Source organism: Sylvia atricapilla, chromosome 11 (assembly GCF_009819655.1).
Source record: "Sylvia atricapilla isolate bSylAtr1 chromosome 11, bSylAtr1.pri, whole genome shotgun sequence".
Classification (NCBI taxonomy): domain Eukaryota; kingdom Metazoa; phylum Chordata; class Aves; order Passeriformes; family Sylviidae; genus Sylvia; species Sylvia atricapilla.
In genome coordinates this window covers 15,189,978-15,262,066 of record NC_089150.1, presented here as the reverse complement: position 1 = coordinate 15,262,066, position 72,089 = coordinate 15,189,978, and the positions used below count along the sequence as shown (strand labels likewise).

Sequence of the window (72,089 nt, the reverse complement as noted above, 5' to 3'; positions counted from 1 at the left end):
TGTAATCAGGAAAGCAATTCTTAATGGAGCCACTTGGCAGAGGCCCTGGCACAGCAAGCTGTGAGCCTCTTCCCAGCTCATGGACCAGCTCCAGGAGCCTGTTACTACAGCCTGCAGGAGGAGGGGCAGGAAGCAGGGGGAGACAAAGCTGGCTTCAGTCTGCAACCAGTGGCACTGGGGCAAGGCCAGGTCTCCTCTAACTTGTCACCTGTGTGCTTTAGAGCAGGCCAGTTATCCCCCTGTGCTCTGCTCTGCATCTGCAAATGGAAATAGATGATTTCCCCTTTGTGCCCCATCTCTCATAGGTAAATTCTTGCAGTGAAGGCTGTTCCTTACATACAGATAAGTGCTTCTGGCTGGAACTGCTGCTGTCACTCAGAAACCTGCAGTATTATTTCCACAAATAGGTGACTAACTTTTCCTGACCTTTCTACAGCTGTCCCTTACCTTAGAGAAGATAAACCAAAACAAACCAAGATCCATGTTTCCTGGCATCCTGCCCTCTTTCACCTCTCTGTACCAAAACCTAGGACAATCCACAAAGCTGAACAGGAAACTTTTGCACCTCACCTCTTGTGCTTTTTGGCTTTGTTTTCTCCTTGGCTATTATACTTAGGATGTCCTCCAAAGAGCACAGAAGTGCCAGACCTGCTTTTTCTCTCAGCAGAGATCACTAGTGTCTCACACTTTGCCCCTGCCTGGCTTCCCAAGAGGTGATGGCTTGGGGACTGCTTGGTGGGACACCACCCTCAGTGGGCTCAGTCTGCTGCTCAGCTCTGCCTTCCTGGTAGTGCCACAGCAAACACACTCCATGGAGGGAGAAGATTCAGGAGAGCCTCTGTCCCTCCATTTTCAATGGAAAGTAAAAAGAAAGTGAAGCTTACTTCACCCCAAAAGTCCCTAACTGCACGACAGGTCTAACAGTCACTTGCTCACTATGATGTGGTTTTCTTCCCCAGGCAAAAGGGCCTCCATTCCCACAACAAACAGGACACATTTCCCAGCTGCAGGACTGAATCAGAGCCCAGGCATCCACTCAGATATTCATAATGCTCATTTCCAGTGCCATACATTAAGATTTTCTCCTTGCCTGAATTCATTTAGCTCTCAGCACAGATCCTCATCACAGTGATGTAAGAATTTTCCCTATCCTATACACTCTGAGTAATAGTTGACCAGTTACCATTTTAGGAGTAACTATTGGAAAGTATTAGTCTAGAACCAGCGAGTTTTAGTCTAACAGACTAGATAAGCTCAAAGGTTTAGCCTAATAGAGTAGAGCTCATTTTCTAGTCCACATCTTGCCAGTGGCACACTTCAGATGAGTAACTGTCCTTTGTGTGCCTTTTCTGCCCCCTGTGAAACACAGTTGTACCTCTGCAAAGTGCTCCGGGACCTATGAATAGAAAGTGCTGCATAACAATTTAGGGCTATTAGGCAGAGCAGCACCCACAGTGGTCCACAAAACTGACCACTCACCAGCTGCATCAGAGAGGCCAGCAGTGATATATTGGCCAACTAGGAATTATCTCCAGCTGGCAGGCAGAATACCTTTAAACTGACTATGCTTCTGGACTTTGAGGAGTTTTTCAATAGTCAGGTTAACACTGACCTTTTGCAGAAGTATAAAACATATCTTTAAGGATTATGGGCCTTGTCTCAAGCCTTCTGAAGGTAATATACTGTTTGCATCAACATTAATAATCTATCCAGCAAGAATAGCTGAATCCAGCAGCCCCACTGGCACAATAAAGACAACTGTCTGCCCGTATAGGACTGGGACCATAGGAAGGCTGCAATTTTATTTTCCATTTCTGCTAAAAAAATCACTATCTCCATTAGCATCCATGTCCGAGCTAAGACACCAGGAAAGCAGTCGTTTCAATTTACATTCTACAAGGATTTATTAGATGAAGTGATCACACAGGTATCTTCATGGCACAAAACCTACTCAAATGTCCTTGTTTTTCTCATTCCCTGTTTTGCAACCCACCTTCAAATGACCCCATGTCACAGGTTGTGAACAAGCAGTTCTTTATTCACTGAAGATAAGAGAAAGGCTGCCAGGCTGCCAGCACCTCGGGCTTTGGTTTGGGTCTTGTTTGTTTTTTTATTTTGGAACCACCCATTTGGCTTCAGTATCTTGATACACTCTAAAGAGGAGTTACTAAGGACAGACAATTTCGGATTTGGGGTTTGAGACAAATCTGTGATTCTTCAATACTTAATCAGCATCTTAAAATACAGCTAACCTGTTTTCTGTCCTATTCCTTATACCTGGAAATTCTCTGACAAGCTGTGAGTTTCCCTTACCCAACATTCAACTTCAAGTCTTGTTACTCACCATCTTTGACTGTAGAAAACATAACCCTGTCTAAAAATGAGTGATTTTACAACTTCAGCACTAGAGATGGTTTAAACTGACTCCTCTCCACTGGCATTCAGGAAGCAATGTTAATTTTTGGGTTTGACTTTTTAAAATCAAATTATCTGTTTCTCTAGTTGGTATAAAATAATACATGACATAAGAAAAACCTTATCATGTGTTACTTAACCAAGTGAGCAAAGAAGCAGCACGGGCATTTTTCTGAGAGCTCAAATAACAAGTGTTCCTCTGCTGATAATAAAGGCTAACTTAAGCCACCACAACTAATTCAGAGTGCAGGCTTGACACTTGTTTATCTGGACAAACAATTATGAAATGTTCTTTTGTCCCTCTGAGTACTGTGTAGGCAAGTGTCATGACTTTATGGGTTACTTTAAAGGGCCACTGCTTAGGTACTTATCCACTGCTCAGGAAACAAGAGATGCCTTGGGCAGACTGACCAAGCTCAAGGACCACTTTTTCCTCCTGGCTCCCTTCTCAGGACTGATTCCAATCTGATCCAGTTGGAGGTTTGGGGTGTGATTTCCCAGAAGTGGCAGGGTGTAGCATGTCAATAATGTTTTTCTGAGGCATTTAGATCCCTAATGACAAATTGTGATCAGGCTTACAGAAACCCTGAGTGGATTTTAAAAACAAACTTGGGAGTCTAAACAATTTAAACACTTCAGTAATTTTTATGTGTATTTCTGAACTGGGACTTTACAACAATCTGTAGTGTTTGCCATTTAGAAATTATTGATAACAACAAACCACCATGTTACACTCCAGACCAGCTGCACAGACACAATGGTCTCCTCAGCATCTTGCCTGGTGCAGATGATTGCACCCCCTTTTCTTGGAAGGGGAAACAACCTGCTTGCAAGACCCCCATCCCAGGCATCAAACTGACCTGTGTGACTGCAGTCATGGAGCCAAGGACAAATGCTCCCAGGCAGCAAACCCTAACACATTTCCCTGCTGTTTCTGGCTGAAGGTGTCCTATCGCCCAGCTGCATGGCCCAGAGTGGCTCAGCTCTGGTCACAATCTCTGCCAAGCTTCTCAGAAGGAGTAAGTTCCCAGGGTAAAGTCTTAATGGGGACAAGGAAAGAAAAATCCAAAGCCAGCACAAAATGGCATCTTTATCAGTTTTTCTGGGAAGCAAGAGCAGAGAAGCCATGGTGTTACATCCTTCATGATGTGGTTGCGGGAATGCCATTATTTACACCCCACAAGTGTAAGTACTCCTTCAGTATCTCCTTCATAATCTCCCTCACAGAGAGATCTCTTTCAGTCACCAATGAAATAAGGAGGCATTTGAAATTTATCTTGTAAACGAGGAATTGTATTTTTAAGTCAACAGAGCTGGTCAAATACAGCAGTGACTTACAAACCCTGTGCAATACTTGTGCACGGAAAAATCTTATCTGACTGTACCCATGTTGCTAACTCTCATCCTGCTCCCTAACGAAACACTCCTGGCTGACATTGTGCACTTCACCTTTTCCTAACAAAAAAGCAGAAGAGAGACCTGCTAATGAGGAGATTCAAGAGCACAGGCTTTTCCAGAAACAAGGCTGATTAAAGCTCTCAGAGTAGGACCCAGCACCAGGACAACAAAGTATCACAGACAGCTTCAACCACAGCCTCTGGAACTGCTAATCGCCAGCAGATGACAAGGATATCAAGGGCTTACCAAGGATTCCAGAAACAATTTAACTAATTCACAGGGAAGCCTACTGGAAGCTATTAAGCACAGGACACATCTCCACTGCAGAGCACATCCCAGAAGGAAGTATCACTAAAACTCTTGGTTTATGCTCTGTGGCCACTGTCAAGAGGCAGTAACATAGCCAACGTACTCTGCCAGGTTAGTATGCCCACAAATAAATTTCCTGCTACTATCAACCAGGCATTAAATGCATTTTTTAAGGTTTATGCCACTTCATAGCCACTGAGAAATCAACTTTATACCTTCTCACCCTTTTCGTGTGTGTTTTTCATGGTGGGGAAAATTACTCACACAAGGTCATACTAAGCATTAAGCCAAGTTTAAGGGCATCCTCCATATCAAACAAAAAAACCTATGGAGATACTTCTCTCAAGGCAGGCAATCTATTGTAGCTGTGCTTATTAGCAAAGTGGAAGGTGATGAAGAAATGCCTTTCACTTTAGATACACATCTCACCATAAATAGACTGTCTAACTAAACCACTTGTTTTCAAAGAGGAACTAGAGAAATTTGGCTTGTTCATAACAACAAAACAGCCACAATTAAAGTTCTGAGACTCGGTATTGTCAGGACAATCTGCCAGCTTTTCCCACCAAGCTCAGCCCCTTGTACAGCAGGTGGCCACAGCAGTGGCTGCTTTAGCACTGCTGGTGGTTGCAACCACCACTGAGACCTCACCCAGGGCCAGTGGACTTAGCCAGGCAACATCCCTCTCTTTATTGCTGAACAGTGCAGCTGCATAATCATGGTGATCCATTAAAATAATAAACTCCACATAATAAAAATGTTAAACACTCACTATAAGCTAGTGAAAGTACAATAGCTTCTCTCCCTGTTAAATGATATCCTGATAAAGATTTATGTCACGTACAACATTTTTCAGGAGCACAACACTATTCAAGGTGACTGTCCTGCAGGTTTTTGATCACCCTAATCTTATTTTGGAGCAGGCAGTGTGATGGTACAGATTGAGAAACGAGCATTAAGGTCTTATCACATAAATTAGCTCTCTTCAGGGCAGCGCTACTGTCGATAAGATGTCTCATGATAGAGTGTCATGCAGAGGGACAAGAAAAGCAAGTGACTACGTGGAACCCTGAGTGTAAGAAGGAGCAGGGCCCAGCTCCAAGAGCTGCCCTGGATCTGTGAACTGCTGGAAAAGGCTCTGCCTGAGGAAATCAGATAATTCACATTAGCCACTGGGACATGAAAGCACCATCCAGACTGGCAATTTCATGTTTTCAGGTGTAGACACACTCCAGCAGGGAGATGAAGTAGGTACCATAAGGAAGAACAAAGGGAAGTAGCAACACAATTGGAGATAAAGCTTCTAATCACAACAGGAACACCCACACAACCAAAACCATACAGCTGTACTGCTTTACCAAGCTTCTTGTGCTTTCTTTCACATCTGCAGCTCAGTCCAGTTCTGCTGAGCCCATGAAGTCCAAGTTCAGCTTCACATTCCCCTTCCCTGGCTGCTTTCTGATGGCTGAGGCTCATTAGGTAAATGAGCATGTGGCAGCTGCTCTGCTGCTGCACAGCTGATTGGGCCCCAAAATTGCAAAGTAGAGGCACTGAGAAACCAACAGGACCTCACAGGCCATTAACCAAAATTTCTTGTACTTGAGTGCACTGACATCTTCTCTTGTAAGGGAGGGCTGAAGACTCACAGAAATATGCTGAGGGTGCACAGAAATAGCCTTGTCATCACACCCACCCTCATGAATCTCCTTTCATACCATTGAGCCAGAGACCATGTTGTGTGGTTTGCTGGTAGCCCAGGCTGTGATGGGCACTTGTGCTCAGCCCCACTCCCCACGTGGCTGGTGGTCTGTGGTGCAGTGGCAGGGAGGGTGCTTGTGCTTCCCTGAACTAGAGCCTGTGGTCATTTGCCTCTCTCTCCTCCTGAGCTTTATCCCATCTCTCTCTGCCCCAGGTTCCTGGCAGTGCCATGCTATGACCAGGATGAGCCATATCTTTTGCAACAGGACTGGCTCACCCTCCTCTCAGGGTCATTGGTCCCTTCACTCATCATATTATCAACATGACACATATTTTTGTTCCCCTTCCTGCTGTTTATTGCTGGGAATTGGTTTGATCAGAACCACTGAATCATGAACCCAGCAATAAAAAATAAGTCATGAAGCCAAGAGGCTCAAATCTCATAGCATTTGTAGCTTTCCTGTGTGAAGGGAGACGTGAGTTTTAACCTTCCCTTGAAATGAAATTGCTGCGAACAGCCTATGCTGGAGGGCAGTGAGATCAGCAAAGTACACCTGGAAGTCCAAGGTACAGAGGTCTACAGCACTGCAACCTACTCTAGCTAACAATGTTGTAAGCAAGCTGTTAGAAGTGGAAATGGGAGGAATAGCCATTTTTTACCTACATTTTGAAACTGAATCGATATTTGGTGCTTCACCTCTGATCAAAAGACTAAGTACAATATTCAGAAAGGACACTTCACACCATTGGAGGGGGAAAAAACCAAACCACGAACAAAACAAGAAACCAGCAAGAGCACCAAGCAAAGCAGCAGTAAATCTGGTAACAAACCCACCTCCGTCTTGTGCCCCATCCCAATAAAATATTTTGGTGAGACATCACCCCCATTTTTTTAAAATTTCTGAGTGTTTTTGCAGCTTCTGTTTACCTAGGACCAGAGCTGGCTGCTCTACTACACTAAAAGTCATCCTTGCAACATGCCTGAGATGCTTTGCCTTTGGCAAGATATAGCTGACATTAGATTTACTGCAGCTGCAGCATCACTGAGTATAAATCTGCTTCTTGGTGGCTGCAGACTCTGCCCAGATCCCCTCAGACAGCAGGAAGTCTTACACTGGCCTGACAGTTCATTTCAGCAGCCATTTCTCCAGGGCACGGTATTAATATATCTTCATTGTTAGTCAAACACCACACAGGCCAGGAAAGATCCTCTCCCATAAAATCACAAGCCCAAGCCAAAGACCAAGAAGGGTTTTGTGCCCAGAGAAACTGCACTTTTGGGATGTCTAAGCCACACCAAAAGACTTTTAAAACATCAAAAGCCTAAGAGCAGAAAGCTCAGAAGAGATTGCATTCTATAAGCTGTGCTCTTGGCCACCTCCAAGCAAAATGCATTTAAGAAAGAAAAGCAAACAGTAGAGCAATGGATTTCATTCTGTTAATAATGCTGAACGGAACCTTCCTTCCCTAATAGCTTGACAGGCAAATCGATGGCAAAGAGTGGCCACTGGTCAGCCCCAGTGGGGAGCACTGGGAAGGACTGGGAAGCAGGGTTTTCCCAACCCCTGCCGAGATCATCTTACAGCCTGGGGCACACGATTTGATCACCCTTATCTCAACCTGCATGCACTTGTATCCAGAGCTGCTTGGATGCAGAAATCATCTTGATGACTTCCCACAGTGCTGGATTCCACTATGCTTGAGGCTCTGAAGAGGCATTTTAGATACCTGCTCCAAGCTCCTTCGCAATGTGAAGAAACATTCCTCATCCTAAATCTCAACACACTGACTTGACGCGATCCCTTTTCCGTGCAAACTCTTTTGGATGAGACCATTTCTGATTCTCAGTCTTCCACCAGAACTATTAATTTTTTCTTGGAGGTGTAGCTAATGGAGCCATGTTGCTAGGTAAAAGTAACAGCTATCACTCTGCACAGAGGGCCACTTAATAAACAGACCCTGAAGTCTCAAACACTAGAATGGAAATGAAAATTTCTATTCATTTATTCAAGCTATTGTTTTCACAAAGGATGCTCTAAGGGTAGAAAAGTGCTGACCTATGATTTGCCAGACTCCTGAATTAGGCAGCATGTGAAAAATCTGGAGAACATGGAAAAGGCTAAAATCTAGAGCTCCAGTAGACAACAGGATGAGGTGTGACACCACAAAGATCACCAGATAAGTACAAATTAAAATGAAAATGAATGGAATTCAGGTTTCCTTGATGAAGGGGTAGACCTAGTAAAAGGTACAGCAGTTTAAATCTCAACCACCATAGCAAATGAATTCTCTACATTTCATAATATAGGAAAAAACAAACATCTGAAAAGCAAGAGATAGAGGTTAGCAAGAGCAGAGTCAGACTTCTCAAGCATTGCTTTTACCAGACAGACACCACACAAAACACAGAGACTGTAAATACATTTCCTGTGGGTTGTCTCAGGTGAGACAGCACACCAGCATGGCTGTGGATTAAAACAAAAACAAAGCCCCTAAATCTATCCATATCACCTCTCACATTTCTCCATTTCCAGGACCCTTACAGGCTAGAAAGAAGAAAACTTTTGCTAGACCCACCACTTTTAGCACAGTGTTTTTGTAACCCTCTTCTTGAAAACAGTTGATTAAATATTGCTGTCATAAATTCAGCCTAGTAACAGCTGGGACAGATTTACAGGGGATGTGGGTTTTTTTATGACTATCTATTATTCATGGTGTGTTAGCCCTTACAATGTGTTTAGCCAAGGAAAAAAAAAGATAAGATATCCTCTGGTTGATTATTGACAGATTCTTGGCAGCTTGCGTCCCCAGGACTGCCTGGTCACAAATAAAATGAATCCAGCCTCTAAAAGCACTGATTCGATAACTTGGCTATGTCAGACTAGAAAATGATATGGACTGAAGAGGACAGGGGCAATCACTTGTAACAAACACTGTATTTTTGTCTCTTAAATCTCAGGCACAAGTTTGTCAGAGCAGCTAAGCTGTCAGCCCAAGGAGTGTGCAGTAAATGCTCCCCCAGAAACAGCCTGACCTGATTCCTTTTTCCTTAGGAAAGCAATGTCTGCTCTGGAGGAAACAATGGCAGGTGCAGGAGGATTGCAGCTGACAAGTGGGTATCCCAAGAGCTGTGTCAGGTGTCAGTCAATCACAAATGTCCTTGTAGGACATGGACAGGGAGCCAATCTCCCTTCAGCCTGGAGAAACACATGCTGCCCTGTCAGCTACAGGGGCATATTCACCTGAGCCATAGAGAGTAGAGATCAGTGCCTGCTGGTGTGATTTACACTATGCCAGACTTCAGAGACATGGATATCAACTGTAAAGCCGCTTTTGCTACTGATAACAAAAGTCAAGGCTTCGCCACAGGCTGTTCAATATTTTGGTATCCCCAGAAACATCAGAGGATCCCAAGACATGACACCGAATTGTGTTCTTGTTCAGAAGCTGAAACCTGATTTCTTCTCAAGTTTTGTCTTGTGAGTTTCCCCAGTTTTGAACAGGAACAGCTTCCAAGGAACAGGGGGAAACTGCCAGTAGCATTCCTGACACCAGCTTATCTGGCCAGTACCATCCTGTAAAAAGAGGTGACAGGGATGAGTTACATCCCCCACTTCACACACACACAGTTGCCATTAAAGCACCATCCAGAGGTTTTTACCTCGCCTCTATCCTACAGAGTTCAGATGGTGCTCAGGAATGACACCCCTGCTGCACTTTAGGCATCTACAAGGCCTGATCCTAAATCCACGGTATGCAGGGACTGTATCTTTCAGAGGCTAAATTTCCCAAAAGAGAAATTTTGGGCATAAATCTGCAGCAATGTGCCATGTTGAGCAGAGGCACCAACAGGCACAGAAGCCTGCCCTCAACCCCCCTTGATTATGCTGTGAATTCTCTCCCAGGACAGGTTCATGTCCCACCCTCACGATGAACAAAAGCACTGCTGAGTACATCCCAGCAGCTCGGTGCAGTCCTCTCACTGGAATTTTACTGTCCAGGTTCTTTGCACACCTGCGTCTCGCCTCAGTTTGGTTTGCTGCAGTCCTCTCCAAGCCACCACTGCTCATGTGGGTGTATAAGCACCAGGACAAGCTTTACAGAAGTAATTTCTTTAAAATGAGGCATTTGTATTCTGCTCTGAGCTGAGGATCATTGCCAGCAACACAAGTAAGAGGCTTTTTTTTTTTTGGTCAGCTGGGCAGGCTCCTTCTGCTGGGAATTACAAGAGGTGATTTCAAGCTGGGTTTATTTCAGTCTTGGTCGAGTCACTTCAACCCTCCAGAGCTTTTCTTTTCAGACTCACTTGCCTGCTGTTGACTATTAGATAAAGATGAACCTAGGCCAATTAAATAGCAGCTCTTTTAATTAGCTTTTTCCTCTCAGCAATCATGGGAAATACTGTTTGCTTGCACAGCAGATATAACAAGATCCAAGGTGAATGTATTTTATTATTGATCTTGCACAGTTCGTTGTGCTCACAATCCCCTCACTTAGAAATGGCAAGACAATAAGAGACTGGAGACAGCTTCTTAGCACAGCCTTCCTTCTGGTTATAACCAGAAGTGTTGTTTTAACTCATTCGTCATTTGTTTGCTTTGCCTCTTGGCTAAGTACCTCACCCCACCCCTCCACATGACTTCTTCCTTTGGTTGACTCTATGCATGACTTGACTTCTAAACTGCAAGAGGTCACCTGACACACAGGTCAGTCAAACATTAACTCCGCAAGCACCCTGGTGTCACCAGGACACCAGCTGCTCACACATCCTGGCTCACGAGTCACCAAGGTAGGTCATCGCACCCAGCACACCCAGGTACTGCCCTGCTGACTGCTCCTACTGCTCCATTAGCAGGAGCCATGCGCCTTTGGGAGAAAGAAAGGAGAACTATTAGCCACCTGCTCATCACTCCAATGAACACATTGTAAGCATCCTCCTGCCACTGATAGAGAAACCAGGAATCCCCCTCCCTGAATAATTAACAACGACTCTGAAAGCCCAGATTGGTTTCTGGTTGTGTGTTTTTGCTAGGCATTAGTCACCAAAGCCTAAACTTGAACAGCAAATACTTTACTACGGTCAGCAGTTGTCATCGTGGGGGCTGTGTGGCCTCCAGAGATTCCCGCAGGATGCCCTGACCTCGGAGCTATGCTTGAGCTCAGGACAGGATCCTGCACCTGCCTGGCACAGCCAAACACAGGCAAAAAGCTGAAGGCAGGACAGCCCCGGAAAGCACAACTCAACAGCCAGATCTGGGGAGAAGAGCTGAGACCGTCAGCGAGCTGGTTACATGAAATAAACCCCAGATTGTGCATGGGAGGGAGAGTCATCATCCTCACTCCTGCTAAGACCTTCTGAAGGTGCTAATTGCTCTCTCTAGGAAAGCACGTTCCCCAAACTCCAGTTATTTCAAGACTCGTGAGGTTCAGCTCTGTTTTATCTCTGGTTGCCGTACCAGGTGGGTGAAACTGCAGCAGCGAAAGGATAAAACCCGAGAAGGTCTTGTGTTGTGTGACGGAGGCAGTGACGCATATCAAACAGAAAACTTCAAAAGCCCTTATCCAGCTCAGAGCCGGGTGATGATGTGTCTCCTCAGAGAAAGCCGATAGCCTTGAGAGACAAAGGGCCCCCTGAGAGCCAGGAACGCGCTGCGCCTCCCCGCCGCCTTCATTAAAGCTTTGGGCCGCTTCCCAAAGAGCCGAGCCTCTCGCTGAGGCTGCTGCCAGAGGGCTAGATAAGAGCACAGAAAAGCTGCATCTGCAAACCCCTTCCTGCCACTCCCCCTCCCCGGGCCTGCCTGTTGCACCAGCACATTATCCTTTTGTGCTTCCCGCTCTTGGTTTTTGATTCCCCGTATCTGTTTTCCACCATCACCACAATCTCCAGATACAGAGGCCGCAGCAAAGCACAGCACAGCAGCTTCATTTCAGGCTTTGAACACCATTCCAAAAGCACCGCTGTGTCAGCCTCAGCCTTGGTTTCACCCAGGACGTGCACATCCAATGAGCACAGCTTGGAGAGAAGGCACAGGTGGTCCAAGGGCAGGGCCAGCTTCAGGCTGAGACCTGAGAAATAATCACACAAGTGTCACACTGCAAATTCAGACAGGAAGGGAGATGTATCAGATCCCACCAGAGCCCTGGGGAGGACTTGGACAGGCAGGCTGTTCTTATCCTGTAATCCATCTGGGAGAGAATTTCTTTTGCTTCCCATTGCACAATTATCACTGTCACATCTTCAAGTATCATAACCTTCATCTTGGAAAACCTTCCCTTTTATAATTATCAAGATTTTAAAATAATTTATCCGTTTGTCTTTACCAATATCATGACCAAGGGGTTTTTGAAACTGCGATTCGGCCTGGAATGGGGACAGAATAGCAGAGTCAGTACAGTAAGAGAGGAGAAAACATACAACCATCTGTATCTTGCACAGTTTTTCCATGGGAAACCCACAATTTTATATTGCTGGATCTTTTGCCGCCCAGGGTAGAAAGGACACACACACCAACAAAATCCCGAGTGACAAGTTTTGACCTTAAACTTGCATCAGCGTGGGCAGATTACAAAGGAGGCACCTGTGACTCTCCCGAGGTCACCCTTCCTAATCACCCTCTCACCAGAGAGCACTTCTCCCTCAGGTACACACAGAGGTGTCACAGAAGAGCCAGCACTGCTGGCAGACACAACAAAGGCACAACTTTTGGGCTCTGGTAAAGCCTCATGCAGATGTGGTGCCTTCCCAACCCAGTCCACAACCCTGACACCCAGTGGCATCACACTTCAGCAGCTTCAGGCTCTGTTCTCATCTGTGTCTGGAAATTTTCTTTCCTTTGGAGGCAGCAGCTTGGTGAAAACTCAAGTGGCTTAACTAAATCTTGTGACAGAGACTGAAATGTTGTGATGCCTCATGGGATCATGCTGCTTGTGACCTCTGTTTTCCTACCTGAGCCAGAGCTGCCAACAGACTCAAAGTGGTTCCCCATTCAGAAGGTTGAAATGGAAAAGGGGCAGGGTTAGATATTAGGAGGAAATTCTTCCCTGTTTGTGTGGTGAGGCACTGGCACATGTCACCCAAAGGAGCTGTGGATCCTCATCCTTGGAAGTGTTCAAAGCCAGGTTGGATGGGGCTCTGGGCAACCTGGACTAGTTGAAGGCGTCCCTGCTCATGGCAAGGGGCTGGTACAAGACTGTCTTTAAGGTCCATTTCAAACCAAACCATTCTATGATTCTGTGGTCTCCAAGCACAGCACAGCTACAGGAGGTGGCTTTCTTCTCTTCCTGCATTTTGGAGACAATATTTCAAAGAACGCTGCTTAAAGCAGCCAAACCAGCAAGCTCCTCTCATTAAAAGGGAGCTGCTGCTCTACCTGATACAGCTTCCATACCCCTGGCAAGCACTGCCTGCAGCAGTGCCAGGTTTGAGCTCGTGGTAATTAATATTTTTAGACAGGTCACATTTCTGATGCGTTTTACAAGAGGCAGAGAAGGATAACTGCCCAAAGTCTTGGTGCTTTGGGACTTACAAGGAGTCATCCTAGAAAGCCAACTGCATCAGGTTACTCTGGATGCTGAGTTTTACATGAAAAGAAGACCAGCTAGTCTCTAGGGGTTATCTACAAGCCCTTTACATTAATTGCTTCGTTAGTGTCTTGCAGAGAGGGTTCTGGGCACACTGGCAGTAAAACCTAAGAAATGCACCCTGCTGGCAGGTGGAATTGCTGGCCAGAGTCTGTTCACTTTGCATTTGCTTCCAAACTTGAAGCTGTGCCCTAAAGAAACCACAAAGCAATCATTCTTCAAAGAGAACTTCAGCATGGGGACAGGATTGGTTTGGCTTTCCTTGCTGCTTTCCAAAGTCCCAGAAAGAGAGGATAGTATTTGTCTATGGAAATCTCATATGCAGAGTCACATCTGTAGAAAATAATAAAGAGAGCATTGATGATAGAAAATCCAAGAAATAGCTCTAAGGGCAGTGTGTTCATGGAAAAACTACTATTTTTCCTGACTGTAAACACATTCAGGGAACACAAAAATGCAAAGAATCAGGTTACATTACAGATCTGTGATTGCCCATCTTATTTTACACACATGCAACCCTCAGCCTTTCAAGCTACAGCTCAAATTCTGCAGTGATCTCCAAAAAATTGAAAAATTTCCAAGTCTGAAAAAATCCTGGCTTTTGCTTTTGTAGCCAGTTGAGATCCTTCACAAGATCTTCTGACCAGTTAATACAAAAGCTTAAAATTAACATGGAAGTGACTGAGTAGTTTTGATGGAACCTGACAAGCTGGTACAAGAATAGGTGAGTGGATTTTTAAACTTTAAGTCCGAGGATTTCTTTGAATCCAAAATGAAAGTAAAAAATGTAACAGTCATAAAACCCCATAAGATGTTTTGAAATTATTTGAAGGGCTCCTTATAAGCCAAAGACTTTGAGCTTCTCAGAATCTGAGTTTCTAGCCCTTTCTCATTTTAACAGTCAGGTTTCTGGGCATCATAGTGGAAAAAAAGTGGATTCCAGTCCTTAAAGGTAATACCCACAGCAGAAAAAGATGATGCAATACAGGTGTCCAGTTTTTTGAAAAATTTGGCTAATTTTTCTTTTCTCTTTAAATATATAGGGCCTAGACACAATACTTGAAAGGCTGAAAGGGAGAACAGCACAGTGAAGAAAAAGGGCATTCCATCTTTCTGTTTAGATGCATCCCAGCCCCAGGTTCTTGTGGCAAGTGCTCATGGCACTAATTTTTAAAAGTCCATTTACGTATTTTGGAGGAAAAGCAGAAATAAAAGCAATGTGAACTCTTAGGGAAAACCAGAAGGGAGGGGAAAGGGTTATAAACTCTTTGTACAAGCCTTACATCCTATTCAGTGAGGGAACTGCCCAGAAGAACACAAGCTACTTGTATAAGACACAGTTTCACCCACTCAGCTCAAGGTGATTTTGAAGCACAAAAAATGCACCAGTGGAACACAGCATTGCCTATACTCTGCTCAAAGGAGCAAATATTCAGCCAGAGGCATATTCAAACAGAGTGAATGGCTGCCAAGGCACAAGTTACATGGGTCCGCAAAATAAAAATACCTGCAAGGTGCATTTCTGAAAGCAGACCTCTTTCTGAGACACATTAAGGTGCAAGAAGTACTTTGACAACAGAAGTTTACCAGGGAAATCTGTTAGAAGGATTAGGTGAGTTAAAAGAAGTGACTTCAGAATGATTGCACTGAATATAGTCAATACATATAGTACAGAGAATTCAGGTTTGTGCCTCTCCAAGAAATTATGTTTTCTAATTTTTCCCTGCCAGACCCCCTTTGCTTGTATCCACTCATTCTCCCAGCATAATGGTATCCATCTGAATGAGGAAAAACATCTTATAAATCCTTCAGATTTTCCTGTTGCTGTTGTTTGCCATTACTTTGTTCTTAAAAAGTATCCTAAAAATTGTTTGCTTACATTGCAACCTCTTCATATTTGGCATTTCTGCCAACACCAACAGGGAAATGAGGAAGAAATGGCTTTGCTGTTAGAGAAGAGGGAAAGGATTCAGGTCCAGTTACTGGCTACCCTAGAGGAGCCCTTTTTGAGGAAAATCAACTTGACAAGGATTTTCAAAATACTCCACATTTCAGAAATAAATCAATGACCAGTATAAACCAATATTGTCGGGAACTTGAAACCAGAATTTGTTATTTATAGGAACATTACACCTCACCATCTATCAGCTCCTAAATTGGTTGCAAACTTCATCTTACCCACCCTGCCCTCTTGAGAGAGCTTCAGGGGCACCCTTGATATCAAGGGGATCATTTTACCATTACCACACATTATTTTTTAGCAATTTCCTGAAGCCTATGGCTTTGCACTTCACAAACATCCCTCAAAAGCAAAACTGAACTCTATCATCTTAGTGCAAGGCCAAAATCCAAACTGGCACTTACATACTGTGAAGACGGCTGAAATGCACACTTTTGTTCCTACCGAGGACACTCCAAGAGATGCAACAAAACTGTCAGACATGTCCTCAAAAGGAGAAACAAAGCCCTCCAAACACAGATCCAGTACAGCATCATGTGGAAGCCAGAAATCACCACGATGGTGTGACTCATCACCTGATGGACAAGGCAAAGACAGCACAGCTAAAAGAGGAACAATGAATGCTCTTCACATCAGCCAGAGACATGGCAACAGACTTGGGATGCTGCGGGAGACAGCACAGCCTGTTTGCCATCACACCTCACATGACAGATCTTACATTAATCCTTTCCATTTAAGAAAGGAGGCAGAAAGGTGCACTTGCACTCCAATGCAGAGCTGGAGAGGAGGAAGATCACAGTCCCTCCTACTCTCTCCATCCCAGTTCCTTCGCCTGGCTGTAAGATGTGCAAATGTCACAATGCACAGGCTTTTGCTCCAGCCACCTCAACCAGATGATATTTCTGCTCTCTGTGGCTCTGGACCTGTGAGCAGCATTTTCTTGGTGAGGCTTTTAAGGCATCTTCTGCTGCACAATCCTATTTACCTTATTGCCTTACCAGTCCTATTTACCTTATATTCCTCATGTTCTGACATGAGCCCAACTTGTGCACACAACTGGCTCCTTTTAGCCATGATGTTTGAATGATCATTCCATACTTTCCCAGGGTGTTAGTTTAGTAAACACAGTGTGTTTGTCCCTTAGCCACAGTGCAAATCAGAGCACACTGCTCACACTCTTTCCTTTCAGATGGGGAGATGCAAGACTTGCCAGGAAGCCAACAGAGGGTTTTGGAGAGACAGGAGCTGCAGGGACAGGCTGCACTCCAGTCCCTTTGCAGATCTGGAGACTCTCCCTTTAGAATGTCTGAAAAATGCTTGCAGCTCCATCATGAAATAAAACAAAAAGCACTTCAAAACCAGCAACTGCATTGGAGCAGGTGGATAGTGAGCCGGATGGAATGCCCTCCCACAACAATTTGTGAGGTTTTAAATATCTCCGCTCAGAGAAACTAAAAAGTCAAAAAAATCTCACAATTTCTCCAGAAATAAGAATGCTGGGGGAGGAAAAGAGGAAGAGAACATTTTGTTTCTATTCATTTTCAGGAATTCCATTTCAGTTCCAACGTTTTTTTTTTAACCTTCAATTAATGCTAGCTATCAAAATGAAGCAGCATTTGGACCTAAAAACATTGAAACTTTGCCATTTGGAAAAGGTCAAACAGTTTTCAAAACATTTTTGTCCAATATTTTTCAGCAACTGAAATTCATCAAAACCAGCGTTTCCCCACAAAATTGTTCTGTCTCAGACAATTGGCATTTTCTGAGGCACAATGCTCCTTGGGGGGATCTCCTTGTCAGCCCAAGGGGCTGCTCCTTCCCTTTTGCCACCAGCTGCCCCCTTCAGCAGGCAGCCCCTGCTGTCTTGTCAGACTTTGGTACACACCCTGGCCTCAGTTCAGGAGATCAAGTCAATCAAAGCCTGACACCAGGCCTGGATATGCACATCCACAGGGGCCATTACATACCTCCCTATTTCCACGTTTTATCTGCGTTTTGTGTCTCTGTTTCATCACCCAAAATGCAGCCATTAGGCAGAGGAGTCAGGAGAGGTCTCTCCCAGAAACCTGCAAATTCCCAACTTACACTTGGATGGGATTTACTGACAAGTGACTGTAAAACAGGAGAGCTGCACAGCAAGGGCTTCATTGCAGCTACAGAAGGTACTTCCATCCACAGGTTGTGAGCAGCGTTACGCAGAGCCTGGCATGCAGCTGCTCCTGCTCTGACTCCATGCTAAGAGGTGTCTGGCTCACAGTCAACTCCATCTTTGCACAGGCAGACAAGCTCAGGTTTGTCTGTGCTCATCTCTGTAGACATGAGTAACACACTGGGGCCAAAGTCATAGTCTAGTCCATTAACAATCTCCATCAGAGCACAGCAAACCACATCAATTAAAGGAGAAGAGACTGAAGCCTTCACCAGGAACTTACCGAGGGCTGAGTCAACAGGAATGCAGACATACACCTGTGCTGGCAGTGTTGGCTGGCATGGGAAGCAGGAATAGCACCAAACAACAGCCACAGACTTCCTCAAAATTATACAGGACTATTAAATTCAAAAGGCAGAAATGCCATATTCTCTTCTCTACATACACTGTCTCTCCCCAGCCCAAGCCATTTAGAAAAGAGCAGTGCTGAAGGAGCACCTTCACATTTCAATAGAAACTAAACAACATTCCCTCCCAGAAACTGTCAGGATCTGGGACAGCAAATTCAGCTCTCTACACCTGTCACTCTGTAATAGAAGCTGCTTCCACAAATCCTCTTACAAACAGAGCCCTGAGGAGCTATTACAAGTGAGCAGGGCTGGGAACTCACAAGGTCATCACCTACTCATTGATACACAGACCCACAGCACTGTCTCCAATTAAAGCAGCCTCGAGTTACGCCTTGTTCTCCAGATCTGGAGCCTCCTTGTCAGACATCTACTAAAGAACTGGCTGTCGAAGGCTTTTGGACTGTGCCAGTCACCACTGCCTGTAGGTGGAAAAGTGTTGTGCAAGGAAGGTTTTCATCAAGGACCTGTTTCCAGTAAATCCAGCTCTAACACAGAATGCCAGAGGGATTTCTCTCTCACACACAAAATGCTGGACTCCTCACAGCACTCCTGCCAGAGAGCAGGAAAAGGGCCATGACACAGAGCCCTCTCTTACAGTGCCACCATGGTGGCCTCAGCTCCAAGGGGGTAGAAGCACACACAGTTTCCTTTCAACCTGGGAAGAGAATAGAAGCCAGCACTGCAGGAACCCTGTGTGATGGGAGCCAGGGCAGTAGATGGGAGCTGGAGAATCTGGACAACACAAAGGTAATCTCTGTTTCCTTCAGCAAAATCCTAAATATGTGGCTCAAGCCCCCTAAAAACCAGGTGCAGACCTGAATGCACAGGTTATATCATCACCACTATGTGCTTCAGGTGTATCGTTCATATAACTGAGGAAACAACTGCTGCATCTAGTACAGGATGGGTATACTATGCTCCTGTAGAAAAATCACAATTCTTCTATGACTCAAAAAAAATCATCTTAGGCTTTTTCAAGTTTCCAGGTCCTCCTTCCAGAGAGGTCCAATTCTCAAATCTAAGTCCAAACTGTGAAAGGTTTTTAGGATGTCCTAAAAGGACATCCTTCATCCCATTTTAGAGGCTGGGTTTTTTTCTGCTCACATACTCCCTGCAGAAATAATATTGTCCCTGTCCATACAGAAGTCCTCAAGAAGCTCCAGAGCAGTCCAGGGGGAAACAATCAAAGCCTTCTTGTAACAGATATACAGCAGAAACTATCAAAGAACTTTGTGGGTATCCACTGAAGTAAGGGCTGCTTAAGCATTCTTCAACTAAAAACTATGTTGAAAACATTTACCTATAGGCTTAGTTTCAGTTTCTTGAATGCTTCTATCAGTGTACATTTTTAAGCAGCACAGAACAATGCCCCAAATCTAAACTGCAAGTTGGATTTAGAGAAAAAAAAGCACTAAAGGGACCAGAACTCCATTTCCAAAACCTGTGTTTCTACCAGCAGTGAGTGACCCTCTTGTATACCTGATCTCTCACATGCTGGTGTCCTTCTACCACTCCTGAATCTTTAATAGCCACCTTAAAGAAGGGCACAAGAGTTATTCCATCCCCATTTTTCCTTATGTGCTTTTTTCCCCCCACAAGGTCTACATATTACCAGTATGAGCAAGAGCTGGTTACTTCACATCTCTCTTCCTCTACAACCCAACAAGCTGGTCAGGATTCTGTTTCTGCCTCAGCAAAGGTACCAGCAATCCTTTTCCCAATTCCAGCGCGTCCATGATGAAGCAGAGCTGGATGCAGGTCCAGAGCACAGGGATGCTGGAAGCAGAGGAGGCAGCACTGGGCCAGTCTGATCCTGGCCAAGGCTCTCTGCCTTGGTTTGCTTGCACACAGGTAGAACAGAGAGGCAGCAAGAGGGGAAAGAATTAATTTGGAAGAGCTCTTGACTCCTGCATCCGCACTTTACACTTGACAGGATGGGGATGGACAGAGAAAAGGACTGTATTTATTCAGCATGTTCACACAGAGACTCTCTCTTTCTGGGAAACATTCAATCTGTGATGCCACCCAAAAGTACCTGGCACCTGGAGAAACACGAGGCTGGGCTGACACTCAGCTGCTCCTGCACTGGATGGACACCAGTGTTTGTGGAGGTGGAACTGGCCAGCTGCCTGCCACAGGGCAGCTGCAGAGAGGATTTATTTCTCCTCAGACTTAGCCCCTTTTGTAACTGCTGGGCCATGTTCTCCTCCCACCTGCTCAGGTAAGGAAGGTAAAAGGAAACTGTGACAGAAAAATGTATGTTTATTGTTTATTCTACAAAAAAATTATCCTAACTTCTCCTCTCTTCCTTGTCCAACTCCCCTTCCTGGGAGGAACTTTGGGCAAATCATTGGGATGTTTGGGGTTTTTTTACCAAATTTACACCTGAAGCATGCTGCAGAAAAAGGTAATTCCAGTTCTGAGATGCAAAATGTCATTTAACTGCTTTGCTTTGACCCTCAGACACACAAGGGACACCAGAATACTGCACAATCAACATCCAAACAGCTTCGTAGGAACAACAGAGCCTCAGAAGGGGCAGGGATTTTGTGATACTGACAGCATTTTACTCAGCCCTGCTTTAACCATGTGGCCTCTATCAAGTCTCATTCCTTGCAAACAGCAGCGTGTGCCAGCGTAAACTGTTTGCTGAGGAGGTAAGTCCTGTTTCTCCTCCAGCACTTGTTCCATGCAGATAATTTAGCTCTGCTGCACTAAAAAGACACCCAAAAACCAGGGTGAGGAGTGCTCAGGCTGACGAGCAAAGTCAGCTTTGGGAGATGGCAACTGGGAGTTGATCAGATGAACATTAAAACAGGTTTATCATCTTGGACATTCCCTTGTCATACATTGCCCAACCAAACACAGCTGGCCTTGGAAACCACAAAGTGAAAGGATGAAGGCAATGACACAGGGCCAGTTGCAGCCTCTGGACATGGGAAAATTGCCTCAGCCATCTACACAGAAGTTGTATCAACTTGTTGTTGAATAATGGACCCTGTACCATCAGAGCAGCACCGGCTACTCACCAAACCATGTTGGTGATTTCTGTGACTTGGACCATGGATCAAACAAGGGACACACCCACTCAGCTGCACTGTTTTGCCAGGTACATCTCAGAAATTGTCACAAATTTACATCCATTGCATCAATGCCCCTGAAAATTCCAAACTTCTGCAGTTACTGGAAGTTCATTTAATTAAAAAAAAAAATTAATGTATATTTTACAGGGTACAAGTGAGAATGCTCCTTCCCATATGGCAGGAGGGGGTTTTCCAATGAACAAACTATTCCTAGGAAGTTATAAAGCCAAGATTTCCTGGAAGAAAATGTACAGCTCAAAATTAGTATGTGCAGAACAGGCCCCACACAAACATGTTACTGAGCACTGCAGGCAGCAAACCCTCCTGGCTGGGCAGGGAGCTGGAGCCCTGATGGCCAAAACACTTTCCCAGCTCTGCTCCTTTCAACCAGAGCCACTTTGACAAGCATTTGTCTCCTTTTCTTCATCAGTTAAAAGCTGTTTGGGACTGGGCCGAATCAGAGAGATTGGGAGGTGAAATTGCCACATCTGGTCTTGGAGGCAGCCAAGCCAGAAGTCAAAGGCTCCTGGCCCCATGCTGCGTTTCATTAGAGCACTAAAAAGCTACAAACAGGACAAGATAACTCCAAATAGAGAAAAGGCAGGCATATCACATGAGGCAAATCAAGTTAAAATCTCAAAAGTAAAATCTGTGCCTGTGTCTAATGCATCCTGGGATAAATTCTGCTCTCCAGTTTATTCCAACAACTTTTGGTGAGCTCCTAAGCAACACAAACCCCACAGCCTTTTCACCTGTTCTCTGCAGCTTCGTGGCCAATCTACAGCCCACAGCCAAGAGGCTTCCCAGTGTCTGGGAAGCTGCAGATGCATATTTTGGCTCCCACAGTCCTGCCTGGTGCCCCGCTCAGGCAGCCCAGCATTCACTGACATTCCTGGGAGAGCAGCAGTCTTGGGCTCAGTGCAGTCAAGAGCTTTCATCCTAAAGCTGGTGAGGAGTGAGCTTCCTCACAATCAGGGGAATTTGGAGGACAAAAGGGACGTGGGATGGGACAGGGCTTTTCCCCATCCTCAGAGTTGTGATCCACAGCTGGGCTCCAGGATTGCAGCACCAAGGCTTTGACCCATCGTCCTACACAGCAGCACTACTTGAGGAAGCTCCCAACTTAGTCAGCAAGTGATGCTGGGGTACAGCCTGCCAGGAATTCCCCAAGGAGATTTCTCAGAGGGCTGATTCACTGAGGTCTAATCCAGCTATAGGAAGAGAACATCTCCAGCAATCTCCCAGTTTAACATTTTGGGAGGGGGAAGTGTTTTGGAACAGGCCAGAACTGTTCTTATTTTTAGGAGTTCTGGGTACCTTATATGCCTTTTCTGCTGCTGCCAACCAGTTTGGATTTTTTTGTCAATTACCAGGAAACACAAAATTACAATAAAACTCACTGCAGTTTGGGAGGAAGACACTGAAAATCAAAATCTTGAAACAATCTTACATCATGAGAAAACTTCCTCTTCACTTCTCCATCCCTCTGATCCAAAAAGGAAGAGACTGCATGAACGTTTGTAACTCCCTGAGAGACTGACTTTTTCCAGTCTACAGTCATGGGCTGAGACATGTAATGACAGAAGACAGGATGAAGGATATGAAAATAAAGAAATAAGGCTGTGAATTTTCTAAGCAGTTGTTTATGTTGGTAAAGTCCAAATTCAATTGGACTGCTCCCAGACCAACATTTTGGGTTGAAGTTGAGACACTGGGTTAGAGTCTAGTCAAAGTTTTGATCTCGTTGAGCAGTTTGCTGGTGGCACGTGTTAGAACAGGGGAAGAGCCTCAGGGCTACTCTAACTTTGTGTGGTCACTGTGGTCTGGACTGAGGGATTAGGACAACACAAAGCCAGGCTTCACCCCAATGGAGGAGAAGCAATTCCAGTTTGTGTCATCAGCAGGAGGAACAATGGTGCAACAGCCTCTCCCCACACTTCTCTCTGCAGGGCAGATAAAGCCAGCCTTAAAAATTCCCCAGGAGGTTTAATGGCCTGATTGCACTGGAAAGTCTGGCTTTTGTGGTTACAGTTTCCAAACAGGTCCAGCCTTCACCAGCAGCTGATTTCCTAAGGAGTTCAGTGCCCTGCATAGCAAAAAATAACAATGAGGCAGCTGTAGGAAGAGAAGGAGAGTGGAAGGGGAGAGACCACTGAAGCAGCTCAACTTTTCTCAAATTGTAATGAGGGTAAAACTCAGAAAGGGAGCACGAAGCAATCTGAAAATCAACACAGATGGAAAAAGGATGTTTCTGCCATTATGATCTCTGGCAGAATCCTGTTTCTCTGCCACAGATTTCTTGTATGCTCCAGGCAAGCTGTTATCATTATTTTGCCTCTGTGCAGTCTCAGCCCAGTGAGACAGGGGCATAACTACATTATTTGTGGAGGAGACAATCTCCACCCAGTGCAAACCAGACAGGCTGTGGCATTGCAAGGGAGCAGGTACCATGACACCTCTCACACCCGGTGTCATCCTGCAGAAACCATTTGACTGTGATTTCTGACCCACTGCACAGTTTTCCCATCCAGCAAAACTGTTGATTAGGAAGGTAAATGAGGATAGCCTGGGTGGATGGTAACTTCACACCAGGCTGTTGTAAAGACACAGGAAAATAAACAGAAGGTACAACTGGAACATGATACTATGTGATGGTTTTTATAACCATGATGATGGTTATCTTGAGCTACCTGCACTAGGCAGGTCTCTCCAGGGACATTGTGCCCTTTCTGGCTCACAGCTGTCACACACTGAGCCTCCTTCACTCTGCTGGCACAGGCATTTCAGAGACCCACAGCCTTGTGGATTTGTGCCTGCCACAAGGAGCAGTTCTGTCTACTAGTGTGAATAATTTGAACTCTCAAAGAAGTAGAGGAAAAACAACTCTGTCCCTTTCTCAGAACTGGTGAGGGAAGTATTTCCAAGTATGCCAGCTAGGAAATTACCCCAAAACATTTCTGTGAGACTCAAAAGGAAATGCATACTAGAGACTTGCTTGTAAGAAGAAAATACACATGGAAAGTCCTGTCCTCAGAGCAGTGAGGTTGGTTGAGTCCTACCAATTGCCTAAAACTAAAGGTCTGCTTACTTCTAGCATGTTTTCTCCCTTTTTATGGAAAAAAGGGGGGTTATCAAGCTGTGGAAAAGTCCCCAGATGATGAGGATTTGTAAGGGGAGGCATTTCTCAGCAGGGCCACCAAAACAACTTGAGTTTCTATTTATTTGCTTCTTTTAAACAGGTTAGTTCTGCATAAGATCAGCAAATAAAAAAATTACATCCACCATCCCCTAAATTGCAATAAGCTAATTAAGTCATAATATTTGTGATTCAATATACACCATGCAAAGGGAAGCATTAATGAATTTTACATAACAAGCAAGCAAAGAACATTATTTGTCAGATAGCCTCAGAAATTCATTAAACAGTCCTTTAAGAGAAGTGGCTCAAGTGAAGAGCACTGAAATGATAACAAAACCTATTAAGGAGCCTGTTTAATTAAGCACATACTTGCTGGCACATCTGACACTTATACAAGGTGTTTGTGCTAAGACAAATAAAGTCTTTCTTTTGCTGTACAGCCAAGGAGATGGTAGACAAGTCTATTCTTAAAACACAAAGATAACTCTGTGACTAAGCAGCCAAATACCACACTGTGGAAAAATCTATACAGGCACTAAGGGAATTGTGAATCTTTTCTGTAAAGGCCTAGATGAGCTTTGTGTGTGCTCTGGAGCTGAGTGACACAGTTTGACTCAGAGTCATGGCACAGATATCTGTGACATCCCAGAGGAGGATGGAAACAGCTCATGCTGCGCTGCTCAGATTTAAAGGGCTGCTCTTGAGGAACACATAAAAAAAACCAGCAAAGCCTAAGGGGCAGGGTAGGCCAAGGAGAGAGCTCCTTGCACCCATGCAGAAGGGATGGAGAAGCAGGGAGACCTTGTGCCTCCCTAGGGCACATTGTAGCCCTGCTCTGCATCTTCATTTTCTCTCCTGCTTGTCTTGCATGAACTGCAATGCATTGAACCCTGTGCAATACACAGGATTTATCATTTTAACAGGCATGCTAAGGGTGGCTCTAACACAGATCAGTTACACAGTGATGCCCATGAGGAACAAACTGCCTGGCAGCACAGAACACCCATTGCTCACTCCTTTAGAACCACGACAAGGACAGAACTCTAAATAAGTTCTAGTCAATCCACCCACCTGCTCTGCATGCTCTGCAAAAAGAAAACAAACCCAAAAAAACCCAAACCCATTTTCTACTCTTCACCAGAAACATTTCTCTTCCTCTCCTATCCTTCTCCGGCTGCTCCCCTTTGTTGTTGAACATTACATACAGTAAATGCATCTTAGTTCATTACAAGCTATTGCTTAATCATCATCTCACCAGTACTTTGGAAAAGTTTTATTGCAACTGACCCACCAACACTCAAGTCTACACAGCATTCTCAGAATACACTGCAATTCATCCTTGAAACAAGGCAGTTGAGCCAACACACCCAGGAACTTCAATTAAAATCTGTCTGAGCCTACCTCCTACCCAGGGGCACAACGAGTCATCATCTGTCAGCTAAATCAACTCATGTTGGATATAGTTCTCTTATTTGCTTGTTTGGAAGCAATGAACTTGGTTTAATCCCTGTACATTCACTTAAGAGTTAGACTCCATGATCCTTGTGGGTCCCTTCCCTCTCAGAACATTCTGTGAATTCTCTGAACTTCCCAGTCAACACTTTTGGCTGCAGGGTTTTCACACAGGTTTAGCAGATCCCAGTGCTATACGCAGATTCCAATAGCAGCCAGTGCTTCTCTCCTGCTTCCCTGTTCTAGTTCACCTGGATTTACTGCATGAGTCTGGGGCTCCTGAGTGTGCAATTCCCCTGCTGACCTGGGCACCATCCTCTACCATCCCAGTCTCTTTGTAGGCAGCACTTTACTGGGAGAAGACCAGAAGCTATCTGTGAAAATAATTCATTTTCCTTCCTCAAAACTTTCTCACAGGGCAAGTTTTCGCAGCTCTCAATTCCTGCATTTTGAAAATTCCAGCTCATCCAGATGACACCTGTGTTTCCACAGTTTTCCACAATCCTACACACCTGGGCATCCTGCAAGCAAACAGCTCTGTAAATAACTCACAGGTTGGGATCCAGCCACTAGTGCCGTGTTTGGGCAGGAGCTTGCACAGCATTCCCTGCTGCCCTGTGATCTGTCTCTCCAGCATCCAACATCGTTCTCTTCAAGCCTACCCACATGACCTGACACTGCAGAGTTTCCTGAAGCACTTCAAACAAAAGCATGGTCAGAGAAGCTCTGACTTCCCATTGACCTGGCAGGCACTCAGGAACAAAAGGCCGGGAACAGGCCTATTACTAAATCAACCTGGGCAAGAAGTCAAAAGGCAAGCACCAAAGGGATGGAATTGCACCTGAAGAAGGGTTGAGAACTGGAGGGGAAGGTAGAGCTCTTTCCCCACATACAGATAAAATAACCAGTCAATAAAATCCAGATCACTGGTTCACTCTCAATCACCTTTAACTAAGGAGCTCTCAGGGCTTTGCTGCTTCCAAACAGCACCCAGCACAACACCATGTGCACTGAGGCACATCTCAATGCGTTACTCACCAAGTTCTCAGTAAAAATACTCTTGAGAAGTGCATCTATGACTTTGCCACAGTCTTTCAGGGCATACACAGGCCCACAGGTTCATACTGTTTAGTGTTTATCAGTCTGAGACTTAAAAAATCATAAAATACTAGAAACCTACCACATGCATAAGAAGCGAGGCACTTCTTCCTTCTTCCCCCTCTCATGCTTGCTAAGGGACCAAGCTTCCCTAAGCAAAGAAACTGCAAACCTATCCCAGCAGGGCAGCTCCAACTTAATTTCAGAGCTCTTCCTCCCCTGCTCCCCAAGCCCCACGGCAGATGTAAGGATCCCCACCTGCCAGGGCAATCAGTGGATCCCTGCCTGGCACAGGCCAACCAACCCAGGGCAGCCCCTCCTTGCACCATGTGGCCAAGGCCACAAAATCATCTATTTGCCAGGCCTCATTTCAAGCTCAGCGTTATCGCAAATTCTGTGTTCTTCTGCAACGGAGCAACACAAGAAACAAAGAGGAGGGTGGAAAGTCTGAATACAGCAGTGCTGACAGAATCACTGCATTTCAAAAGCCTTTATAAATGGTTATTTACAACCCTAAGGGCTCCAAGTACCCTATTTGTAAGCATTTCAGACAACCCCCTTTAGATGTACCTGGGTCTAGGGTCACCACGAAGGAGAGCAGGGGAAACCTGATCCTCCCTATAATTCCTGAAAGTATGCATGGCATGCTTTCTTCTTCTGGCATTTACAGCCACGAGAGAGATGCTGGTAGGCAATCCCTGGCAATGAAAGGTGGAGGTGTCTGCCCAGGATTTTGCAAAGTAGCTCAGCTCAGTCACCCATGGCTTGTCCTCTTCTTCCTGGCTGCTGGGTTGGCAAACCAGGTATAGTAATTTCTTGGGTTCACACTTTCTAAGCCATCTGCTGTCACTGCTGCTCCCTGGTCTCTGTTCTGAAAGGAAGGCAAATTTTTGTGCAGTGATTTTTAAAGCTAGAGTGCAGATGCAGTCTGAAAGCAACTCCAAGCTGATCCCACTCAACTGAGGGAGAAAATTTTTACTATAGTAACAGTAGCTAGCAAGAAGAAAAGTCCAGATGAGGTTAGCCTAAGAGCTTAGGGAAACCTATATTCCAAACATTAGTTGCCATCTTCCTTGAATACAATACCTGAAGGGCTCCTCTAGGAATTCTGGTCTTCATCTCAGTACACTCTCCTTATCAGGCAAGTCATCAAAAAGTCCTAAAAGTCCAGAGGATTCCTGAGTTCACTGCATTATCAGAACTCCCCATCTCTGCATCACCCACACTGATGCAAAGTTAATTGAATAATGAAAGCAATTCAAATTGCCCACAGCTTGTTCCTATCTCTGCTTTCAATTTCCTCCCGATTGAGGCTGATTGAGGAATGTCTCACCTGTCTCCTGGTGCCAAACTTTAGGCCAAGAAGGAATTTTCCCTGGAAGACATTGTCCAGGAGAGCTGCATTTCACCCTTTCTTCTCCAGTGTTCAAGTGCTGAGCTTTCCAGGACAGTGGGATGGATTTTTCCTCCAGCCATGCGTGCTCTGCATTTCTCCTGCTCTCCTTTGTGTTGCAGAATTGCCCTTTCAGACTTCTTTGATCTAAAGATTTTAAGGTAACTGAAGTGCTTGGTGAAAGAGGCAGCTCAAAATGAAGCATTTTTCTCCCCTTTTCACCATTTCCACCAGTTTCACTGAGAGAACAAGTCCATCAAAGTGACTTTAGGTTGCAAGCCTGCTCAGCAGCGCTGGCAAAACACATTTTGGAGACCAAAATTCACAGGTTCTGTGCTTTTCGCCACTTCAGTCATAGAGGAAGAAAAAAAAAATCGTTCACCTATTGATGATCCAGGGACACAAAAGCAGCTCTGAAGGGTGGATGTTTTCCAGAGCCAATGTCCCAAACTCACAGAAGTTGTAGTTTAATCTTCGTTTTCCCTGAAACTCTCTTAACATAATTCAATAGTACAATTATCTCTGAGTGTGTTATCATGAGTGATGCACTCGATGCTTTTTGGTTATTGGGGGTATATTTATAGATGTTGAGCTCTTGTACAGTTTTAGGGCTAGACAGTTCTCATATGACAAAGAAAAATCTAGCAATTAGCTTTCCTGGTTTTGGAGCCAGAGGTAGTGTGGCATGCCATACAGCAGCACCTTAAGCATTTAACACCTCCTATCATCTAGAAGCCCAGTTCTGGCAAAAATGCAATTGTCATTTTCAATTTAACATTTTCAATTAGTCAGCATTACAATAAAAATTACTTCCTAGCACATTCATTGAGTAAGAAACAACAAAATGTCACTCCAGAACTTGTGCATTTGTGTGTTTCTAATTAATTCTGAGATAGCTGGTTGGGCTTCAAAGGTGAAAATCTGTTTGGACCTCAGAGTAAGGAACTCTGGCAAAGACAGTACAACTGAGGCCAGGATCAGGTACTGGCAATTCCACTGGACACATAGACCAGATAAACCTTGGCTGGTTTATCTGGGGTCTAGGTAGAGAACCAGGGCCCTCAGGTGCTTTTGAGGGCACAGATAGCAATGGAACCTTGTAGAGGGAAAAGTAGAGATAAAAAGTGAAATATAGAAGCAAAGCTGTTCTAATAAAAGCTACAGGGGAAAAAAACCCTGACCTGAACAATTTGCATTCCAAACAGTACAGCTTGAAGAGATGAAAACCACATCTCACTTCCCAAAACTCTTGATGAAAAGAAAACAAACACAGTGAAAAAAAATGCAGGGGGAATTTTGATACGGCATCATTCTTATCAAAACCTGGTACATAGATAAGACTGCTTTGGTCTTTGACAATAACCAAATTACAATCTTTCCCCATAAACCCTCAGAAACGTGGTTTCTTGCCAGTGATAAATCTCAGCCCTATTTGTACCTTTTTGACTGTGTTTTCCATGCCTCCACAATGGCATTTCCCTGGGAGAATACTCCATAGGCTGTTAAAGAACAGTGTCTCCCCATGACCAAAGCACCAACCAGAATCCTCAAGACATTTTTGCCATTTTCTCCACACCAAAACTTCAGTCCATTTATCTCTTCTTGTTTAACAAAACATAATCAGTCAAAGCTCCCTCTCTTCCTCCTGTGGGTGATGGTTTGGGAATGTGATTTCCATTTCAGTAGTTCCTCTGAATTGACACAATGCCAAAAGGGAGTGTTTCAATCGTCTACTCAGCCCTTCAACAGGCACAAATTTCTTGTGGGACAGAAAGAAATGAAGGATCAAAAGTTCTATTAGCACACCTTGTTCAGCATCACAGGATGTGGCAGGTAGTTCTTCCTCATCCAGGAGAGACCAGAGAAATCAATTACTATGAAACAGTTTGTATTTTATAAATGTTTTCTCCTGTGATGACACCATGAACAGTCGAGGCTGCAGGAACAAGTCCTGACAGAGGAGTTCTGCCGTGCTTGAAGAGCTGGAAATACTTTCCCAACACCAGGACAGCTCCAATGCCTTCCCCACATTAGGGAATCCCTAGCAACCTTAGGTAAGCTAAGGATAATTTTAGAATCTTATTTATAATCAGGGCAGGGAAATGTTACTTCAAATTTGACTTAGGCAGAATAATGACAGTAATAATATAGACAATATTTAAGATCTCTGAAGAAAGAAATTGCTAGACAAAGTAAAAGAAAAAAAGCAAACTAGGAGCAGGAACAGATTCTGGTTTTACAATAATTAAGTCACAAAGCACCCATTATCTGGATAAGTGAATTATGTATGATTCACAGGGATCACAAGAATATTTTCTTCAGCTTTGATTCCAATTGTTCACACTTCCCCAGTTTCAGATGTCCAGTTTAATCCAGCCCTGAACTTCAAGCAACACAACCACACTCTTCCATTACTGTGTGGAAAATATTTTTTTTCTGTAACAACAATATTCTTCAGCCCTGATTTGTCTCCACAATAGCTAGAAAAGCTTCAAAGGAACTCTGAATTATTACTTTGACAAGGACCTAGTTGTAGGCTCCATAGATAGAATACTTGTAGGACCTCTGTGGAACGCCCAATAAAGCTCCTCTGGGCTATAGCTGGGCTGCTGGGACACCAAATCCATTCATTTGGGAAGAAATCAGAGCAGTGGCTGACAGGGACAACAGTTGTCCCACTTCACCCTTCGGTGACAAATGAGGATCTCCAAAATATCAGAGACATATCCCAGCATCCCCTCATACTCTACCCTCTGAAGCACACAGCACAGGTGGGAGGATTTTGCTATAAATCTCTGAAGGTTGGCAAGAGCCTGCAACCTCCAATATCTACAATTGTAGGTGAATTTAGGAGCCTACCAGAATAGAGGAAAAAAAGGGGTTGTGTGCCATCAGTTTGAGACTAACTCAGCAAGGAAAAAGAGGGGAGCAGAGGGATCAGCACAACCTGGTGCTAAATTACAAATACAGCCCATAGGTGTGGTTCTTGCACTGCAAGCCCCATGCAGAGCACCCTGGAAGGGCCAGTCCCCTCTCTACAGCTCTGTCCATCCCCGACACAGCGACAGGGGCAGGAGCTGCCACACTCAGCTAAATGCCTCCACATTTCCCAGCCCTTTGGGAGGAAACAAACGGCTGGAGTACCAATGAGTGGGGTGGTCTGCAAGTGCCTCTCCAAGGAAACCTCTGCTCCTTCCCTTGAGACACTGCCCTTGGGCAGGAGGTATCCTTTGCTTAGCTGGGCCTGGCCTCCCATGGGACAAGGCTGCAGCAATTGTGTTTACACATTTCACAGCCTTATCAGTGAGGAGGCTTCACTTTCACAGGTGGGCTCTTGCCATGGCACGTCCCCTCCTCAGGGGCTGCTGCCCACCCTGTCCCTCCTTTAGCACCCCTGCTTTCTCAGCATTTTCTCCCCTCCCTTCTCACAAAACTAAGTTATCTAACCTGAACATTTTTCTTCCCTTAGTCTGGTTCCTGCTCTCAGAGGAGCCATTTCCCCCTGTCTGCTGATGATCGTTATTATTTCTGCTCTGTAAGTGCATCTATCATGATCTTTTCTTCCAAGGTGTGAGCAGCCACAAGTTCCTCGTTTTTTTCCAGGAACCTGTTTAGCAAGGATTCTGCAAAAGAATGGTTTCTCTTCTTGTCCTGGAAGGTTGCAAGCATCACAGTACAGGGCAGCTTGCTGATGGCAGCAGAAAACACTAGAACTATTAGCAGCTTAAAAAGCAAACAAGAAATAAACCCCCAAATCCCCAAACATCCTTTCCTGAGGCAGGACAGAAGCTCCTGCCTGGCCAGCCTGCTGAGTTGAGAAACACATCACATCTCATGGCTGGAATCCTAATTAATTTTTCAACTAATGGGCTGGTGATAACAGATTTACCACACTGGAGATGTGAAGGAAGGCATAGCTTTGATGTACAGTGTCACCTTCCCCAGTGGGCAGACAGGATATCCCCAAGGCCACATGCTCTTGCTGCACTGTGCTGGTAGTTGAGGAAGTGTTTCACACCAAGATGAGTCTTTCCAAAGAATCAGCTCTCCATAGGGACCTCTGAAGGGTCAGGGATCAGGAAGGGCTGGCAGTTCCCTACAGGATGAGTTGTCAAGGATAACTCAGTCAGCAGGGCAGGGCTCTCCCATCCCACAGGACATCAGTGAGACCAACAGCCAAGTCTGGGGATGGCAGCCAGGGCCAAGCCAGAGCCCAGACCATTTGTGGTGCTAGAGCAGATCAGGACAGGAGCTCACAGTGCAGGTCAGTCAGCTCCAATGACAGTAACCACAGTCAGACCCAGTCTAGTGGTCACCAGGCAGGTTTGATGCCAAACATGGATCAGGGTCCTGGTGGGAGGCGCTGTATGGAGTGGGACATCTACACCACAGTTCAGGGAGCAATGGAGAGTCATGGACTGAGCTTAAATGAAGTCCCTGAGCCCGGCAGGGCAGTGGCTGGAGATCCATGACAGGCTCATCAGGCTAATTATACTTAATGCCCTGATACTTCATCTCCACAGACCTGACCAGTATCATGGCCAGACACGAAGAAAAATGCCTGCACATCCCATAATATTTCAGCACCCATGTTCATACCAGGTAGCCCAGAGCTTACAGCTGGATTTTGCCACTGTCCCCTCTAAGTGCAAACTCCACAGCCTTCACAATAGGCATAAATGCCCCTTGACCTCCTCCCTCAGAAGTAAGAAGGATGATATTCCATATTACAGAGCAGCCTGTGTCTGAGGCATCACAAGAAGGTGAAGCAATAACCAGGAACTGCTTTTCCTCCCCACATGCTGATGTGCCTTGGGGCAGAGAAAAGCAGCTGCAGGAGCAGCAGGGCACCTCCCAGCCCATCAGTACAGCAGCAGGGAGGCAAAGACAAACAAAGATGCAGGAAGTGATTATGCCTTCCAATAACAGAGCTTGGAAGCTGAGTAAGCAATTGGTGATTTGAGCTAGCACTAAGCATGGAGCTTTCATGACAGACAAACAACCTAAACCAAACAACACAACGGTGGCAGTTGTTGATATCAGTGAGAAAAGTTAAATAACCTTCCTCAATGGATACTGCAAAAGCAGAATATGTGGGATAAGGGTGACAATAGCATTAGAGGCTGGAAATTGGCCAAGGCACAACTAGCACACACACACACACTCATCATTCAAGAGAAGTTCAGTGTTCCAGGAGCATCATGGAATGCTCCCTTCCAGGTGACATTAATTCAGTCTTCAGACACAAGATGAGAACACACTCTGCAATAACTGGAGATGTCCAATAATCCAAACCAGAAAAAGCTTTCCATTCTGTTGCTGAGCTGTATTCCTGCCGTGGTACTCTCTGACCCTGGGTCAGAACATACAAGCTTACAATCAGAAAGATTTAATGAAAAGCATGCAACAGCCAGAGATCCTGCTGGCAGGGGAGGAGGGGAAGAGAGAGCAAGAGAGGAAAAACACATCAAATGGCTTATAAAGAAAGAAGCATGTGCACTTCCCAGCAGCGGACAACATGGTCTTTTAAGCCCACTTGGGGGAGCTTCCCCTAACTCTGAGACTTCCTTGAAGGCAAAAGATAAACAGATCATGGGGCCAATATAAGGGCTGTGCAGCTGCACAAGTCTCTTAGAAGGTCCCTTTTGTATTGCCTTGGCTTGTTCTTCAAGCTCGGAGGGAAGGTTAAGTTGAAGTCACCTGCTCTCGGATTCTCTGTGTATACACTTGAACCCCCACAAAGGGAGAGGCAGGTTCTGCCAGGGACAAGATTTATGCACTTAGCCCTTTTGAAGTGAAAAATAAAGGAAAAAATCCTGCAGCTCTGCTTTCAGAAAAACAGCTCGGGGAATATGCATTTCTCCAACACAAGGTCCATGTAGACATGACATTTAACAGCCCTCAAAAATGCCTCTGAGGAGTTGTCAGACTTGCTGATAGTAATATGTGGAAAGTAGAGAGTCTGGCTTCCCATTCTGAGGAAACCAACAGCCAGCACTGCTCCTTTAGGTTGGTTGTGCTCAAGAGCAAATGGGACAGAGACATAGCCACACCTTCTAACACAGAGCTCCTTTTTCATCACTAGCTGCTACCCCATCCCAGTACAGCTCCTACTTAACTCTCTCCATCCACCTATCCCATTACAGGCAGCTGAAATTTTTCAAGAAAATACAGCTTGCCAAAGATGACAATTCCAAACTTGCACTGTAGTGCCTCCCCCTAGACCTCCTCTTTGCCTTCTGGCCCTTCCTGTGCCTTACTCTCCCCCAGAAGTCCCCATTCTTCAGGGGATACTTCCCTGAGCAAGCAGAGACCTTCCTGTTTACTGCCTATATGGTCAGGGAGAGCATTAAAGAAATAACCACTGAAACTGCAGATAATTTAGGAATAGCCTGGAAACTATTTATAAGGAGATCAGTCATCCTTGGGATGTTCTAAGAAGCTCTAGTTGTGCTGATGCTTCTTTTGCAGGACTAAAATTTAACAATATTGTCTCTAGGCTTGAGTGTCTCGGAACTCCTACAGCAGCCATATGAGTCCACAGCAAGGATCCACCCACCGCCACAACATAAACTATGGATTGACACCTAGGAAAGAGGAAGAACAGATCAAAAATACATTGTACTTCCCTTCTCAAATACAAATTATTTACTTAACCTTCAATCATTTTCAGCTAAAGAGGGGTTTTTTTGGCTCTAGAGGCTTTGTCTATTCAGTGATCCCTAACAATCTTGGTTTCAAACACTGTTGTCTTCCTTTGAACACAAGAATACACCTTGCACTCACAACACCCTCTTTTGGAGGGCCCTGTTCTTCAGAACTGAATTTGACTTGTGCTTTTACAAAAAAGGAAGAAAACACAGACAAACATTTCTTTTTTATATTCACTTTTCCTTGATTTGAAATCAAAGCCAATACTTTAAAAACAGAACAACTTCTCTTCTAAAAGCACAAAATTCCCCTTCTCAGATGAGCCAAACAAAAAATCATGACTCAGACATGAGACTTTAACTTCCTCATCCTATGAGACAAACCTTTGACCTCCATCATTCTCTGCTTCTCTGAGGGCATCATAGGTCTGCCTGATCTCCAGTCTGTTGGATTGATCTTGGAGTTCTACAGCACCTCTCAAATACATTTTGGTCAACCCAACAGCACTCAGAAGCAGCACCTTGGAACCTGAAAGTTTGACCTTGAAATTGTGGCTTTCTTTTACACATAAGATACTTTAGAGAGTAGGGAGGGCAGGGTAATGACTGGTGGAGAAGGTGCTGTGTCTATAGGATAAAGCCATCAAGGCCTCCCCACCTGCCTGTGGACTTCAGGGACCCAGTTCCCTTCAGAGCAGGCCAGAGGATTTCCTGGTTAATGTCAGGTAAGAAAAGATTTCTGCTGAATAGCTGCACGTTAAGATGTATTTTATAACCTCCTGGTTAGCCCAGAGGAATTCACTGGCTGTTGAGAGGATCAACATGTCCATAGTGCTGGGATGCTTTGGTATTAAGTTACAACTTTGGCATCACTCTTAAGTTCAGCAGGTCAAGGGAAATAGTTGCAGGTTGTTTTATTTACTGAGCACCAGATAATAGGATTACAGACATGCAAAATCACATTTTTAAAAACTATAAATGAACATTTAGAGTTATTTGAAATTCTCTCACATTTTTAAGGATTCAGCAAACAAAATCTTGATTAGTTTAATACAGTCCTTCACAGTAAGGTTGTTTTTGTGGTACAGGGCCTTTCAAGAGGTCCAGACTTCCTTTCACAGTCTATGGGCATTCCAAGATCATAAAGATTAAAAACCACTAACTTCCCAAATCTCAGCTCAAATCAAGAAAGAGCTTTCCACCTTCCAGCACTAGATCAGTCTGTTCTACATCCTTCATCCATGCCCCTTTCAGTTCTCCCAGGCCCAGGTTGTGAATACAGCAAGGTTCCCACTGCCCAGGGCCTCAGCTGAGCCCAGAGGAGGGGCTCTGACCAGGACCATTAATCTCTGACCAGGACCATTCTCTCCCACCTGGTAGAACAGCTCCCAGTGGGTGCTCTTGCTTCCAGCAAGAGTCAGATGATTCCCCAGCTCTTACATTCCCAGACTGGTCTGGAGACACAAATTCACACAGCCAAGGCTGAAAATCAGTAAGGAAGTTCTCCAGATGAAAGCCTGTGCAGCCAAAAGGAAATCACATTATGCTTTATGATGGCACTGGGAATTTATTAAAAACAAAATAAGCAAACAAAAAGAGCAGCAGTGGAAGGAGAAGCTTCTGGCCACACTGACACCAGAAGAAATGCTCAGCAAGTGTTGACCTCAGCACGAAGCCTTTTCAAAGACCAGTCCCTCTTTCACATTGGCCATGAACCACCACTCCACATTTTACAGAGGTAGCAAGGCACTTAACCTGTTGTAATCTTGATTGCCATCCACCAGCTCAGAACAATGTGTTAGGAAGCAGCATTAAGGAGAAGGAAACAGGGATTGCTGCAGAATAGCAATATTTACACTAAAGAATACTGAGTGCCTTTAAAATTACATATTTTACATTTTTAGATATAAAGAAGGCGGCAGGAAGAATCATTTTGGTCTACTGCATAAAAAAGTTCTTAGACTTCATCTGATGTCCCAAATTTCTTCTGGGTGAGATAACAAGACTTGGATTCTTCAGAGGTTTCAAGAGACAGAACCACCACTGTATGCCTTGGTAATTGGTGCAAAAAATTACTTAATAGTTGCTACTTAGTCATTGTTAAAACCATGCACCTTCTTTTTCTAGTTTACATTTATCTAAGTTGAATTTCTAGCTGCTGGATCACATTATGCTTTCATCTGTTTTTCATCCACACAACAGGCATTGCTTTACCCAGTGAAATTCACCCCTGCATTTTAGGCTGACACAGCAAATGGCATTCAACAGCTTTGGTCAGGAAGGAAAAGATCCTGCATCCTGCTGCATGTGAAAGGCTGCCACTGAATTCAGACAACCAAGTTGAAAGGTGACATCTGCAATAAGGACAAGCATCATCCTCCCAGATGTTTCTGGAGCTTTCTGAAGGGTGGCCTGAAGCAGCCAGTCCGCAAGGCTGGCAGTAGTTTATTACTTTTAGCATTGCTAAAATTGAATTGCTGCCATCATCAAGTGAAGTTATGAGTATATGGGAGTCCAATAAAAGACAGCTAGTGCCATCAGAGTTGCAGAGAAAGTTTTGTAACCATTCCCCAAGCGGAGACACGTGGGCAGGGGTGAGGACATGCACCCCTCAGCAGCTCTGCACCATGTGGCTGTGCTGCCATCCACGACCCTGACCCTGCTGCTGTTTCTGCTGCGCTGGAGAAACAATGGCAGATTTACCCCTTACCTCAGAATCTGGGTCAAGCTTGAACAGGGGCTGACTTCTCCAGCTGAAAGGTGTCCTGTCCCATGACACAGGCTCTCTGTAGGCTGATGCAGGGCACAGCACAGGCAGCTGCAACCAAACTGTAAATGGAGAATTTTGAGAATGTAGGTTAGAGTTCCATGGGCCTGGTAAGGGCCTAGAGAGGGACAAAAGGAGAACTCTGCTCTCTCTATGAACTGTGGTACAACCATCCATCTCCAGGACAGTGATGCTGTTCACAGTCACAGTGGGAAAACATATTTGCAACAGCAACACTCAGAACAGTCTGTCCCCTCCACCCAGTAATAACACAATGGAGGAAGCAGATGGTGCAGCCAAGCAGCACCACCTGGCATTATCTTAACACTCTGGGCTGCAAATTGTGTCAGGGCTCTTTTCTGTGCAGTACAGTCATTCTCTTCATGGGGGCATGAGCCCTTGGGGCAGGAGAGCACAGATAACCCTGGCCAGGACCTGCCCAGAAGGCCCCTGCAGCTCCATACCAGATCCCTAAAGCAGCAGCTCTGTAGCAGATCCTTGGACACCAGCAATGGACTGCTACAATCTAAGAAAAATAGCTGCCAGTCTTTGCTCTCCCAGTCACAACCTTGACACAAGCCATGTGGGCAAGATGAGTCTTGGCAAAGAGGGCATTGCACGTCTGACAGTTGAGATGAGGAATTTCCCCACTCTGGGCCAGTGTAGAAACAAAGAGCAAAGATGAGCCAGCCCGCTACATTTAACTGCGTGGTTAGACCAAACACATCTATTTTCCTTATATCGAGATATGGAGGATTTCTTCCATAAAAGAACTGACAGTGGGATACGCATGTGACATACAGGGAGCAGGTCACTCTCTTTCATGGTGCCGATTAGTCTCTCCCAAATGACATTTTTTAATTCCCGGTATTTCTTAGTGTATGAGAGGCTCCAGACAGGACTGATGCTTGGACAGCTGGGACTCACTCCCGCAGCCCAGAGCCAGGACAAAGCCAGTCCTCCAGGTAGACTCTGCGTCACAGCCTAGGAAAATTCCTGCTTTCCCTCGTGCCTGAGGCATGTGCACACACATGTCTCAGATCCAGCTGCATGGCAAACCTGCTCTAGTTTGGAGTTAGCAGGCACAGGGAAAAGGCTGAAACCTGACTCCAAACCTCCAGTATTGATTGGGCCCAAGAGTTCCCCTTTCTATGCCTTGAGACTTTCTCTCCCCCGTCTCCCACATGCACCCCTTCAGTCACAGTATCACCAAGTTCAATTCACCAAGGAAGCATCCCGAGTTTCCCAGCCTAGCAGGACGGAAAACCTGTCTGACAGCTGAAGTTCCTGCAAGAAGCATGATGAGGTGCTAAGAAAATAACTGTGCTTACAAATTCTTTGGGCTGAAACAGCTGCTTTTGTAGCTGGATGGGTTTTTGGCTGGCAGTCAGCTCTCCCTACAAGACACTCCATTTACTTCCTGTTCCCTAGCAAGGCCCTGCAGGAAAGCAAAGGAACTGGGATTAAACATATATGACAGAGTCCAGCCAAGACACACAATCTAAATTCCCAAACTGCAAGACAAATATAAGCATCACAGAGGAACAAATGTAATATGGGCTTAAATCTTGCATAAGCCCTCTGTAAATGTGATCTAACAGCAGGCTGCACCTTCCAGCCTGGCAGATTGCATAAATGCAAGGTCTGTGACACATCAGATCTCACAAAGAGAGACATGAGGAATCAGGGGTTTATAAAGAGACCTCAGGGGATTCACCATAACCTTGAAGGACATGGAACCCCTACACTCAAACAGTGGTTGGTGCATTGACATAAAATGAATGGGTTCTCTGAGTTCCAACCCAGTTCTGCACAACTAGAGTGGCAGGGCTCCAGGTTTTTGATTGGGAAGGGAAGAAATTAGAAGCAGAAAACTTGTCTGAACTCTCCTCTCCCTGTCTGTCTGGGACAGGCACCCGGTGGCCTCTAACACCATAAGAGCACCTGATGTCTGAGTGACATTATCAGTGTACCTCCAGCAGTACTCCAGATTAGTCAACAGCAGATTAAAGAAGGAATAAAGGAGTGAAGCAACACTGCCCAGCCACAGCCAATCTTATATTCTTAGTTTTCTCAAAATAGTTCTCTAGGGTCCCAGCACAATACTCCAAAAACTAAATTTCCTTCATAAAATTAACAAATCCAAAGGCTGCCTTCCACCCACGAAGAATTTAACATCATACCTACTAGTAAAACCCTCAAGTGTGAAAACCTCAAGTATTTAAGTTGAATGTGGTTCTTTACATGTTCTCTGCTCAGGAGGAGCCTGAGATTGAGGTACTGAGCAGACACACCATGTCCCACTCCCCGCAGGGGACATCCCACTGAGTCTGGAGTCATTGTCAGCTCAGCAGGAAGCATTAGTCTCACAGGAAAGGCTATTCTAGTGATGTTTCCAGGACAGTTTTCCTGATCAGAGGCATTTTGGGATCCAAGCCAAGGCAGAGCTGGCCAGCACCTCCAAGATGGTGGCTAAGTGGAAAATCTCCACAGTGGTAGAAAGAATTGAGGGTAGACACTTTTTCTGAAGTTTCAATTACTCATGAAAGCAATGGGAAGTTTTCCTCTCTCCCTAAAACGTTACATTTGTTTTGGCAGTGGGGAAAAAGAATCCTCTCCCCATCATACAGGCATATTTTCCTACTCCCGAAGTGAAAGAGTCTACATCAACATAAAAGGAAAAAAAATAATCTGCCACCAGAGTAGCGATTTTTAACAAGTTTTTTTAGTCTTCACCACGAATAGGCAATATCAAAGCAACCAAATCCGCTTGATACTGTTGACACTTTTTCAGGAAGCAACCATCAGTGTCACAAGGACATTTTCTGTCACACTGGCAGAGGGGCAGTGAGCTGCAGACAGCAGCTCAACAAACTCCATTCAAGGGCTTTGTTGCACTGGGGTCTAAGCGAGGAAATGCTAAGGGAAGCCTGGAGCCAGAGCACTTCCCATGAGACAGTGAATCAAGACCTTCCTCCTCCTGTGAGTCAGTGTCACAGAAGGCAAATTGCAGAGGCTTCTGGCTGGCTGGAGCTGCAGCCACGGCACTGCAGCAGACTGGCTCCTCCAGATGCATGGAGACAGGACAGAAGCAGGACAGGAGACCTGCTGGGGAGGGCCCAGGTTGCAGCTGCTTCTGTTCCAAAGCCTGGCTAGCATCAGTCATGCTGAGAAGATATCAAAGGGGTAGCAGGCACCTCTGGCCTGTGCTTCATGCACAAAAGTGGAAGAGAATAAGAAAGAACAGCTCAGGGGAATCAGAGTACAAGGTATGAAAAACACATGGGTCACAAAGGACATGCAAAGTGCACAAAAACCATGTAATTACCTGCTGCAGAAATGACAACACAATCGTCTCATTTCACAGATCCCTTGAGAGAAAGCAGCCTTTCTGCCCCTCCATCCTGCTCCATGCCTCTCCTTAGTCTCCTGATTGATCCTCTCCACCCAGCTCTCCTCTGTCTATGAGCAGAGCAGGGACACTACTGAAGAGCAACAGTTCATGTGCTTCTGAGAAGCATACGTTCCTCTCTAGTCACCCAAACAGCCCAAAACCAACAAGAAATTGTGACTTCATGAGAAAAAAAAAAAAAAAAAAAAAAGAGCAAGGAGAAGGGAAGATGGTTTATAAAGCCAGCCAAATGTTAGAAAGTAAAGTCATTGCATTCACATATTACACAAAGCCTCCAGTTCAGTATGACCACATCAGAGACTGTGAGGATTAGCAACAGCCTCTGCATGGGTTTGCTGCCCACACCCATTCAGCAAAGGGTACCCACAGCTAATAAAACACGTGTCTTCCTCTTGCTTACTTATTTGGAGATCTTGTTTGGAAACTCAGACTCAGAAAACTAAGAGGAGCTATTTCCAAATACTTCTTAGGTGGTTATTCACACTCTTGCAATGTTCCATATGCATTTGTCATTGCTGATTATCTGAGCAAGCACTGTTTGAGAAGCAGAGGTGAAGAAATAGTGCAAGGACAAGCAGTTCCCATCCCATCCTAAAGCAGGTCTCACTTTTGTGTATCATGGCTGAATCAAACGGACAACCTCTTCCTAAAAAGTTCCAGGGACAGACACGACAAGCTCTCCTCTGACTGAGAGACAATCTACCTTTTGCTTCGTAATTCTCAGCTACTTAACAAGGCCTTCCCTCTCCAAAGTTTCATGTTGTATCAGACATAACAACCTGCCCTAAAAGAGGGAGACGTGATGAAACATCAAAAAGAAAAAAAGCATAAGGGCAAGGAAACCCTGCAATTTCAATCCACCTCATGCAGTCAGCCTGAAGAACAAGAAGTGAAACCCCAGCTCTGGTGAGAACCACAGCAGTCCAGCAAACAGTTTAAGAGCTGCTTAAGGTACTGCGCTGAGGAGGTGCTGCAATCTCCACCCCAGGATGGAGAGAGCACAAACTGAAGTAAAAAGTCCATGGAAAGTAAAATGGTGAAGGACTGTAAGTTAAGTTTTCAGCAACTTCCACTGCAGAGTCAGCTCTCCAACACAGGAGAGACTCCTTGTTGTCCTCTTTCACTTCAGGAGTTTCTCTCCACTGAAATACTCACTTCTCATGTGCTTTCTCCTGAGCATCTCATCAGCAGCAAACAGCGCTGCATGGATCATGCTGGAAAGCATGGTCTCCACTTCTTCTGTCAGCAGGGAGACTGCTGCAAACTGCAGAAATTTAGGGATTCCAGGGTCCCGCCAGCCAAGGGAATAAGGAGCACCAGGACTGAGTAACACAGAGTGACTGTGTAGTGTACACTGCTTCATGTAACAACTGCCCAAAGGACTGGTCTCAATGCCACTGTTACTCTGTACTCTGCTGACACTTCCAGCACTGGAGAAGCCTACATGAGCCAAATTCAATTCACTGAACTGACTAAAAATGAACAGTACAAGAAAACACTGCAGCAGTGATGGGCTCAGTCACCTGGCCTGGCTGCTTCCACCCAGTGCAAATGAGATGACGGCAATGAGTGACCAAAACAGGTATTTTGAGCTGAAGGAGCACCAGACACTTACTCTCTTGAGAAACTAATTTTGTGCATGCTGAACAGACTTTGTGTGGGCTGGGCTTACGTGCCACAAGTCCACCAAAAGGCCATGGGGCAGTCAATAATTCTGTGCAGCTTTTCCCAACTTTCCCCTTACGTATTTTAACTTTTTTTTGCGATTTAGAGCAATGTCTTCCTACCTGTGCATGCCTCACACAAGAAGATCCCATCTCTTTTGGCAGGGCTTTGCACATCATGACAGCAGCAGCAAAGCCCTGCCCTCCACTAGAAAAGTCCATCTCTGCATATGAGTTCTCACTCCGTCCTCACGGCTGTGTGAAGATGTTTTCTTCCTCCCACAAGAGATAAGCAACAGGATCTGTGCAAGTCACACTCCCTGCAAGGCAGAGCAGCAGCAGGTGAGGCCAGAGGACACTTCTTACAAGGAAGTGGAACATTCCCTCACTTACACAGGGGTACAACTGTAGTCACCCTCAAGGGTGGGGGAGAGATAGGGCTGTGAGGCAGCACAAGTAGAGAACTGAGAAAACCAAGAAATATGTGGCTTCATTGTATTTTTCAGGCTTGAGTTCCTAGAAAAGATTTATTTCTCTGGTCTTCATCATGCGTGAAACATCCTTCAGATGACAGCAGCACTTTCAAAACCCTACAGCACTTGGAAATAGCTGGCAGAGTCAGTCCTGGCCACTTCCAACCAGGCACCTCTGGCTCCTTGGCTGCCACAGTGCCTGTCCCATCTGACCACAAGAGAGCTGGGTAATTCATTTAGTTTTACAGAAAACTGCAAATTCACAGGGAAACATTTGAAACTCTGCAAATTCCCAAATAATTCTGGAAATAAAAAGTCTGAGGGTTGGAAACCCTCAACTATTTTGAAGCAGCGGTTTTAAACCACACTTGATGATTTCAGTTGACAAGATTACTTGGAGATTATATACTTCCACTTGAACAAAGGCAAAAGTTGAGTTGAAATCATTCAAAAGGACTCAAAAGGACAGTGAGGAGCTGTTTCTACTGGTGCACCTGCAAAGGCAATTGAAAGAAGTGACAGGAAGCCTCTGCAAACATCAGTCCCTGCTCCCACCCGTCCTCCCAAAAACTCACACTGAGAGATAGAAGTCATACCTCCTGGCTCTACTGTCCCTGGCCTCTGGATGAAAAGCATTTCTGAGTAAAAATAAGGATCATGCTAGGTCTTCCTTACATTTCCAAGTTAAAATGAGGAAGGCAGGCCAAGGGCCTTGTCACAGCTGCCAGTCACCACAGTATTACATCAGCCACAATGCCACAATTCCAAAGAGAGGCAAGCATGAAAGTTTAAAAAAAGAAGCTGAATCAAACCTGTGATATTCACAAAAGATATCCAGAAACCTAATTCTTTTTAATCTGGTGTGGACTGTGTCATCCTGGAACTGAGTCAAATGAAAAGTAGAATTCAAAGCACTTGACTCTCAGCCTTGCTGCCCCTCTGCTCTGTGTCAGTCATCACTTCTGGGTTTGTTAAAGCTTAGTGGGATTTGCACAGGGCCAGGCAAATCAGGTTCCTCCATTTACTGCTATACAACAAATATATTCCCGTAATAGGCTGTTCTCCTGCCAATGCCTTCTGTTTTCCAACTCATTTCATTTCTTCAGTGACTTTATTTCAGACAAGTGGGTAACCAGAGCCTTGGGTTGACTCCATATGTGGATTCTGCCTCTCAGCAGTGCCAGTTAATTCTTTGCAGAAGTCCTGCTCATGTAGGATGCAGGTACAAAATCTCTCCTCCCATGTCAGAACCAGTTTATTTGCTCCTGTTTCTGCTCCCTTTTCACCATCAGTCAGCCCATGAAGCACTGACTGCTTCTCTGCTTGAGGCTTTCCCCAGCTGCCTCCCTGCCTTTCCTGCCAGGCTCTTGCCAAGGAACCTATCCACACCTATGTAGGCTGGGGCTGTGCCTTTGTTTTGGGCAGTGACGTGTGCTTGGGGTGGAGGTCACCATTGTCTCAGCTCCCTGATTCCACAAAGGAGTGTTAATAATTTCTCACAACTGCAGTAAATGAAGAGTGGCAGCTACACCCAGTCTATAACATTAGACATCATTGCTTTTCCTCTTACCTGCCAAGAAGAGGGTTCTTTCTTTCGCCGTGGGAAGGTGCCTGAGGTTGCAATGTTATCTAGGCAGAACTTTAATGGCTTTTTCTCAAATATGCCAACCATATTGATGCATAAGACAGGGTCACCCTGCCCTGAGCCAGGCCTAAGAACTGCTGAGACTGTTTGGATCAGAAATCAGAGCTGGGGTCCCTCCCTCACGTACCCTCGTGTCTCCCCTCACAAGGAAGGGATGCAGTGGATAAGGCAGCTGCCATCCGTGGTGTTCAAACAAAGCAGTTTGACAGTGCTAACACAAAAATACAGCTGTGCTGTGGGAGGCAGATGCATGATCACAAAAATTAAGTACCTTTCACTGAGCCCATAAAAGGTATTTCTTGCAGAGGAATTGTACAAGAGTCAGTCAGAAGATCTCTAATTTGTCTCAGGAGGTAGCCAACTTTTAAGGTGCTCTCTGACTTAAGAGTGCAATTACACACCAACCTTTGGCTTCTTTGAGTGTCATATAAAGAAAAGAAAACAGTGGGAAACATCTCCCATGCCCTTTCCCTACCTTGTGTAGCATGAACATTATGTACAAGAACTAAAACATCAGAGCCAGAAGCCTTAACTTGCAGAAAATAATCTCATTTTTCATATTCAGTGCAATATTAAAACCATCCTCCCAAAACTCAGCTGTGCCAAGGCTTGTGAGCTTAGAGTGAAATTATCCCCAACAGAAAAGTTTCACTGCCCCAGCAAAAATGAGGAGCAGTGGAAGACAGAAACAAAATTACACAAGTGGTGAAAAGTAAAAGGAGGTGGTTTAGACACATCCCATCTTGATATGCAATGTTTCAGTAACCAGGGTGAGGAAAAGGGTTTTCCTCTTAAGCAAGGGTGGGCCAGATCCTTTGTTGGAATAAATCAGTGCTGCCCTGCTGAAATCAATGGATTGTTGCTCATTCACAGCAGCTCAGGGTCTGGCACATGGTTTTCTCCTGACAGTATCACAGTGATGTAATTCTAAATTAAAATCATGTGGAGATGTTGTTTTGATAAAATGTTGTTAAATGCTAAATATACCAAATGTGAACTGAACTAAAATGAACCTAATATGAGAAAGAGCAAAGGGAATGCCTCTTTGTTGTAATGTGGACTCAGAGGGTAGAAAGAATTACAGGACAATTTGATGAAATCCATTGAAGCCTTCTCACTGACTAATTAGTCTCTACATTCTGGAAGGTTTCAGGGTTTAACACATTTCCTCATGCTCACTAAGAGCTCACTGCAATTCCTGGAGCCAGAAGCACCAAGGATGCAGAGCACAGCTGGACCAGCTGGCAGAGAGGTGACTGTAATGATGATCCCCTCACCAGCCCCCAACAGTCCAGAGGGGCCTGCTGGGCTTGCAGCTGGTGAGTCCTGCACTGCATCCCACTGCCAACAGAACTGCTGCAACCACCTGAGAGAAACTAAAGGATATTCTTCAGCTGCAGACACGGAAGCAGCACCCTGAGAACCCCTTGAGCACCACAGCAACCAGACAGGGGAGACATTGCAACCACTTGTGCAACTCTGTCTCGTTTAGTCACAAGGTGGATGTGAGCAGGGCTATTGCAGCCACACAAAATAGGCAGTGATGGATTTCTCACAGAGCACCCCGGGCACTCTCCTCCCAGCTGATGCTCTTCCCTTCCTAGATCCATCCTCGGAGCCATGGCAGTGACATGACAGTGACCCACCTTGCCCTCTCTAACCAAACCCCAGCTCTCCCTGATCCCAAGCAACCAGGCTTCTCAGGCTGATTCCTTTCAGAATCAGCCAGGAAGATGCTTATTCCCTGCTGAAGTGGGTGGCAGCCTTTATTATGTTTCAGGCCTGAGAAATCTCACCAGTTCACTGAGAACCACAGGGCTCTTTCTTAATTACACAGCAGAGCACCACATGATTCATGTCAGCAGCTCCCCGGCCTCCTCAGCTCCATCCTGGCTGGTGTGACACAACAGGCCCGAGTGGAAGTGATTAGCAGGTTGCAACCAGGGCAGCCCCATTACCAAAGACGGCGCCCCAGCAGCCACAGCCGGAGCCTGTTGAATCACTGCTCCCCTGCATTGCAACATCCATCGGAAGCTGCACTCCAAACCCCATCGCCTGGGCTGCTCCCGACTGCCCAGTGAAGGCTGGAGGAAGATGGGAAACTCAGGCTAAGTACATTATAGACGCATTTTTTAAATTCTCAGGGGAGATTTGAAAACTAGAACTAGCTCTAGGGCCCCTTTTGTTTTTGTTTTTCCCTTCCCTCCTCTCTTTCCTTTTGGTCTGATTAACTTTGGTGACTGGCTTGCACAATTTTATCAGGTTGGGCCTGATGAATCATTCATCTCCAGCAAGCAACATTGAGAGATTGCAGGCCAGGCAGGGTCTGTGCTGCAGTAACCAAAAACAGCAAAAAAACCACCCCCACCAAGAGACAGAGAATGGGGGCTGGGAGAAACAAGACAGTGGGCCAACAGCACTCATGGACAGCTTTCCGATGTCTGGTCCCAGACAACTAGCAGCACATTCATTTGTAAGCCTGCCAGACCTCCTAGGAAACCTAAAAGGCTGCTGTTATTTATAAAGCTAGATGTAGTTATTCTGCCTGTGTGCAAGACTAGCTCATTGTATTTATAGGTACCTGTCCCATTCACCTACTCCTGAGCCCTCATTCCCATAAATCCATGAGGCTGGCAGGATTTGCCTTCAAACACTGAGATACCTCTCCTTTCCAGGCAGGGCCATTTGGAAGTGTCTGTCACCACTGCAGGGCTCAGCAGCATGTACATGAAAATATATACCTGAAAGCCCCACATTTCTGTCAACATACAGGAAGACAGATTCAATAATTTGTCTTCCACGTGGAGAGCACCAGATTTTACATTTCATTTGTAAGAAGCTCCCAGTAAATCGTAACGACAAAAGTTTGATTTAATGATGGTTTAAAACTGTCAGCTGGCTTCAGTAGAGAAGATATACAAGCCAGTCCCATCAATTCTGGCAGCCTGGAATCCCAGCCTCCTTAAATAAAATCAGCCATCCTAGATTTTATGCCTGAACCTCAAACAATCTTCCCATAAATCCAGCTTGGAGCTCATCTGGTCAGGCATGAAGAGCTTTGCAAACAGTGAAGCTGGGGCTGTGGGCAAGCAAAGGCAGCTCCCTACAAGTTGCACAGGGGACAGGAAAAGCAAGAGATTTTGCTTTTCTAGTTTGTGGATGTTCACACACAAACACAAAAAAACTTTTCTGTTTTGAAGGTAAAAGACTTACATGTCAACAAAAATAAAGTATAAATGGCACAGACAGCTGTATGTCACATCTCACTACTGAGACCAGCTGGGCTCACTCCTGCCAGCCAGAAGCCTTGCCCAAATGTAGATGCAGAAACTGAGGCAAAGTGCTACTTCCAGTTGCCCATACATTCAGAAACTTTCAAGAAGACCCATGTTCTATCAGTCTCAGACCCAGATTTCTTAGGTGCTTTAATTTATGCCATCATTTGGCCTAGCAGTTGCTAAATCAGATCTAAATCATGCAGTTGTCCAAGCCTGGTTCCCTCAAGCAGGCACACAACTATGGCAAGAAACATTTTGGTAGGTGTTGAGAGGGGTCTCAAAGGGACTCCTCAGAGCAGGAAACACAACTCAAAGGCAGATACCATTTTTCCTGTTTTATCTCTTGGAATAATTTACTCTCTCTCAGATATGAATTAAAAGTCATCCAGAGAAAAAGATCTGCCTTTGTGTACTTACTTTCAGGGACTAATTATATAATATTTGATGTGGCATAAATTCAAGCCCTTAAAAACCTTCAAAAGACAGGAACCAAGGAAAAAGTAAAGGTGTTCCCTCACCTTAGAGCATACCCATATCCCACATATCTATCCAAGACAGCCAATAGTCCAAAGCTGAGAGGGAAAGAGGCTGAGATGTGTGAGGCTGGATCTGGAGGTAGGAATTTTTACATCTTAGTTCCATCGTCTGACTCACTACGGGATTGAGCAGGTGTCTCTTTACAAGAGGTAGCCACACACATTTTAATCCAAATTTCTATATTAAAGTTGTTATCTACATGATGTAGCATTTACTAATAATAATTTCAAAAGATTCCCAACCAATTCTCCTAGGAACCTAAACAATACAGGTTTGGGTTAAGGGTGTGAGAGAGACGAAGCAAAACTGAATCAAGCTGCTTCCAGTGGCTAAGCTGAGTGAAATACAATAAATACAGAGCAAACCTGATTTTCCCCTTGCTGCTGCACACAATATTTGCAAGAAATTACACTGGCTGCAGCAGTTTAACACACAGGAGAATATCAAGAAAGAGCTTGTTATCCTGTGCGTTATTTACACATCCAGTTATGAACTTCAGGTCATAAACTGAAAAGAAAACTAGATTTTTAAAACAATTTTGTGCTCTAAGATGCCCATTGCAGGGACAAATGGAAACAAATGAATACTTTGAGTTTTTTTTTCTCTGTGAACTTCCATCTCAGATGATAATTTGTACCTCTCTAGGATTAACAGCAGTTCACAGTTCCCTCCTCGATGACCATCATAAGTTTTACCTCATCACTTCTACCTTATAATCCATAACCACAGATTATTTATAGCATGTTCTTTAAAACCCATCCTCTTTAAAAACCCTACAGTCTCACTGTAAGGCAGTGAGGAATCCATGTTCTCTGCTAGGCTGAGGCCACAATCAGTCAACCTCAGAGGAATGAAATGCCACCAAATGTCCAGGGAGAATGGAAATACAACAGTGCCTCTGGGAAAGGATGAAGGGAAAAAAAAATCCATGCAGAATTTAATTTGTTAACAAAACCTGACTGTAAACCAGGTGCCTCAGAGAATACCTGAGGACCTCTCTAGCAAAAGACATGTAGGCTTCAGCTGACTGGTAACTAGGTGGACAGTGTGCACTCACAGCCCAGAGCTCAGATTTTATTGAAGTAAATTAAACAGTGATCTACAGCCACCACTGCCTGAAAGCTGACCAGTGACCATGGTTTAGGTCCTAGAAACAGCCACATCTGCCCCAGCTCAGCAGCAAATCAAGCCTGGAAGCTAAGCAGCCCCTCCATCTAAGAGCTCCTTCCCTCAATATGAACACACAATCTACAACGATGTGTGGAAGCTTCCCTGGGTCTATATCTGGGGGACACTGGACCCTTTGGACCTCTAGATTGCCCTGGCCTTCTGCTCCCATGCTTTTAGGGAGCTGGAGACAGCAAACACCAGGTATCAAGTGCCTCTGCAGGTCATTGCCCCATCTCCACATCTTGTGTGGTGTGGCAAATGCCAACTCCCTGTCTGCAAAGCAAGCACAGATTTTTATGAGAATCCTCTTTCAGGGGGAAAGCACCTTTCCCCATTACCCCCACCCTTGAAGCAACACTAAACAGCCTCTGTAGTCTGCTAATGTTGGTGTAGCAGGATTGGCTTTGCAGGAGGACTTTTAACATCATCACCAGGAAACCTTATTTTTCAGTTCTGAAGTGTTACAAGAAGAGACACCTAAAAAAAAAAAAAAAAAAAAAAAAAAAAAAAAAAAAAAAGTTTACTTCCAAAGTAAAATGAAAACACCAGAAACAAACACTTCCATTTCTGGAGTCTGGGGAAGAGACAAAAGAGTTTCTCTCTCAGCAACAGAGCTGAGCAATGGATGACAGAGTAGCTCTCCAAGCCATTTGAGGAACATCCCACAGAGTCTGAAAGCAGCTTTTATAATGCTGTTTTGCAACTGGGAGAAGAATCACAGTATGATCCAGTAATCAAGGAAAGGAGTCAGATTCATAAAATATTTTTTTAACCCATAATAAATTACAGTTTCCTAAACTTTATTGCAGTCACAAAGTCAGAACAAAATTTGATAAAAAAATACAATTATTGTGCACAGAATATCTTGAAAATGTCACTAAATACTCAGGGGAAAAACAGTGAGTGCCTTTTTAATGAAAACCAAGCCTGTGGATTGCTGCTTTCTGAAAGCAGCTTGGTAAATGCTTTTGTTTTCCAATAAGCAAAACAAATACTGGAATGGGCCCATAGTCCTTTCTCTTCTCTTGCTCCAAACCTCCCCATTTTTCAAAGTGGAATAAAGGATGTCTCTCCTCCAATTTTAAAACCATTAAATTGTTTCCAAATGGACTGTGAGTCAGAAGGGAGATGGGGCAGTAAAGGAAGGTCGGGAGACCCTGATGTATCTTGGGGATTGCAATGAATGGACAACAAAAAGCAAAAGCAAAACCTGCTCCTGACAAACTAGATTGGGAAAGTGCCTGCAGATGGGGCTTATCATGCCCCAACTTGAAACTCCCCAAGCAAAGCACACACCCATGTCTCTACATGAAAGCAATGAGATGGGAAGGAAGCACAGTTAGGGTTTGGTACTGCTCAAACTCCATACAATTACAGGCAAGAGTAAACACCTTATTCAAGGATGAGCAATCATCCCTCAGGGGAAAACCCTGGAGCTTCCAGCCCTCCCAGGAAGGTCACAAATGGGTACAGGAAACAAACGGAGGCTTGCACAAAGGGAATGAGCTAAACCTCACTGCCCCTGAGTGAGGACCTGAACAGACAGGTCCATGTGCTCCAGCACCGGGCCCAGATTTCAGAACAAACACGTGGGAAGCTCTGGCATCACAGAAACTTTTATTTCTGAATCTCCAAGATTATTATTTAATCCTTCTTCCTAATACAGCAACTGCCATAAAAACTACAGTTTGGCAAGAGCACCTAATTTAGTGCTCCTGACAAGAGTCCTTCCTCCACAGCAGAATAGCTGGAAGCATGAAGCTGGAAACAGATCTGTTCCTTATAAAGGCAGTGGATCCTCAAAGTGTACCCAGCTCTCATCAGCCCTCCCTTAACACATCTACATGCCCATTACACAGGCTTCAACATCTCCCAAATAACTTATGGCTTGAATAGTCTTTAAATCCATTTTTCACTTTCAGGGCCATCCATTTAGTACAGCCAAGTTTACAGCCTTGCAGATGCCATTTCCCATTCATAAGGGCCCAACAATGCATGAGCTGTACAGTGCCTGATCCAAGAAATAATTGCTCTGAAGACTTACTCACTGGTAGCAATTGAGAACACTTCTGCAGAGCTGTGGGAGCTCCCAGGAGATGAGCAGAGGGTCTCTGTAGTCACATCCCTGTCACCATCCCACACTACAAGGCAGCTCTCAGCAGGCTCAGAAGTCTTTCCTCTGTGGAGGAAGAGGTGGTGGTATGAAGTTAGCAGCAGAACTGTTTCTCACAGATGTGGGGATCCTGAAAATATATGCAAACTCTGGTCAGTCCTCCCTTAGCACACCTACAAACCCTTAATCAAGCTTCAACAGACACCTTAAGAACAGAGACAGGTAACATATGTCAGCACAAAACATCTAGGTACCAAAATGCCTGAGGAAAAGTCTATTGAACTCCAGCGGGCTCAGGAAGAGACCAGTGACAGCTCATTTGTTGCCATAAGTACTTGTTCCTCAGATGCCAGGGCCAGTCAGTGTGAGCTAATTAATGTCCCCGAAAAAAATGAAACCATCTGGCTGCACAGCAACCACTCTTCCTGCCTGGGCTCCAAAGCCCACACGGCAGATCACAGAGAGACCATATCAAACAAGGAAGCACAGCAATGAATACTCCTTGCTACTGTCACACACCCCAAGCAGCCACCTGGGAAGGCCAGGCAGACACTCAGCCTGCAGACATTTCCCTCCTCTGTGCACTGTCCTGCAGCATGGGAAGAGCCTCCCTCGCCCAGACACAGAGCTGGCAGCCAGGTGCCCTTGTGCCATGGTGGTCTGTGCCAGGAGGCCAGAGCAGGCCCTTTCCAGCACAGCAAGAGGAGCTGCTGTCTGAGGGCCAGCAGGATTATGCAGCTCTGGTCACAAAGAGCAGGGCTGACAGTGCCAACATGAATAGGGGCAGCTCATCTGCCTCCAGCCCACCTACTCCTATTGATCCTTGTCTCTGAGCACTGACTTCTATTTGTCTGCCAGTTTCCTGGCCACCTGGGGAGGAGTTTCCTGCTCTGCAGAGCCACAGTTCGGCAGAAGCACCTGCAGCCTTCACAGTCCTGGTCATCATGAGCTCCTGTATGGTCAAAGCCATATCCAATTCCCAAGGCAAGGTGCCAGGATCAGGCTCACAATGATGATGGATAATTACCAATAATCACTCGAGCTGCTGCCCACCTCCCACCACTGCTATTAGCAAAAACCAGTGGAGGAAACAACCCTTTCCTGGCAATTCCTCAGTTAAATTTAATCAGCAACAGGTTTTAAGAATGTTCAGATTTGTGGCCACTAAGGGAACTCCAGAAATGCTACTGCTTCCCCTACATTACTGCATATATCCACTATCCAAAATTATCATATATTGGATATCATATATCAAATATCATACATCATATATCAAATTATCACATAAACAAGATTTAGGGCAGTAATGAGACAGTCAAACCCATGGTTCACTACTAACATGGCATTTGGTGAGAGTTCCTCCCTCACTAACCGAAGTGCAGCCCATCACCAAAACAGGAGCAGAGATTTTATCAATTTTTTTTTTTTCATTGCAAATGATGTCAAAACCAAAGTGAGGGTACTAAGAAACCAATACATGTAAACTACAAAAATTCCCTGAAGGAACCTCAAATCATACTCCATGAAAATCTGCTAGGATAACTAGAGCTGCAGCACACTTCCCCCATGCCAGCTGCCTGGACAGCCTCATTGTGTATGATTTGCAAGGGTCTTCCCCCAAAACAGAAGGTTTCAGTTTTTAACTGAAAAGAGTTAAAAGAACAGAGTTAAACTCAGCTCAGGTAGAAACAGGTGAAGCTTTATTTCAAGCTTGTCTCAGTTGCTCAGTGCAGTACAACTTCAAGAACTAGGAAGAGAGAGGGGGGAGAAAAAGGCTTTGTGGTTAATTATGAGTGTGCTAACATGGTGAGAAATAAGGCAGTGAGGATGGCAGAGATAATTACTCTATGAGCTGCATTTCCCTTTTGGACAGGAGATAATGAGACATCCTTTGCTATGCAGAGGAGTCTCCTAGCAAAGGAAACCAAAGGGCACACAAGGTGCATCTGCAAAGACCCACTGTCTCCTCACCAGTGCTGGCAAACAGGGCCAAGCATTCCTAGCAAAGGGAGAACAGAAAAAAAATTAACTAACTCTAGGCAACCAAATTGTTTTCCCTTCTTCTTGGGCATTCCTCATGATCCCCAACCTGTGCAACTGCCCCAGGTTCCCACAGATGTCATAGATGCATCCTGCTTGGCAGAAACCTTGGCTCAGAGGGAGATACAGAAGGGACAGGTGCATTCTACTCACTTCTTGAAGCCTGAGCAGGCAGAAAATAACTACTTGGGCTGGGAAGCCCCAGAAGACTCCAGGAAAATACATGGAATATCACAAAGCTGTTTGAAAAAAAACCACAGCACAGCAGCCTGCAGCCAGACACAGATTATCCTAACTCCCTTGGTTTCAGTGAGTCAGGGACCACTCCATACCTGTCTCCTAGAGAAGGCTGATTCTCAGTACTCCAGCCCCCAGGAGCACTTCCAAGTGCTACAGCCTTGTAAGGTCTCCAAAGCATTCAGCTGCCCAGGGAAAAGGCTCAGTGTGAGAACATTAAAACAAATCTCCAAAACTATATGGGCAAAATCATCATCGGGTACACAGTTACTCCAGGCAGTGAGGATGGAGAGCCCTCCATTTACTCAGAGATGGAGACAGAAAGCTTTGTTGGTGTGTTGCCTTGCAAGCCTGAGTTAGTCCTTGAACTGACAGGGCAGTGGGATGGAGTTTCCTCTTGTTTACTTACTTCTTGAGTCCACCTCGGTACCTCTTCCCCAGGAGCTCCTTTGCCGATCACGAAAAGTTTCAGTTAATGACGCTATTTTTAGCTCCCACAGCTGGGAGAAGCTAAACCTTTTAACAAAGCCTCCTCGACACTGTAACGAGCACATTATTGCTGAGGGGGAGGAAAGAAAAAAGCTGGGGGTGAGCCTGTATCTAGGTCAGCATCAATCTCTCTCTGTCACCTATAGTCTTGTTTTATGGGAAGCATGTGGATAATAAATGGTGATTACGGAAAGTGAAGGGGAAGAGGCAATCCTGAGAAATTTATAGATAGGAGAGAATTCACATTAATAGCAGATAATACAGAGCTGCAAAACTGTTATAAAAAAGGCATTAGAAAAAGCTCTGTAATTGGGGTTATTAGACACAACTACATCGGGGATTTTTTTTCCATTCTGGGTACATGTCACAGTGATGTATGTCACTTTTGATCGTGATAATAACAGTAAAATATCTGTGTTAAAGCCAAGTACATTAACTTCCATATTGGTGTAATTTACTGCGTTATGAGTTCCCATCATTCAGGAGCCAGACAAAATGCTCTCCTTACGATGTCGATAACCGTGCACACATTTTACAGGAAGAAGTGTTTCTTTAAATATCTATCATATGTTAACGAATTCTTTTAACTTTCCATCACTCTTGTCAGAAAAGACAGGGAGCAGGAGAAAGGGGTAAGCTATTTGTACTGCTAACGTACATCATGGGCCGGATTTGCCTTTGCCCTGTGTCTGTCTCATGCACAGCTGCTTTTCCAGCCAAACAGATGAGAGATTAGTTTGCTAAATGGGAAGGGGCAGAATGGACTAGATAGTAGCCCTTATTTTTTAAAAATATATATGCATTGATATGATATTGAAGGACACATTAGGCATTACTCAGTTGCCAACAAAAATAGCAAAGACAAGGGATTCTCCTGATTAACAAGTGTGGTTCAATAACAGGAAGGTGGAGAACCTGTCTCTCAAAGTTGAGAAGGGATGCTTACCTGGGTAGGTGCATAGAGTTATAAATAGAACAAGCCAAACCTCAATCCTTTTCTGTCTGCTCTCCATTGCAGGAGCCAAATGACTGCTTAGGTACCCACAAACCTGATCATTCGCAGGCTAAAACTAGGAATTGCAGTGGCATCAACAACACAAAGTGTTAGGTGAGGCTTGGGCTCCCTGAGGATGCACAGAGAGGAGGCTGCTGATGGCTGAGCCTTTGGCTCCAGTCACTGAAGAGCTGCAGTCTACTCTCAGGCTGCCTCCCCAGGCACCTCTGCAGCCTGGGGCAAGTCACTCTTTGACTGCTCTCTCCAAAAAGTGAACGCCTCCAGCTAAGGGCTGTGATTGTGCAGGGACAAGCACAATGGAGCCTCGAGGGACTACAGCAAGAATCCTTCCTGCTTCAAGATAAACTGGTTCTCAGACAATGTGGAGCTGTAAAGCAAACCAAACTACCCATACCAAGGGCAAAAGCATCCTTAGAGAACCTACTTCAAAACTGCATGGAAGAGGACTTGATACCAGTGTGATATCAAAAATAGGGTGGGCATTCAGAGGCTGAGCTAGAGCAAGTTTTAATGCTTTCAAAAAAAAATCACATATGAAAATGTTCCTTCTTCCTGCAGAACAGAGCATACAATACAAAGCAATCATTCCCAGCTACTCTTAGCCAAGAGCCCCTGTCCATAACAGCAATAAGACATCAGAGCTCTCTCCAGCTGCTGTATTCCTGAGGGCCAAGGGGTCTGTAGCACTCTGAATGTGAAGGTAGTCCCGTTCACACTCAGTTTGGCTCATGAAATCAGTTTGCTTTCAGGATCAGGCACTGAGAAATGCAATCAGCTCCCCCAAGCTGCACTTTCAAATTGCAAATTACAGAATAGCTTCAATGTTAAGAAAGAATTAAATTACTCCAGCTTTTTTTCCAAAACAAAACACTGCAGTGTGGCATTACTGAACACCATCCCACCCAAATGGAATTCGATACTTCATTCAAGCCCAAACATTTTGCTTCCACATGTGCAGCTGATTAATTGAGGATTCAATCATTTATGCCCTACGATGTGCTGGTTTGGGGGGTTATCTCTTAACAGTAACTGCATTTGACCAACAGGACTCTTACCTACACACATACAAAAGGCTTCAGCTGGTGCCTTGGAAGTCAGACAAGGCAAACTGGAGAATTCTCTCATTCGCCTCTGAGCTAGATGACCTCACATCTACTGAAGACTCAGCCTTTCTATTGTTCCTCACTGTGCGAGCCACACGTTGCTCTTTCCACCCTGTGCAGCCTGGAGAGTTCCCTCTCTAAATGGTTGGGAGGTCTCTGTGCTGGCTTTCCTGGTGGACCCGCCCTGGCACCCAACCTGTCCACACATACCTGCCACCTCCCTGCCCTCTCCTGTTGCTTTCACAATGGCTTGTCCGCTGAGAAAATATTTACTTTGCATTTGAGAAAAGGTCATTGACTGGTGGTTTAAACCACTCCCCCGGGACAACAGGAATGGAAGTCAGACTCCAAAAGAGAAAATCAGCCTGGAGTCTTTTTCCTCCTCCCTTGCTTCCTCCCACATCCCGTTCAGATGGCATGAAAAAGCTGTCAGTGGCTCCAAGCTGAAAGAAAGGAGGACATATCTCATGTCCCTCATGAAATCCACTTCCATTGGCCCCTTGTTCAGCAGGGACTTGCCCTAATTAAAAGCAAGATGGGTAACAAAACAGAAACATTCATTTCCTGTAGCACCACGGGGCTGGCAGGAGCAGTTCCCTGTCCTCAGCATTCTTTCTAAGGACAGTCCTCCAAGTAAACACATCGACTGGAGCAGGAACCAGTTCCATTTGACTCTTTTTGCCTTTGAAATACATTTGTCAGGTGTGCTCCTTATCCCCAGCTGTAGAAGCAGAGACACATGAGCACATCAGCTGCACCCCAGTGCTGCAGCACAGCAGGATACGTGGGACATGAAACAAATTTGGCAGCACAACACCCGGTCAAAGGAAGCAATGCACTTTCCGGTGCACAACACAGAGGTTTGTATCAATGTCAAGTTCACTTTTTACCAGGAACTTGGAGGTTCCTATGTGGTTTATGTACACAAAGAACAGAAGGGCATAAACACTTTATAATTTCAATGAAAAAAATGTCCCGCTCAAATGAAAGGAAAAATAAAGTTAACAATATAATTACAATACCAGAGTGCACATTTTTCTGTTCAAAATACCCCCCAGTACAGTGACCAGCCACACAGAAAACCTGTGTCCTGCAAATGAAACCACTTGAGTAACACCAAGCCTAATTCAAAGGCCATTAAACAGAATGTGAACGTGGATGTTGGCTTCAGTAGCTTTGGACCAATCCCCTCCAGCTCATGAAAAGTTTCACCACTGCTTTCCTTGCGTCTGTCCATTCAGAGCAGCAACAGCTGTTTAACATGGAACAGTGGTCAGAAAAAACAAACATATCAGGGAGGAAGGTAACTGAAAGAATATATTCTTTGGGAAAGGATTAGGGAAAGAGACATGGAATTTTAACAAGGATGAAGACTGCTGTTATACAGATCCCTCCTGGCTTTAAATAACGTAGCTCCCATGCTGTAATGGCACAGATTCAGCTTGAGCACCTCTTCCTGCCCCCGATCCAAAAGATGAGGTTACACAAGATGGTTGGTTCAAACTAAGACCTCATTTCACTTCACTCTGGATCCTGTTCCCTGCTCCCCAAAGCAGAGCCTCCCTCTTCCCCCAGGCCAGCTGCAACCTTGTCTAATCCTCTGGGGAACTGTTCCACCTCAAAGAGACAGCAGCAAGTGGGCTGTCAAGGAAAGAAGTTGCAGTTTGTGGCTGAGTGTGAGGAAAGCAATTTCACAGACAGGTAGGTAAGTAAACAAGTTGTTTCCTTTTTGCAAGGTAAAGCAGAGTTCTGCAGAAAGCACCAAACTTCTGTCATTCACCTCTGGAATCACCCATCCTCCCTGACACTTCCAGAGGGTTTTGCATGGGCACACACTTAAGGAAGGGATACTATAGATAACAATCTGCACTTCAAACGCAAACAGAAAGAAATTGTAGGACTGTCTTAGGACTTGCAATCACCTTGGCACCTTCATGATCACCCAACATGATGTTTCAGGCAGGTCACATTCTGTACCCAGTGCTCATCAGTTCCTCTCTCCTTCCAAGAGGCTCCAGTCACCAATTCCTTTCTCTGGAGCACTTACCAGGGGGAACCACAGCACTGCCTGGCAAGGCTCCCACCATGTTTTGTTTGCAGCCAGTTTAGCAGCACAGGAGAAGGACGAAAAGGTGGGGTCACTTTACCCCTCAGCCTGCAAGACAAAATAGTCAAGGAGCACAGAGAAAGGGCAGATGGGGAAGTTGCCATAACTAAAATGCTGTAAAAACAGAGTTGCCACTACAATAATTTATTGCAAGGTAGAGCCCTCTTAGACAGTTGTCTCTGGGCAATAAGAGCACATGGATACAGGAAGGGAAGTACTTGGCCCTTGCTTTGCTTCAGTTCCCTAATCCAGCACAAATGCATTTGGGGATTTATGGGTTTTTGGAAGCTTTCAGCAAAGCTCAGGGCCTGTTCCTTGGTTATTGTTTTCCCATCTGTTTCTCTTCATTTTATTCCATCACAGAGGCCCCATCGTGGGACACAAGAATGTGACCGGAACAATAGGCAGAACTTGCAGCCTCCAGGACTGCAGTGAGGGCAGAGCCACCATGGCAGGATGGAAGCCAGCAGCTTCTATATTTAGCCCTTTCTTGCTCATTCCAGATCACATTCTAACCACGGACTCAAGAAGTCAGAAGGCTTTCACCAGACCACTGTCCCCAAGCACTGCACATCCAGCAGGGCCTCCTGAACATAAACCATTCATTTCCCTTCTAATAAATGCCAACAGGAAGGCTTCCTGCTCCCCCCTCCTTTCCAGATCCCTACTTTGACAGACTTATTTTCTTCATACAAGCAAGCTAAACAAAACCATCTTCTTATTTGAAAGGCTGGCGGCCTTGGAGCAGCCCCAGGACTCCAGAGCTTGGACAGCAGGGCCCTGGGAAGAGGCAGAAATGGGTGAGCTCTTTTTCCCCCATGTCTGAACCTAGACTCACCAATCCACAGAGACTTGCCCAAGCCCACATCCCAACACCTGATGGCAGGGCATGTGGGGGACAACCAGGTCTGAGCACCCATCTGGGCTCACTCACCACCACAGCATGTGCATACAGCTCTCAGACTCAGATGAGAGGGGCCTGCTGAGCAAAAGCTCCATATTATTGCAGAGTCAGCCCCTTCATGTCCCAAGGTGCCTCTCTATCCCTTTGAAAGCCCTGCAGGAAGCCCAGATGACTGTGACACTGGCCACGATGCCATTTAGCACTTACCTCAATTATATCATCAGGTGTGGGGATCCCATAGAGCAAGAGGAAAATCTGTCATGGTGCCAGAAACACTTACCTAAAAGCTGTGTCACTTGAAAAAAGCTTGGCTATAGACAAGTTCTTTTTCTGCTGCTTTCACAAGGGTTGTAGGTTAGGACAACTCTGCACTTTGTTCCTCCAGTCCCACCAGAGTTCCATCTGCTGGTGCCCCAGTGAGAGGCTTGAGCACACAGGTGGCCTCCTGGAAACCTTGCTGCCATCCATATTACTCCTCCTGTTTACCAGTGTGTTTTCACACTCTCTTTTCTCCCGTTGGCATTCATACCACTACCAGTTCCCTACTCCTTCTAAAATCACTGTAAGAGGTTGTATAAACAAGAGAAGGCTGAAGCTAGATGGGATGCAAGAACAGAGTTGGTTTTCATTTTAATGTCTGTCCCTAGAAAATTAATGGTACTTAGCAGTGCCCAAGCACAAATGGAGAAATTACATCTTCTGTGGCATGTCACAAACCATGCCACTAATTTACTTTGTAGCCTCAAACGTGTGGTAGGTTAAATCTCCCTACCTGAGGTACTTGCTTCTGAGGGCTGGTCTGAAGTAGAGGTGTCTAATGAGTGTTTGGAGAGGCCTGGACAGAACCTGCATAATTAGAAGGCTGAGCAGTCTGTCTTTCTGCAGCTTAGGATCCACTGAACACCTTTGCACTGCCAGTGCTGGCAAGTCAGCTGCCTTCATCTACCACACAAATCCCTTCTCCTTTATTTCTTTTATATTCTGCAGCCTGTCTTCCCTCTGCTCATGTGAGGAGGCAGTGCCCAGTCAGCTCTCTGAATAACTATCACATGCCAGCAAGCTGTAAATGAGCCCTGTGTGCCCAGCCAGCCTGAAAAGAAGAGAACACTTTCCATCTGGCATTCCTACAGCATCTTGAGATGGCAGTTATTTGTCCAAGGCAGACAAGAGAAAGGAACTGGAGTTTCCAGTGGAAGAAGCTGAAGAGAGAAGCACCAGCAGCACTGAAGGCTTTGCTTGGCCCACAAAAGCACTGAATGAAAAAAACCCCATGCTGCTCCATTTTACAGCCAAACCTTTCCCTTACATCTTCCCCTTCCCTCCCAGATGTACCACCCTGGAGCACACAAAATAGAGCTCAGACCCTTTGGAAGCTTTAGCTTTTAACCACAAAGGCTGTGAGTTTTTACCACCTCAAAACCAGAGCTGTGCTCAGGCAGAGGGCCTTAAGAGCAGGAGAGCCTCCTGCCATGGAGAGAACAGATCCAGCCAAGGAGAGACAAGGAGAGACGAGGCACACACAGATAACAAAGTTTCCAGGAGGTCATTCAGCAGTTCAGAGTAGGACTGGAAAATTACATAAAACTTTGATAAATCCTACACCACAAGGATGTTTTTCCAGAATATCAAAGATTGAACTTATACCACCTTTCTCAGAGTAGGGGCCATGCACAACCCATTAACTGACTATTAACCAGACTATTTTTACACGCTTCCTGCCCTGTGTGATTGAAACACCTGAAGTGTTGCCCTGCATTTATAACAGGCCTTTACCAGTCTCATATCAACTTTTAATTCTCTGAGTTCTTCCTCTCTCCTTATCCTGTCTTCCTCCCATCCATTTAGAAGAAACAGGAATAACAAAATTGTTCTCCTTGAAGTCAGATGTAGTGTATCTTCCTGCAGACACAAGCATATGCCCCCTTTCAGGGAGCCACAGAGCAGTCGTGATTCTTTCTGGATGCCAAAAAGAGAGTCTGAGTCCTCAGCCCTGCTGTTTCACCAGCCTCAGACACCCCAAGGAAATCACTTACTTCCCAAAAGCACAGCTTGATAGTAAGGACCAGTGGCACAGCCACTTTCCAGCTGGGTGGGAGGCACAAGAGGACAAAGACAAGGATGCAGCAGGGCAGGAGGTGGCTTAGCAGAGCCTCATAGAGCACAGAGAATAACGAGCAAATGTATAATACCAGAAGCTTTAACTGAGTAGAGATTATAACTTTACAGATAAGTGCAATCAATGCATATGCACAAACATTTGGGGTCAACAGTGCAATTCCATCCCCAGCTGAATGATCCATTGGGTACACATGTTCAAACGTGCACAACACTCACTGCTCAACTGAAACTCCTTTCCCATAAAGCCACACAGACTCCCTTGGGCAGAGGCCAAGCAGTTAAATAAAAAAATCTATCCAGAGTGAGAACTCTTCAGAGATATTCCAGCATCTGGAAAGAGGAGGGGATCTTACTCTGAGAACTCTTGGAGAGCCCGACCTTCTGTGGTTAAATACGTGCCTCATCCAGTGTTAATTCCTGGGGAAAAGCATCACATCATTCCCACTGCCTTGTGCAGCAGGACCTGCAGTGAGCAAATGGGCCTGATTCTGCTCCTCACTCCAGACAAGAGCATATAGCCAGAGCCCAAGATGGGATGGCAGCTGGCCATTCAGTATTTGCTTTTTACTGAGGCCAGACTCACAGTATTACTGGTGAAAAACAAAAGCCATTGCTGTTAGAGTGGGATTCTTCACTTCCTTTTATTATATCCCCACCCATGGCATGTAAATAAAGCTGTAGTCAGCCTCCTCCACACACTGGGGCACTGAAGATTGTCCAGAGCATCAGGAGGGAGCACAGCCAAGCATGAGGGCACTACCTCCTTCCATCACTCCCTGAAGGGACCAGGCACTCCTAACAGCAGAATAAAAAGCACTTAAGGGAAAAAGAATATCATGGGACCCTGCTCTCAACAGTTCTTTGATACGTGAGCTGGTCTAGAGAAGCAGTGGTTGGAAGAAATTAAGTTGGATGTAGGTCTTGGCTTCCTTCAGAGACCTGCCCCAGGAGGCTGTGTCCTGGTAAAGAATAGTATTGGAGGTGGCTGTATAAAGGCTCTGTATTTCATAGTCACATGAGGTCTTTCTCCTGGTGGGCCTCCAAGAGCTCAGCCAGGTAGAGGGACTACACATATGCATGCAATTGCAAGAGAATGACTTTGGAGAAATACTGCCCAGGAAAAATGAACACATTCACTGGGAACCCTCATCCCATTCCCTTCCTGCCAAAGGACACAGGCAACATGGAGGAGTATATAAAGTCTGATTAGGCAGAACTCAACCAACATCTTTCACTCAGGCTGGCCTGAGCAAGTTTTGGTACCTTCAATCCCTCTTTGCATTGACAAATATGAAAGAAAACCACCTTTCTGTAAGTGAGAGAAAAGACCAAACCCCACTGCCTTAAAGCTCAGTGCACATCATCAGTCAGCATCCCTCATGAGGGGCCCCTGAGGCAGCTCAGCCTAAGGAGGCATCATCCAGTACAAAGATCCAGGCAAAGACGATGAGAAAAGACAACAGGGCACAGCTCTCATCCTTGTAGGACAGCATACAGCTAGATACAGGCAGCCAGTGCATTAAGCATTATTCAGCACAAACAAAAAAAGCTCTTTCCAGCCTCTGCCTCACAGCTGCTCATCTGTATTCCAACCCTTGGACCCTGAAAACCCTTCTGACTGAAAAATGGAGGACATAATTTCATCTGCTCCCTTCTATCACTCTCCTGTTCCAACATCCTTAGCCCACCCATCCCTACTAGCCAGAAAGCTGTTTGTCTCCCTCACAGGGTCATGTCCCTGCAAAAGATGAACCTCTCATCTGGACACCAAGTTTCCTGGATGTTATCTGACCAGGATGGGGAAGGAGGAAAGAAAGGTCTTCCTCCAGAACTCAGAGATGGAATTGGTTGAAACAGCTCCAATCAATTGGGCTGCAGTATCTAAGATGGTATTTTGATTCCAGCCCTACAGCAAGAGACAGCGCAAGGCCAGGCAAGGGCAGATTACATGATCCCTCAAAGCCGCCTTTCACTGCAGCACAACATGTCCTCTGTGCTGTTAGAGGGCTTTTTTGGACTGAATGAAATAACACTCCACAGCTCTTGATTCCTACCTCAGGGTAGCAACAGCATCTCTCCTGCCCATCTTTCTCCAGGGAGGAGATTAAATAGCAGAGATGAATCAAAATGCAGTCAATCAGGCCAGGCAATCTGCCAAAGCAGGAAAAAGGAAGGGAGGGAGCAGAAAAGGTACCTCCAAAGTGAAGTGACCTGTTTAAATGCTGCTGCTGAACACCAGGCTGCTGGATCTCTCTAAGGCTCCAAGATACAGGAAGAGGAGACAGAAGTGGGAGCTTTATTCCTACTCTGGAGAACGGGGATGAGCACATAACACTTCTTGAGCATCAGCTACACTCAAGGAAAGGGGCAGACTCAGCTGGAGGAGCTGAAGACACAGTACAAGGCTAGTCCAGCCTGGGTCTGGCAACTCAGACTGCAGTGACCTAGAGAGGAGAATGAGATTCAAATGTGTACTACTTCAGGAACTAAGGAAAATGCACCCCTCGGCCCAAGGGATTGCACAGCTCTAAGGGGCTCCGGTGAGCCCCAGCCCACAAGACCCTCTCTGAGCAGAGGTACAAAGGTCAGGCCTCCAGACCCTCCTAGGCCTTGATGTGTATCTGCATACAGAATTTCCACTTTCCAGCAGCAGTAACATAGCTGGAGCCAGTTCGTTTGGCCACAAAAGCACAAGCTGCTGGAATTGGAAGCAAGGGAAGTTGCTTCAGTGGCTCTCTGTATTTTAGCAACATTAGGCCAAAGATAGCTGGAATCTGGGAAAAATTCACATTCTGCTACCACATCAGAGTTCTGCTCTGAACCAGAGCTCTGCTGTGCCATAGTGCTTTGCACAGACACACAGAGATGGCTTTCCTTTTCCAACAGCCTCTGCCTGCACTGGGCATCTGGATAACCTGCAAGCCACAGCAACCACTTGGCAGGAAAAAACTGCCAGCACTGCACAAGCAGGCTGAGTTCAGAAAGCTCTGCAAAGTCTTGTCAAGAGGGCCTAAAACCCTGACACTCACCACCTCAGAAACCCTGTGCCATCAGAGTGCAAGGACACAGAGCACAAGTCAGAGTTCTCAGAAACAGATTGTTCATGTATCACCCACATCTTCAAGTCAGGCAGCAGCAGGTAAACCACAGCAGGAGGGGAGATGGGAAAGCAAAGCAGAGAAGCACCAGAAACTCTGATGGAAGGATAGAAAAACCACACCAAGAATGGAGAAACAAGCTGTGGTCTCTGAAAGACGTACTTGCACTCACACACAGGCATAGTTTCTTGGACTGTTTATCAAGTTCAGGAAGGAAGAGGGATCAGTCTGCCAGAAAGATCAGAGATGCTGGGGCTGTCATATGATGCTCCCTCTAAGAAACAAAACCCACAGAGTGTGCATACACAGACAGAGAGGAAACTACAAGGAAAGCCTTGAAAACAGCAGAGGAAATCCTAACCCCACCCCAGAAGTCCTACCTTTAACCAAGCCCCCCCTCACCAAAAGCTAAAGAAAAGCACAGCCAAACTTGCATTATTTTTTGTACTCTCCTGTCCCCTCCTGCTCTTTCCACACAGCAAACAATTGGACAAATAATTTCTTAGCATCGTTATGTCAAGGACAGGAGGCTCTGCCCAGTCCCAAGTCTCTGTTAAGAGTGCTCAGCTGCATTTGGAAAAAACACTTGCTATGTAAGAGCACAGATATGCCAAATAATCCTCCCTTGTTCCCAGGAGCTTTGAGTCCACCTTGTATAAAAATCAGTAGAGTCAATAAAGCTACTGGCTGTGGACTCAACCAGAAATGAAAGATTTGGCCAGCAAAATGATTGTACCCTGGCTGAGGCAAGAGAGTTTTCCTCCTACCTTGTCAGTAAAGCCCTGCGCAAACTCCTCATACAACCCTGCTTCATTTACAACCACTGCAGGGCACGGGAAGAAAACCCTCAGTGGGTGAAGAGGACATTGGGGCATGGCTGAGACTTTCGTGCTTGCAAAGGCAAGGACACGCAGGCAGGGGAGCCAGAGTGGGAAACACATCACAGGAGCCACACAGCATCAGATGCTCCCCTGCTCCGGTTTTCAACCACTCACACATGAAGCCCAGATGGTTTCCAGAGTGAGCGAGAAGGGTGTGCTGCTTACACAAGCAATGCCATATTTCAGTAAATATCATATGCCATCCAGACATTCTGGACTGGATCCAATTTCCATTAGGCTTTGCTCAACTGGGGACCTGGCTCATCCAGCAGACAGCAAACTCCATTTGTTCTAATGCATGTCTAAGGCAGATCTGTCTCAAGCAGACACACGTTTTTACCAGATGATCCTTGTTACACCTGGCATGAAGAGATGATTTCCAGTGCTCAAACAACCTCTGCTTCCAGCCTCTACTCAGACAGAAGTGAATTAACTCTTCCTCACCAGCTAGGTGTAGGAATGTGCAGGCTGCAGCAACTGCACCTCCCACTTCCCTCTCTGGGGATCCTCAGAGTCTCTCATGTTCCTTTGGGTGCTTCATCTCAGTGTCTGTGGGCATCTGCAATGCTAGGAAATACCGACTCTATTTGCTTGATAACTATCACAAAAGACACAACACAGTTGGCAGTGCCTGGAGATAAGGTGTGAAAGTCTCTAATGTCAGATAGAAAAGAATATTTTGAGTTCTTTCCTTAGGTCCTTTTCAAAGTATAATTATTCTACTTGTCTCTAAGCTACTGGGGAAAAGCAGAAGTAGGAAGTATTTCAGCAACCCCCTCTTTAACATGCTAAGTTTAAGGAAATAAGGACATTCTCCAGTGTCTGCATAGTCCCAGGCACAGACTTGTCCGGTTTTGTTTGATACAAAACTCCAAACACAATTTTAAAAGATAGTCTCCTTAGTCCTGATTACTGCTTTGCTGCACTAGGATGATGCAGATCTCTGGATACCACTTCTGTCTAGCAGCCTATCTGGCTTCAGGATCCTCTGCTAGCCAAGGGAATGAGGTCTCATCCAAGGCATTCTTGCAGGCACTTATCTTTTCAGGACACAGTACTCCAAAGACGTGTCCCTCAACCTGCAAATGTGACCATGAAAGAGCTGCAATACTGGGAATCAACAAACCAGGAATTATTCCCCAAAAGAACCAACGTATATTTTCTCTGACCTACTTCAACTAGAAGTTCTACTAGTTCTACAATGAACTCTTACTAGAACCTCATTTCCTACTTGTCTTTCAGAAAGCACAGCACATACTCCAGGCAGCTTTAAAAATCAACCTCCCTTTAAAAATCAAGCAGAACTCTTGAACAGCAGAACAAGTTGGCAGAGGGACTGTAGATGTCTGGCTCACTGGCAACAATGACAAAAGCAGGGTTCTCCTCCTACAGCCCATATACACGAGACACACCAGAATGGACAGCACCTTTGTAGAAGCCAAGCCAGAGACCCAACAGCTTTTTTTGGAATTTCTTTTGGACAGTGAAGCCAAAAAAGACACACTCATGAGCCAGGATGGCGTGGGTTTAATGGGAAGAACAGCAAGCAAGCTGTTCCACTCAAGCTCTGAGTTCAGTTGGGGTTTGCCAGCATTAACACACTGGTCAGCACACTTGAGCTGCAGTGGCTGCACAGCTACATCCTCCTGGCACACACTAAGGGCCAAAGCAGGAGGTGGGCATTGCTAAAGCCTCAGCAAATGGCACTGCTGAAGCTGCTCTTGCCTCTTAAGGGGCAAGAGCCACTCCAGCTCACTTCTTTGCTCTTCTGTGGCTTCCTAGCCCATGGCTGAGAGCTTTTCCTCTTCCCAGGCTTCCCAGACCCTGTGTACTGGATAACCACTGCCTTCTCCCTAGTGTTGGCATCCAAGCTACCAAACAAAAGGAGATGTGCCATTCAGAGCAAAGCCTCAAATAAGCTTTTCTCTATGGGAGCAAAGGATTTTATTTAAAGTATCCGAACCAGATGCCTAATATATAAAGTAGTTCTCAAAGATCAGTTCCAGGCATGTTAGGATCAGCCCAGGAGCACAGGCATCTGTGAACCCTGATTTCAGCTGTTACGCTGCTGCTAATGTCTGACCATCCTTACAAGAAAGAGGAACGGATCAAGAAAGACCTTTTAAATTGGCCCATCTGGTGACATATTCTTCAAAAACTCTGACAAGTTTTAAACTGTTTTAAAGCACATATACCAGCATGGTGCAGGGCACCTCTCTAGTTACTTCCATGGCTTCCTTAGCACTCTGAAAGATGGTGCTGGCCTTGTTCAGACACTTTGCCAAGTGCTTTTGCAAGCTCTGAGTGTCTGTGTGTCTCCCACGACTACTCCTTCTGTGGGACTCATGCTGTAAATCTTGGTATTGCTACAGCAATTTCCCAGTCTAATCACATGCCTTGTTGCATTACCACAGCAGTGATAGCTGGTTGAACCACACACCACATCCTTGCAATTCTTTCTATTACTCACAATTGACTTATTTATTTAATTTCAGCTTGCCAAGCCTTGCCAGGAGATGAGCAGGAACCCTGTCACCCCTCCTTGCTGTTGATCAGGGTGGCAGAAGGCAGGTGAGTAGGCTGCGAGTCTGAGCTGTGAGACAGACCCAGCAATTTTGTAAGTTCATCCTTTCTCCAGCATCCAAGCTCCCTTGAATCTACACACCAGGGCTTGAGTCCTGGGAAGCAAAACCCTGAATTGCAACAGAAATCAGAAGGGAAAGTAGATGCAAACAAACAAGGAATTAATTTGGGATTTTAGAGCAGACAAGTATTTCCACAGAGTTGCTTGTGGCATGGCACCAGGTGCAGGGCCCACACCAACCCTTACTTGCAGATTGTACCTAAGAGCCATCCATAACAGCAAAGTGAAGTGCCTCTGGATGTAAGGAACTCCTCTTGTGGGGGATTTCCTGGGCTTGGAACAAATAGCCTGATAGCTGCTGGCTGTTTCAGAGGCCCAACCCACCATCTTGTGCCTCACAAACACTCCTCTGACAAAAGACTTTGACTCCTTGCTTTCAAAGGGGAACAAACAGAAGGCAAGTTCAGACAAGGCTCATGGCTGCTTGCCCAGCCAGGCCTCAGCTAGTCCTTCATAGTAAATATTTGTTCTTAATTACACTGCCGTTTGCCCCGGGAGCTTGCCTGCAATCTGTAGGAGGGAGGGGGATTATGTTGTTGATAGGTAAATAATAGCTCTTTCATCCAAAGAACCCAGTACATTTTCCAGAGATGAAAGCCTCCTGAATGCTTTCCCCATAGGTTAGGGTAAGGATTTTAAATCTTTGTCCCACTCAATGACATGCCAAAAACTCCCACATTTGGTTCAGAGAGTGAGCTTGGAGCTCCACTGTGACAGCTCCCTCTCCAGCCTTGCTGCGAGCTGCAGTCAAGTGGGAGAGGCTCAGCTCTGGCAGCGTGGGTTAGGCAGGGTTTGGTCAGCCGTCGGAATGTGACTTAGGACAGAGTCTGCTGCTGACCAGCAGCACCCAGCACATGCTGCTCTCCATGTTCTGTCATGTCTGCTCATCACCCTGAAGCCAGGAATGAACTCCATCCCTCCTGGTCCCCAGATCCTGCTTCTGCCCAGCACACAGCCGTGCTGCTTCCTGCCCAGCTCCTGTCTGGAGAGCTCCCGAGGAAGGGTGGGGCACTGTCCAAGCCAGAGCAGCCATGTGAAGCAGTCCCACAGACGACATGTGGGAAGCCGCCAGTCCTCACTCTCCACAAAAGCCAGCAAGTGTGAGTTTTGATCTTCCTGCACTCAGCTTCCAAAACATCAAAATTATAAATATTTATCTGCAGGACTAAGGGAAATGTAAGCGAGACAGCAGACCTCTGCTCTGTCTGCGGAGGAAGTGAGAAGTGACTTCCTCCCACCCACCATGAGAAAACCTCTCTGACCTCTGGGAGGCAAGGAGTGCAAGCATTCTCCCTCTCCCCAAGCCACCAAGCTAATTCACTGCCAAAGCATCCAGCAGCTCAGAGTCAAGCTAACTTCAACCACACATTACCTATTTCTTCCATAAAGAGAAAAACCAAACAAAAACAACAAGAAAACCACCACAGGCAATCAAAACTGGTATCTAACCATGCTGCAGCTCCTGCATTCCTAATCCCTTCCCAGTTACCGAGCCCAGTACAGAGGATAAATGCCTCTGAACACCAGAAATAAAAGGAGCCTTCGAAGGCTCTGAACTTTTAGGGGAGAGCCAGACACACAGAAGTCTGGCACTATAATATTTTAAAATCTAAGATAAACTTCACTCCTTTCCTGCCACATTCAGCCCATCATTCACAACAGATTTTTGCAAGTCCCAGCCAGGCAGGAGCAGTTACAGGGCTGTTACTGCACTTTTGATGCTCAGGAAATCAACACAAACCCTCCAGCACCATCTCTACTCTCTTGCCCTCCTTGTCTTACCGTGTACAAGCAGATTTGCCAGGCTTGAATTTGTTCCTCCATCTAAACATCATCCAGGCCTTTTATTTTACTTTGCTCTAAACTCTGCTTAAAAGAAAAAAATATTGTCATTCTCTGCTCCCAGCTGTAAAGGGCTGACCTGAAATCTGTTGCCAGCATGCAATAAATATTTGTATAGTTCCATTGTAACTTCATTCATCTCTCTCTACTGCAAAACGTGAATCATTTAGCGTTTTCCCCCTCTTCCCCAAAGGCTTCAAGTTCCTAGACAGAAATTTAATGAAACCTCTGAAAATCCCCAGTCCTATATCCTCTGTTAACACCCCTGTATTGAGCTAGAGTTTTTCAGCTTGACCCATGTATGAAACCATCTGTGAGCAGAAAAGAGAAAGATTTTCTGCTCCATGCATCCTCCATGCATCCTCCCCTCTACAGAAATACCCCCACAGCTGGGGGACAGCCAGTCCCAGGCCTCACACCTGGACTTTTACACAAGCCCCAACATCATGAGAGTTCAGACAAATTGTTCGTTGGATTACACCCAGTAAGGGATAGCACTGGAGCTACAGGACCAGAAATGTAACTGGTGTCAAGTCTTTCCTCTGGTATGTTGCTGTGTCCTACCCACCGGAACCTCTTTATTACATCCTTCAGATGTTGACTTTACTTCCTGCCACTAAATTTGTCAGACAGGCTTCCTTGCTATTATGGTAGTTACAAGGTACGTGGTCAGAGGCACATTTTATAGTGTGCCTAAACAAGGAGTTAAACCTATAAATCTATGTAAGAAGCACATTACATTTAGAACAAGAAGTGAGTAAGGAGGGAAGTCTTGAAAGGCCACTTTCAAACAATCCTTGTTTATCCCTGACTGAGGCCAAACCATTAACACAAGTCTGCCAACAAGCCCTAAATCACCTGCAGCCCTAAATCACCTGTAAAAGCAAAAGGCACCTTAAAACCAAAAGCACTGGTAGGTCTGTGTTTCTTGCCAAGAATTCCACTGCAAAGCTTTCTAAAACTAAATCACCAGCTTACAACATTGTAAAAGATGAAAAATCTTGGATTTGGGGTTAATATGTATTGCTGCGTTTGAAAGGGGAGTGGAGGCAGCCAGGGAACATAAATATGTTTACATACAAAAGGTTGAATCCTACAGAAAAAAATCGAACAGAACAAATTACTTTCGGTTTAATGTTTTGGGGTTGTTTCCTTTTCTGATGCAGGACAAACCACCTTTGAATGCCACCAGCAAGGAGGAAGGGTGTTTCTCCTAACTCTGCTCTCTAACATAGATGCAGAGTACTACTGAGGAAGCAGAGGACGGGGTTGAACAGATTTTTAAACCTGTAAGCCTGAAAAGAACTATCAGGCAACAACAGCTATTGGTACCTGCTGGAGTGAACTCACCTTGAGACCAAAGCAAAAAGCCCAGGCTCTTGACCCTTACAAGACCCTTGAAATAATAAGAGGAAGGATGCACATATATTTAAGTTAATTCATTCAGAGTCTAGGTGCACACCCCCTTACCTTCAGCCGTACAGAGCATAAATATTCATCAGGGAATGGAGCAGGGCAGGGGAGACCAGAAGAAACACTGCACATCTTGTGAGTCACACCAAGCCATAACAGAGGATTCATTAACTGGATTCAGGTGATCCTATTAGCTTTGCAATTGCTGCACATCAGGCTGCAGAGTAATTAGGGCTGCAATTCAGAAAGATTTACCGGAACATTTTTTATTAAAACACAGTGGTTGTTAATCAGCCTGACTAAAGCCTTCAGAGCTATTAGCCTGCTGCACAGAAGTCATAATTACTTCATCCACTGGGTAAGAAGGCATCAAAGAAATTGCCTGGGATCATCTGAAGGTTTAG

At 45.4% G+C, this 72,089-nt stretch overlaps 1 long non-coding RNA gene across 3 annotated transcripts; it reads right to left on the bottom strand.

The window, feature by feature from the left end:
* Positions 1 to 36,083: 36,083 nt before the first annotated feature.
* Positions 36,084 to 71,850, bottom strand: LOC136366031 (uncharacterized). Of its 3 annotated transcripts, XR_010744454.1 has the most exons (7): positions 56,889 to 56,945; positions 51,730 to 51,924; positions 42,702 to 42,898; positions 40,831 to 40,964; positions 38,834 to 38,940; positions 37,446 to 37,564; positions 36,084 to 36,252 (listed from the first exon to the last, which is right to left on the bottom strand). It is a non-coding gene; the product is annotated as an uncharacterized lncRNA (long non-coding RNA). The 3 variants fall into 3 exon arrangements; XR_010744455.1 differs by lacking the exons at positions 40,831 to 40,964; positions 42,702 to 42,898; positions 51,730 to 51,924; positions 56,889 to 56,945 and adding an exon at positions 71,743 to 71,850; XR_010744456.1 differs by lacking the exons at positions 40,831 to 40,964; positions 42,702 to 42,898; positions 51,730 to 51,924; positions 56,889 to 56,945 and adding an exon at positions 58,726 to 58,907.
* Between the last annotated feature and the right edge of the window lie 239 nt (positions 71,851 to 72,089).